Below are 61,565 nucleotides of genomic sequence, written 5' to 3' on the forward strand. Positions count from 1 at the left end.
GAGGTAGGGCAGAGGGTGGGGTGAAAGGGCTCCGGCTGGGGCTGCAGTGTGTGGGGTGGGGTTGGGGCTGAGAGGCTGAGAGCTGGAGTAAAGGGTTGGGGTGCAGGGGTGTGAGGGCTCCGGCTAGGGATGCGGGCTCTGGGTTGGGGCTAGGAATGAGGGTTTGGGATGTTATGCTTCAGTTTTTCCCTTATAAACTTAAATCCTGTCTAACCTACAGGACGCTATGGGAATAAGACACCATGTTTCTTGGTGACATGACAAGAGCAGAGGGTGTGAAAACTACATCAACAGAGATGGCAGGGGGGTTAGAGTCAGATTGTTTCAAATGCTGCATTCGTCAACTGACATTTAACAGCAACACTTAGCTAACACAAAGGAGAAAGGAATTCTTTGCTAAAGATTCAACCTGCCCCTTTGGACTACTCCACCCCTTCCCTGACTGGAGTGTGCTCACAACACCCCCCTCCAACACACACACACACACACACACACAAGCCCACAGCTGGGCACCCAGAACAAAGCAAGGGAGGGGGTTGCTTGGCTTACACTGGGCTACAATTTTTCAGAAGTCGTCGCTTCAGAGATCAAATGTGCTATTTATAATGTATTTTGATGTGCTCAATTCCATTATGACAATTAAAACAACTGATTGGCTTCTGTTTCTAAGATATTTAAGTTTTTACATTTTATGTCTATTGTGATAAACTCAGGACAGACAGATGCAAGGGGCGGGGTAGGAGTCAGTCCCAGAGGGTTAAAAGGTCCTCCTCCTTACCAGGGTGCAGATGGCTGCCCAGCAGGAGGTGGTGCGAATACAGCACGAGACAAATCAACTCCTGATGAGCCAGGCGGCTCAGGATCAAATCACCTTGCATGAGGCTGTGAACCAGCTAAAGGCCCTGACCACCCTAACGCACGGCCCCCATGGGACTCGGCCCTGCATGCAAGCCGCTACTTACAGAAGATGACGATGGATGATGATGTGGAGGCGTATCTCCTTGCATTTGAGAGGACGGCCCGGCGGGAGGCCTGGTCCCAAGACCAGTGGGCCAGTATCCTGGCACCTTTTCTGTGTGGGGAGACACGGAAAGCATATTGTGATATGACAACAGAGGCAGCTTCAGATTACTCCCAGCTAAAAGCGGAGATCCTGGTGAGGTCTGGCGTGACGACAGCTATAAGGGCGCAGAGGTTCCATGAGTGGAAATACCGAGTCAACAAAGCCCCGAGGTCCCAGCTCTTTGACCTGATCCATCTGTCCAGGAAGTGGCTGTGGCCCGAGACCCGCCGGCTGGAAGAAGTCGTGGAAACCATAGTTGTGGACATGTACATGAGAGGGCTACCGCCGGACATACGAGGATGAGTCAGTCAAAATGATCCCTCCTCCTATGATGAGCTAGTTGCCCTCGTAGAGAGACAGCTAGCAGCACAGGAACTCTCTCGGACCACGGCGGAAGAGAGGCACCAGAATAGGAGGCAAGTCTATGTGCCAAGGGCCCAAGTTGCTCCGGGCCGAACTATGGCAGGGAAGAAGGAGGACGAAGAGCGGCCAGAGTACTCAGAGGGACTTGGGGACTGGGAGAGAAAGACTCGGGGGGTAAGGCCTCACAGCCCAAAAAATAAGGGCTGCCCCGAGGAGGGTACCAATGCTATGCATGTGGAGAGATAGGGCATATAGCTGCCCAATGCCCAAACCTAGAGGAGCCCATGCAATGTGACCTGGGAAATCTAGAAGAGCCATGTGACCTGATAAGTCTAGTAGGGGTAGCGATGGTCCCTCATAGATATACTAGGCAAGTTAAAAGGAATGGTATAAAGACCACTGCGTTAGTAGACTCAGGAAGTGCAGTCATGCTGCTCTCGGGAAAGCTGGTCGGGTATGATCAACCAGGGCCGGCTTTAGCAAGTGTGGGGCCCGATTCGAACAGTTTTAATGGGGCCCCAGCACGGATGACTTGGAAAAAAAAACCACCACAAAAAAAAACCACGTGGGTCTTGTACTCATCGGGTGGCGCTCCTTGTCTTCGGAGGCGAGTTCTTCACTCGCTCTGGGTCTTCCACGGCACTGAAGGACCCGCCGCCGAAGTGCAGCTGAAGACCCGGAGCGCTGCCGGGTGAGTAAAATTTAAAAAGGAGCCTCTATCCAGGGAAGGGATTCTCGGCCATTTGCCCCCCCGGAGGCCCTGCCACTGGGCGCGGGGCCCGATTCGGGGGAATTGGTGGAATTGGCCTAAAGCCGGCCCTGTGATCAACTATCCCGGGCCAAGCACACAGGAATATCTTGTGTCCATGGGGTTGTCAATTACTACCTGACCATCCCAGTGAAAATAGAGGTCCTGGGAAACCCACTAAGGTGATGGTAGGGGTGGTCCCAAAACTCCCCTACCCAGTCCTCATAGGACAAGACTTCCCAGGTTTGGCAGTCTACTTCCTGGAGGGGAGCCAGAAGAAAACAACACCCCAGAGAGCAATGGGATGGCCTCGATAGTTAGCAACCCCCCAGCCTTCCAAGAATTTGCCCAGGATTTATTCTCGCCCCCTGGGAAAACCAGGAAGACTCGGCGAGAAAGGAGGGCAGATAAGAGGAGGGGAACGAGAATCTTGACCCAGAACCAGAAGCCTATACTCGTAGGGGAGAGAGTTGGCCCGACTGAGAAGGGGGCTAGGCAGGAGGTCCGGGAAATAGAACACCCTGAGTTTGGGAAAATTGGACCTTCACTAGAGAATTTTGGACAGGATCAGGCCAATGATCCAGTATACCATAATATTCGCAAGGAAGTAGTTGAGGTGAATGGGGTCCCTGTGGAAGGGAGAGCCAAGGGCCCTGGGCCGTATTATATGATCACGAGGGATCTGCTGTACAGAGTAGTCCGTATCCAAGAGCAAGTCGTGGAACAGCTCCTAGTACCACAGAAACATCAGAGGGGTGTGATGGAGCTAGCCCACAGCCATCTGTTCGGGGGACATCTAGGGGTAGATAAAACCCTGGATCAAATTCTGCAGAGGTTTTTTTGGCCTGGAATATATGCGGCAGTCCGACGATATTGTGCCTCCTGTCCGGAATGCCAGTTATATGGGCCCCGACCACGCTTAAGGGCACCTTTGGTACCTCTCCCGATTATTGAAGTCCCCTTTGAGCAAATAGCTATGGACCTAGTAGGGCCGTTAGAAAAATCAGCCCAAGGCCATCAGCACATACTGGTGGTGCTAGATTATGCCACCTGCTACCCTGAGGCCATTCCCCTATGGAACACTATGTCTAAGACCATAGCTAAAGAATTAATCCAAATTTTTGCAAGAGTGAGAATCCCCAAAGAGATTCTGACGGATCAAGGAACTCCCTTTGTGTCTAAATTAATGAAGGATCTATGTGCAATGCTCCACATACGGACCCTAAGGACATCAGTCTATCATCCGCAGACCGATGGCCTCGTCGAGCGTTTTAATAGAACATTGAAGAGCATGATACGAAAGGTGGTGAGCTGGGATGGGAGGAACTGGGACACCCTGCTACCGTACCTAATGTTTGTGATCAGGGAGGTGCCTCAGACTTCAACTGAGTTTTCTCCATTCGAACTGTTATATGGTCGCCACCCCCGCGGCATACTGGACATTGCCAAAGAAAGTTGGGAAGAACAGCCGAACCCAGGGAGAAACCTCATCGAGCATGTGTTGCAGATGAAAGACAGGATAGCCCAAGTCACGCCCATCATGCGGGAACACATGGAGAGGGCACAAGGAGCCCAACAAACATACTACAATCGCCAAGTGACGATCCGAAAATTCCAGGTGGGAGATCGGGTGATAGTACTCGTACCCACAGCAGAGTGCAAGCTCCTAGCCAGATGGCAGGGGCCATACGAGATAATAGAAGCCATTGGAGAGGTCAATTACAAAGTCCGACAGCCCGGACGCCGGAAGCTGGAACAAATCTATCATGTAAACCTGTTGAAACCTTGGCAAGACAGAGAAGCTCATGTGGTCACTATAGGGTCACCTCCTCCCAAGAGCAACCTGCCTGGCCAAGTGGGAATATCCCCAGAATTGACCCCTGACCAACAAGCGGAGGTGATCAACATGATCGAACGCAACAAGGACGTATTCTCATAAAAGCCAGGCAGGACTACTGAGGTTCACCATCACATCGTCACAGAGCCTGGAGTGAAGGTGAATGTCAAGCCATACCGGATCCGGGAGGCGAAAAGAGAAGAAATCAAGACAGAAGTCAGGAAAATGTTGAAGTTAGGGGTCATTGAAGAGTCTCATAGCCAATGGTCAAGCCCAGTGGTCCTAGTACCTAAACCGGATGGCGGTATGAGGTTCTGCAATGACTTCTGGAAACTGAATGAGGTGTCCCAATTTGATGCGTATCCTATACCCTGGATAGATGAGTTAATTGACCGACTGGGGAAAGCACGATTTTTGTCCACCCTTGAACTGACTAAGGGTTATTGGCAAATTCCCTTGGCCAAGGCCGACAAAGAGAAGACGGCCTTTTCAACACCAGAGGGACTATACCAATATACTGTACTCCCTTTTGGTTTACATGGGGCTCCTGCAACCTTCCAAAGGCTCATGGACAAACTGTTGCGCCCGCATGGCAGGTATGCGGCCGCCTATCTTGATGATGTCATTATACATAGTCCAGATTGGGAGATGCACTTGGGGAAGGTGGAAGCAGTCCTGGACACCTTAAGGAAGGCAGGGCTGACTGCAAATCCCTCCAAATGCGCCATTGGGCTAGCAGAAGCCAAATACCTTGGGTATATAGTGGGGAGAGGTGTGGTGAAGCCCCAACTCAACAAGTTAGAGGCAATACAGAATTGGCCCCGACCTGTCTGGAAGAAACAGGTCAGAGCATTCCTGGGGCTGGTGGGGTACTATAGGCGGTTCATCCCCCACTTCGCCACCAGGGCATGCCGCTAACGGACCTAACGAAGCCCGTGGCCTGGACATAGTGAGATGGTCTAGCGTGGCTGAGGAGGCTTTTGCAGATCTGTGGACCGCTGTGCACCGACCCAGTGCTGGTAGCTCCAGACTGGGAGAAAGAGTTTATCTTGCAGACGGATGCCTCTAAGGTTGGGTTGGGAGCAGTGCTTTCACAACTGGTTGGAGCGGAAGAACACCCAGTCCTGTTCCTCAGTAGGAAACTCCTGCCCAGGGAACGTAAATATGCCGTAGTAGAGAAGGAATGGTTCAAATCCAGCTGCTCTCTTACATGTCCTCTTTTTTAATTGATCTATATTTTCATATCCATCTCCTGTATGTTCAGGAGTTCCGCTGAACGGGGACATGAAATGAATTTCATCATTCAACATTTTCCTGTTAAAATGTACAAACACTGAGCAAAGCTGTCCATCAGCTGAAATCCGTTCGGTCCTCTGAGGCGCTAGTTTGTTTTCAATCTTGAAACAAAGATAGAGTAGGACTGTAGATTTGCAGGTCCTTGTTCTCCTGAGCGATGCCGTGAAGAAGAAGAAGAACCAGTGGCTATAAAGTGGACACTAGGGAGTTTAGACTTGCCTTCCAAGGAGAGTAGTGGGGGAAAAAGACATATCTGGCTTCAAGACTAAGCTTAATATGTTTATTGAGGTGATGGTATGATGGGATAGGCTAATTTTGGCAATTAATTTGGCAATTGATCTTTGATGATCAGCAGGTAAGTATGCCCAGTGGTCTGGCTGGGATGTTAGATGGGTTGGGATGTGAGTTCCTGCAGAGAATTATCTCGTGGGTGCTGGCTGGTGAGTCTTGCCCACATGCTCAGGGTTTAAGTGATCAGCATCTTTGGGGTCGGGAAGGAATTTTCCTCCAGGGCAGATTGGCAGAGGCCCTGGAGGTTTCTCGCCTTCCTCTGCAGCATGGGGCACTGGTCACTTGCTGGAGGATTCTCTGCAGCTTGAGGTCTTCAAAGCACAATTTGAGGAGTTCAGTAAGTCAGACATAGGTTAGGGGTTTGATCTAGAAGTGGATGGGTGAGATTCTGTGGCCTGCATTGTGAAGGAGGTGGGACTAGATTATCATTATGGTCCCTTCTTACCTTAGAGTCTATTAGCCCATCACAGCATGGGAGGGTGGGGAGGAGCTGTGAGGCCGGCGGGTGTGTGCGGTGCAGGGCATTTGCAGTGTGGGGGCTGCTGGTTGGCCAGTGGGTGCCTGGGCTGCTGCTGCTGCTGCCCCAGCCGGGTCTGTATGGGGGAGAGATCTGCATTAGCCCCCTTTGTGCCCAGCTCTGGGGGGCAGGGAGGGTTCGGACTGTTTGCGGTGGCTGGAGCCAGCCGCTGAGCCGGAGCCTGCCGGCGAGGGGAGAGACCTGGGGGAAAGAGCTGGGGCTGAGCAGGAAAGTGAGTCTGGAGCTTCAGCTCTCACCACCCCAGATCTGCCGCTGAGGCCAAAGCAGAGGGTTCTTTTGGTTCAGTTCTTGGGTAACCTGCATTGAGCTGTGCGCTCATTGCTTACAATCCCTTCAAGCCTATCTTTGCGTAGTTAATCAATGTGTGTTCTTGTGACGGAGCGATTCTGGCGGGACCCAACTGAGAGTGCCAAATCAGGACCAATTGCTTAAACAGGGCAGTCACAGCCCTAGGCTGGGGTTTTTCCACCTCTAAGGCAAACCAAACCAGCCAGACAAAAGGGACTTTGGTCTCACCCCACTGGCTAACCACAAGTCACACAAGCAATTTCCTTAGACACTCCAGTCTCCCAGTATCACCACCAGTGCACTCGTCCTGGGGATAAATGGTTATGAAAACCAACACCCCAATAAAAGAAAAAGGTTCCCTCGATCCCAAAGGACCAAGCCCCAGACCCAGGTCAATATACACATCAGATCTTACCCACAAATCACGCTGTTGCCAATCCTTTAGAATCTAAAATCTAAAGGTTTATTTACAAAGGGAAAAGGTAGAGAAGAGAGGTAGAATTGGTTAAATGGAATCAATTACATACAGTAATGGCAAAGTTCTTAGTTCAGGCTTGCAGCAGTGATGGAGTAAACTGCAGGTTCAATTTAAGTCTCTGGAATGCATCCCCCGCTGGGATGGGTCCTCAGTCCCTGGTGTAGAGCTTCAGTTTGTAGCAAAGTTCCTCCAGAGGTCAGAAGCAGGATTGAAGACAAGATGGAGATGATGCATCAGCCTTATATAGACTTTTCCAGGTGTAAGAATCCCTTTGTCCTCACGGTGGAAACTTACAGCAAAAATATGGAGTCTGGAGTCACATGGGCCAGTCCCTGCATACTTTGCTGAGTCACAAGGCGTGTCTGCCTTCTCTCCATGGGTCAATTGTGTAGCTGATGGCCCTTTAATGGGCCATCAAGCCAGCTATGCCGGGCTAACATCAGCTTTGTCTGGGACACTTCCCAGAGGCAGAGCATAATATAAAATATAGACAGTATAGAGCCAATACTTATACTTAAACTACAAAATGATACACAGACATACAGACAGCATAATCATAACCAGCAACCCAGAACCTGGTCTTAGACACCTTATATGACCCCCTTTACTTAGGATTTGGTGCCACCACAGGACCTTGGTTGCAACCCATGTTCTATATGGTTCCCATTTATATCAATAACGTCACAGTTCTATTTCCTGTCTTTTGCTAGATGTGCTTGGGGCACCTGCTCAGGACCAGAGACTGGTGCATGATCCTCTCCACTTGGAGGGAGGAGCAGACTGGGAATAAACTGATCCTGTCAGGCTTTTGGCCAGGGCAAGACGCTGCAGCACTGGGGACCTAGGCTGGGGAGCTGGGGAGAAGCTTCCTAGTCCCTGCAGCTGGGTGTGTCCCTGCCTGTGCAAAGGTTTGTGTGAGTGCAGGGCCGGGAGCGAGCTGCATCTTCTCCCAGCAGCAGTGTGAGAGGGAGCCCTACGAAACTTCTGTCTGAGTATTATGAGCCTGTGTGGCGCTGCAGGAAAGATGCTGAACGAGTGCAAGTTAAACATTGGGAGCTCCGCTTCCAGTCCCCTCACAGCTCAGTCCATCCAGGAAAGGGGCACATCTGAATTCGCAGCTGACTCAGTCTAGCTGCGTAGTTCTTGTTTACACCCAGTCAGCTCTGAGGCCTGTTTCGCACCCTGGGTTTGAGGAGACCGTCAGAACCGACTCTCTGCAATAGCAAAAGCAGGAGGCCGTGTTATTGCTCCTGCCCCAGCACAGACAGACAACGAGGAAATGGTCTGTGTTGGAGGGTGGGGCTCCTGCCCTTGGCTAAAGACCAGCACCTCCCTTTTCCCTTTGTCACTCGTGAAGCTTTTCTTTCAGCAGCGAGCCCTAGAGCTCAGTTGCTGGAGCGCTGCGTTGTCACTGACGCCGGGAGCTCCAACATCACTGGGCTCTTCTACCAGCAAGTCCAACGAAAGGACTGATTTCCTCATGTAGCCTGCTCCGGGACCGTCAAAAGGATCTTGTCCCATTCTTCTTCATGGAAGGCCATCTTGTAGCCTGCAACAACATCCATGGTGTGATGGCAGCCCTCAACATCGTTCACAGTCCACATGAGTGGAGACTGTTCGTTGATTCCTCGAAGACGAGTCTTAAAGCTGTTTTACTGCATAATGGCAATGTTTTGCCATCAATTCCACTTGGTCATGCAGTCCATATGAAGGAAACCTATGACAACATGAAACAACTTTTGAGGTGCATAAACTATGACCAACATCAGTGGCAGCTTTGTGGCGATTTGAAGGTTGTTGCTCTCTTGCTTGGTCTGCAGACTGGATACACAAAGTACTGCTGTTTTCTCTGCGAATGGGATAGTCGTGCAACAGATTCCCACTACGTCAAGAAAGGTTGGCCACTCCGACAGTCATTGGAGCCTGGGAGGGAAAGTGTTCAGCATCCACCACTTGTTGAATCAAAGAAGATTTTGTTACCACCCTTACACATCAAGCTGGGGCTGATGAAGAACTTTGTCAAGGCCATTGACAAAACACAAGCAGCTCCGTGGAAAATTCCCAAGGTTAAGTGAAGCTAAGATAAAGGAAGGTGTCTTTATTGGTCCTCAGATTCATGAACTTCTTCGAGATGATGCATTTGACCATGCACTGCGTGGCAAGGAAAAGACGGCATGGAAAGCCTTCCACTTAGTGGCAATACATTTTCTCGGAAACAACAAGGCAGACAACTACAGGTTGTTGGTGGAAAACCTCCACAAGGCTTACAAAAGCCTTGGTTGCAACATGTCACTAAAGAGACATTTTTTGCACTCTCATCTAGATTTTTTTTCCACCCAACTGCGGAGCACTGAGCGACGAGCACGGCGAGCGATTTCACCAGGATATTGCAACAATGGAGAACCGCTATCAGGGCAAATGGAGCCCATCAATGCTGGCAGACTACTGCTGGACAGTGACAAGAGATGCTCCATTTAATGAATACAAGAGACAAGCCAAGAAGCGCCGAGTAGACACTGAATAGGACTAAACTATGTACAGAATAGTTTTCTGCCTTTTGTTTCATAATACATTTAAGCTAGATAACCCTTTTGCTGATTTTTAAATTGTTACATAAACAGGAGAGGTGAAATATTATCATGTAAAGCAACCATAAACACACAAAATACCTAGGTTTAAAATTGATGATTAAAACTCTGCTATCTACACAATATACATAGACATAAAATGTAAAAAAGTTAAATATCTTAGAAACAGAAGCCAATCAGTTGTTTTAATTGTCATATTTGAATTGAGCAAATCAAAATATATTCTAAATAGCACATTTGATCTCTGAAGCAGACGACTTCTGAAAAATTGTAGCCCAGTGTAAGCCAAGCAACCCCCTCCCTTGCTTTGTGCTGGGTGCCCAGCTGTGGGCTTGTGTGTGTGTGTGTGTGTGTGTTGGATGGGGGGGTGTTGTGAGCACACTGCAGTCAGGGAAGGGGTGGAGTTGGCCAAAGGGGAAGGTTGAATCTTTAGCAAAGAATTCCTTTCTCCTTTGTGTTAGCTAAGCGTTGCTGTTAAATGTCAGTCGACGAATGCAGCATTTGAAACAATCTGACTCTAACCCCCCTCCCATCTCTGTTGCTGTAGTTCTCACACCCTCTCCTCTTGTCATGTCACCACAAAACATGGTGTCTTATTCCCATAGCGTCCTGTAGGTTAGACAGGACTTAAGTTTATAAGGGAAAAACTGAAGCATAACATCCCAAACCCCTCATTCCCAGCCCCAACCCAGAGCCCACACTCCTAGCCGGAGCCCTCACACCCCTGCACCCCAACTCTTTACTCCAGCTCTCAGCCTCTCATCCCCAACCCCACCCACACACTGCACCCTCAGACAGAGCCCTTTCACCCCACCCTCTGCCCTACCTCAGACCCCTCCACACTCCTAACCCTTCAGCCTCACCCCGCCACACACCATCCATCTGCAGAATGAAGTTTGGAATGAGCACCAATAGACAGGTGAGGTGTCACACCTCACCTCCGTATTGGTGCACTCAGCAAAATTCATTCCGCACGGACATAGCAAATTAGAGGAAACACTGCTCCTGACTTTCAACCTCTCTCTCAGATCTTGAATTTCATACATTGACTCCTCAGCAGAAAGTGCTCTCAAGTGAGCTACACACCAACAGTGGTTCATAGTAATTATTCAGCAAGTATTTTTGAAGACCTAGAACATTAGAGGAAATCATCACCTGCTAAGAGACAATTAATGGAGAGAAGCAGCAAGATGAATCCCGTACATTGGATTGGTTGTGACTTCTTTGCCTGATTTGAAAAAGTCCAAAGGACCTGAGTCTCCTCGCTCACGATAGCCCCCTGCTCGGCCAATCACCACTGAGACTCTGAGGGGTGGGAGGCTGAGGGGTCTCACCAGATGTCCCAAAGGACGGCCCAGGTCACCATCACAGGGGATCACTCTCAGATCCAGCCCCACCTCTTGGTGAGGACCTCTGCAATGAGAGCAATACCCCTCCCCTGCCGCACTCCACACACATCCCTCCTCGGTAGAGGGAGGGAAGCTGGGAAAAGGGAAAAAAGAAGCAAGAGAAGAGGGGAAAGGAGGGAGGAAAGAGGAAAAGAGAAACGAAAAAGGACAAACCCCAATGTCCCCAGGGATTCCAACCATCAAAACCTAGGGAGGAAATCAAATTCTGCCACCTGAAGCCAGTGTTTCCTGGGCCTAGAATGCTGCCTGCGCCAGGTGGATCAGACTGAACAGGTTCCAAACGTCTCTGAGCCTCTTACCTTCTCAAAGGGAAGTTTTTTTTCAGCACAATCCATGGTAGGAAAGGAGAAAACTCCAGTGTTTCCTCCTCATGCTCACATCCATGAATCTGAATTCTCTCTCAGCCCTCGAGGAGAGACCTCCCGAAGGAGACTTGCAGCAGCAAAGCCGGGGGCTCTCAGAGACAGACCTGGCCCTGCACCTCTGTCCTGCCCGGCTGATGTCGGGGTCTCTCTCTCTCTGAGGTCACCCCTCCCCACCACCTTTGCCCAATAGGCGCGGTCCTGCAAAAGGCCTTTGTGATGTCACCTCCACACCCACCTCCCCTCAAAGCTGATGTCCTGCCCCTGGCCAGACTCGTTGGGTCTTTGAGTTGTTTCCCCTGGATCTGGGTTGCCAACTTTCTGACCCAACAAAACTGAACACCCTCATCCCGCCCCTTTCAGAGGTCCCGGCCCGCTCAATCCATCTCCCTCCGTCGCTCGCTCTCCCCCACACTCACTCACTCGCTCCTTTTCATCGGGCTGAGGAGGGCTGGGGAGGGTCCCTTTTCAACTGGGTGTTGTTGGGACAGACCTGGGAAGGAGGCTGCCTGCCAAACACCTTTAAGAGGAGCCGTCCCTCCCTGTCAGAAAATCATCTCCCTCTTTCACTTCAGTGATGGCTTCAATTGTTCCTTATCCCGGCAGAGCCGGAGGATTGAAAGCAGCAACATCAAACCCCTGTGCAGCTAGCAGGAATGGATACACACACTCCCTTGTATCTCAACAGATATTTAGTTTTACTCTTGGTAAACTACAAGGCTAAAGGGACGGGTAGTGGCACCACATCTAAGGAATGAAACACAATGTAAGCGGGGGAATGGTCCCGCTCTTGTGGGGAACTTTCCTGGCTTCTGTGCTACCCCGGTGAAGTGGGCTAGCGAAAGGATCTGAGTCCTCGCTCCCACTTCCTTTACCCAGAGGCCTCCCTGCCCTTGAGGACTCTCCTGTTTGGCAGAGTTCTCGTAGCCCCAACAAGACTGGGCCCAGGATTCCTGGGGGGCTCAACCCCCAACCCTGCTGTGGCCACCTAGGACAGGGGCTAAGGTGTCCCCACTCCGGGGTACCCTCTCTGCACTGGGCACCTCCCTGACCCACTGATTATTCCATATAATTTAAAGCAAATACAAGTTGTTTACTTAACAATCAATTTAAAGAAAAGAATAAGAATAAATGGGAACGGTTACAGGGAAACACATCACCCTGCTCTGTGGCAGGGAACATTACAAACAATGTCTCTGGACATCAAGGCACTTTGCAGTCTGTTCCTTGTAGGCCCCAGGCCTCCTTCTCAGGCCCTGGCTGTGCTGCAGGGATGCTGTGGGTGGGACACTTGAAATGGTGGTGACCACACACCTCCGGGCTTTGGGTGGTGGGATCCTTCTTCCCAGTGCCAGCCCCCCAGTCAGGTTAAGATCCCCCTCCCAGCCTGGCCTGCATGGACCCTTGGCTGGAGCGTCTTTCTGCGCTGGGCCCTTTTACCAAGGTTCCCCCCCTTGGCTGGCCCCAGTTGCTCACCACACTCTGGCTCTCTGGCTGCAGCTCCGCTCCCAGCACGGGGTCTGCTCTCTCTGGGCTGTGCCTCTGGCTCCAGCTCCGCTCCCAGCACAGGGTCTGCTCTCTCTGGGCTGTGCCTCTGGCTCTCTGGCTGCAGCTCTGCTCCCAGCACAGGGTCTGCTCTCTCTGGGCTGTGCCTCTGGCTCTCTGGCTGCAGCTCCGCTCCCAGCACAGGATCTGCTCTCTCTGGGCTGTGCCTCTGGCTGCAGCTCTGCTACCAGCACAGGGTCTGCTCTCCCTGGGCTGTGCCTCTGGCTCTCTGGCTGCAGCTCCGCTCCGAGCACGGGGTCTGCTCTCTCTGGGCTGTGCCTCTGGCTCTCTGGCTGCAGCTCCGCTCCCAGCACAGGGTCTGCTCTCTCTGCGCTGTGCCTCTGGCTCTCTGGCTGCAGCTCTGGCCCCTCTGGATCTGGCCTGGCTCTGTTCTCCAGCTCAGCTTGGGCCGCTGCTTCCTCCTTACCTCGGCCCCACTCTGTCTGACTCCGGCACATTCCTGCTCACACATGTAGGACGGGACCCACACTGGCCTTCTGTCTCCCTGATTAGCCGGCCTTCCCTGTCAATCAGGCTGACCTGGAGCATTGGCCTCTTGCCATTGTTCCTGGGGACTGTCAGTCTCAGGGTCCTGATTTGCAATCGATCCCTCCCCTTTTAGTGCTGGGAGCTAGCAGCCAAAACACCCCCACTGAATGTTAGTAAGGGGGAAACAGTCCCCTTACAACAACACAATCATCATCCTTATGCCCATCGGTGCCTCTTGATTCTTCCTTTGTCTCTCTCTGACCACCGTCGCCCTCTGTCGGTTCACTGAGAGTGCCACACTCACTGCTTCCGACACACAAAGACTCACACACACATCTTGCATGCAAAACCTCACCAAGGAGTCAGATGCACCTGCTGGTTCCCTGCACCCCTGTTCTACAGAATCCAATCCCAGGGAAAGCTTGTCGGGCCCACAGCTGGTGGGGAGTCCTGGGCTGGAGGATTTAACCTACAGTGACGGCACTCGCAGGAAAGATGCTGAACGAGTGCAAGTTAAACCTTGGGAGCTCCGCTTCCAGTCCCCTCACAGCTCAGTCCATCTCTCCAGGAAAGGGGCACATCTGAATTCGCAGCTGACTCAGTCTAGCTGCGTAGTTCTTGTTTACACCCAGTCAGCTCTGAGGCCTGTTTCGCACCCTGGGTTTGAGGAGACCGTCAGAACCGACTCTCTGCAATAGCAAAAGCAGGAGGCCGTGTTATTGCTCCTGCCCCAGCACAGACAGACAACGAGGGAAATGGTCTGTGTTGGAGGGTGGGGCTCCCTGCCCTTGGCTAAAGACCAGCACCTCCCTTTTCCCTTTGTCACTCGTGAAGCTTTTCTTTCAGCAGCGAGCCCTAGAGCTCAGTTGCTGGAGCGCTGCGTTTGTCACTGACGGTTGGGGAGCTGCACCATCACTGGGCTCTTCTGCCAGCAAGTCCAACGAAAGGACTGATTTCCTCATGTAGCCTGCTCCGGGACCGTCAAAAGGATCTTGTCCCATTCTTCTTCATGGAAGGCCATCTTGTAGCCTGCAACAACATACATGGTGTGATGGCAGCCCTCAACATCGTTCACAGTCCACATGAGTGGAGACTGTTAGTTGATTCATCGAAGACGAGTCTTAAAGATGTTTTACTGCATAATGGCAATGTTTTGCCATCAATTCCACTTGGTCATGCAGTCCATATGAAGGAAACCTATGACAACATGAAACAACAACATGAAACCTCTCTGAGGCTCTTCTCTGCTCCACAGGGACGTCTGTCTTCTCACTCAATTAGCAGTGGGAAAGGGGAAAACCCCAAGGAGGCTCCTCCTCGTGCTCACAGGCGTGACCCTGTATTCTCTCTCACTCCTCAAGGGGAGACCTTGAGAAGGAGACTCCCTACAGCAAAGCCATTTCCCCAACCCTGCAGCCTCTTTACCTGCCCCTGCTCATAGACTCTCTGTGAGGTCACCGCTTCCCATGAAAACATCAGAGGCTGCTCAATGGCCCATACTTAGTTTTGCAGAGATTTGTAGACGTTAAGGCAAGAAGAGACCTTTGGATCATAGAATCATAGGACTGGAAGGACCCCAAGAGGTCATCGAGTCCAGTCGCCTGCACTCAAGGCAAGACTAAGTATTATATAGATCATCTCTGACAGGGCTTTGTCTAACCTGCTCTTAAAAATCTCCAAGGATGGAGATTCAACAACCTCCCTAGGCAATTTATTCCACTGCTTAACCACCCTGACTCTTAGCAAGTTTTTCCTAATGTCTAACCTAAACCTCCCTTGCTGTAATTTAAGCCTCTTGATTCTTGTCCTATCATGAGAGGTTAAGGAGAATAATTTTTCTCCCGCCTCCTTGTAACAACCTTTTAGGTACTTGAAAACTGTAATGTCCCCTCTCAGTCTTCTCTTCTCCAGACTTAACAAATCCAATTCTTTCAATCTTCCCTCCTAGGTCATGTTTTCTAGACTTTCATCATTCTTGTTGCTCTTCTCTCGACTTTCTCCAATTTCTCTGCATCTTTCCAAAAATGTGATGCCCAGAACTGTACACAAGAATCCAGTGGAGGCCTAATCAGCACGGACCTAGGCTGGGGAGACCTAAAGAAGGAGACTCTCCGCAGCAAAGCCCCGGGGGTCTCTGAGATGGCCCCAGCCCTGCAGCCTGTCCTACCTGGCTGTTGTCATGGACGCTCTGTGAGGTCACCGCCTCCCAACCTCCTTTCACCAATCAGCTGAGGTGCTGCACAAGGCCCTTGTGATGTCACCGCCTCACCCACCCCTGCCCTGCAGGGCTAATGTCCTGTCCCTGGCCAGCCCCTTTCATGTTTCAGCTGCTCTCCCTGTGACACCCCCACGCACTCAGGGTTAGTGCTGGGGATCAAGCAGGCAGCACATGGAAACCTCAGAGGCTCTCAATGTGCCACACTCAGTTTTGCTGAGATTTGGAGACTAAGGCCACAAAAGACACTTAGATCATCTCATCTGACCCCTCTGCACAGCCCAGGCCTCCTGTATGGCACTCTAGCAAGTTTTGGACCAAAGCAGACTCCACAAAGGCACCTCATCAAGGGATGGATGGAGAAAGCACCACTTCCCTTGGTGGTCTGGAGGAAATTGATGCTGTCGGGGGCAGGGAATTCACCCCAAGGCCACGCTTGGGAGTCTGTATCATAACACGCATGCACAACAACACTGCACAAAGTTTGTACACGTCACCTTAACTCTGATGGTTCCTAATGTTTAAAGGCACCCAGGGGTGCAACTTGGAGCTGGGGTACCGCTGAGCCCTCTGTCTCCCCAGCCTGGGCTCCCTCTCACACAGCTGCTGGGAGAAGATGCAGCTCGCTCTCGGCCCTGCACTCACACAAACCTTTGCATAGGCAGGGACACACCCAGCTGCAGGGACTAGGAAGCTTCTCCCCAGCTCCCCATCTTAGGTCCCCGGTGCTGCAGCGTCTTGCCCTGGCGAAAAGCCTGACGGGATCAGTTTATTCCCCAGTCTGCTCCTCCCTCCAAGTGGAGAGGATCATGCACCAGTCTCTGGTCCTGAGCAGGTTCCCCAAGCACATCTAGCAAAACACAGAGTTTTAGGGGGAAATAGAACACACATTGATTAACTACGCAAAGATAGGCTTGAAGGGATTGTAAGCAATGAGCGCACAGCTCAATGCAGGTTACCCAAGAACTGAATCAAAAGAACCCTCTGCTTTGGCCTCAGCGGCAGATCTGGGGCGGTGAGAGCTGAAGCTCCAGACTCACTTTCCTGCTCAGCCCCCGCTCTTTCCCCCAGGTCTCTCCCCTTGCCGGCAGGCTCCGGCTCAGCGGCTGACTCCAGCCACCGCAAACAGTCCGAACCCTCCCTGCCCCCCAGAGCTGGGCACAAAGGGGGCTAATGCAGATCTCTCCCTCATACAGACCCGGCTGGGGCAGCAGCAGCCCAGGCACCCACCGGCCCCCCAGCAGCCCCCACACTCCAAATACCCTGCACCGCACACACCCGCCGGCCTCACAGCTCCTCCCCACCCTCCCATGGTCTCATAGACTCATAGACTCGAAGGCCAGAAGGGACCATAATGATCATCTAGTCCCACCTCCTTCACAATGCAGGCCACAGAATCTCACCCATCCACTTCTAGATCAAACCCCTAACCTATGTCTGACTTACTGAACTCCTCAAATTGTGCTTTGAAGACCTCAAGCTGCAGAGAATCCTTCAGCAAGTGACCAGTGCCCCATGCTGCAGAGGAAGGCGAGAAACCTCCAGGGCCTCTGCCAATCTGCCCTGGAGGAAAATTCCTTCCCGACCCCAAAGATGCTGATCACTTAAACCCTGAGCATGTGGGCAAGACTCACCAGCCAGCACCCACGAGAGAATTCTCTGCAGGAACTCACATCCCAACCCATCTAACATCCCATCCAGACCACTGGGCATACTTACCTGCTGATCATCAAAGATCAATTGCCAGATTAATTGCCAAAATTAGCCTATCCCATCATACTATCCCCTCCATAAATGTATTAGGTTTAGTCTTGAAGCCACATATGTCTTTTGTCCCCACTACTCCCCTTGGAAGGCAAGTCTAAACTCCCTAGTGTCCACTTGATAGCCACTGGTTCTTCTTCTCCTGCACGGCATCGCTCATGGAGAACAAGGACTTGCAAATCTACAGTCGTACTCTATCTTTGTTTCAAGAATGAAAACAAACTAGCGCCTCAGAGGACCGGAACGGATTTCACCTGATGGACAGCTTTGCTCAGTGTTTGTACATTTTAACAGGAAAATGTTGAATGATGAAATTCATTTCACGTCCCCGTTCAGCGGAACTCCTGAACATACAGGAGATGGATATGAAAATATAGATCAATTAAAAAAGAGGACATGTAAGAGAGCAGCTGGACTTGAACCAGAAACCTCTTGATCCTCCATCAAATGCACCACCACTGAGTTCCCTGAGGCAGCTGAGTGTTGGAGCCAGGGATCTTGAAGAGTATGAAGGGGACACTTATTTCAAAGAGCTTCTCTTCCATTCCCAGACATGGGTGGTTTTAAAAATGGAGTTTCATTACATTTTCTATGTGCATGTAAACACCACAGCTTGCACAATCCCCACAACTGCTCAGTCTCACCAGAGCACAATAACTTTGGAGGCCCCACCCCCAGCTACCCAGCTCTGCGGCCTTTAACCTCTTCAGCAGTTCTCCAATGCCTTAAAGCCACAGGGCGCAGCATGTCATTTGACCCCATTAATCCTAAATCAATTTGGATGAAAAATCTTTGCAAAAATAGTTCGTTTTCCAAACCAAAAGCATCTCCCGTTTGTGGCGTCCCCTTAAACTGTCTCTTCGCACACAAAGAGGAGACACTTTAATTTGGAAACGAGATAAGATGCTTCAGTCAGGTTAAGCAGTTGCTCCCCTTCATGATTGAAAGATCATAAAATGCCAGTCAAATTGACTTTCAGCCCTTACACAGCAGACCCCACTGACGGCAACTAACCGGGGCCGAGTGGGGCCAGGTCACCTTCTCAAACCTTCCCATACCCGGGGGAACGGGAAAGTGCGAGGCTGCAGCGCCACCTAGCGGCCACAGGACAAATCGCCGGCTGCTGCACCTGTGGGCACTGGTGGTTCAGTTAATATCAAAAGCTGCCTAATGCAAGGTTTGCAAAATGGGGGTCTGCTGCACTACATCATCATCTGCAATGACTCAACCCGATAGGACACCTCCTGTGCTACGCTGCTACTAGTGACCCTCTCAAACAGGTCCCCACAGCGCCCCAGCCTCCCCCCACCAGGAGGCAGCTAGGAGAGGCTTGTTACATTGCTCTACAGCCAAAATGCTTCTGAAATAAATGGAGTCCAACTTTACCAATTCTGGGTCACTCAGAATGAAAATGATGCTTAAAATTCTTGATTGGCTCTAGTTTTCAAGATATGCTATTGGGTCAGTATTTATGACCCTTGACTTGGGAATGGCGGAGAAGTGAGTTATAAAGGGACGGGATCTCAATTTAACCAGTAATGACTAAAATCCATCTTTGACTGGATCTATGAATAAATCTATGAATGGGTTTGGACAGTACTTGCTTTTTAGGCAAAACAATGAAGGATGCAATCTGAAGCTGGTATTGCCTCATACATGATATGAATTGCATCATGTTATTCCTAGAAGTCATGGATGATGCAATCATAATGAAGCTGAACCAATTGCCCTAGATCAGCTCTAGAAATCATACAGTGTCGTGCTCTCTTATTTGTCAGTGTTTGATTTTGCAAAGGGACCCATTTCTCTTTAGCCAAAGTGAGCAGAGATGCCTCATACTTGTGTGAACAGTGCAGATAACTTCTGCTATGTTTGTGGTGAAGTGACTTTTGCATCACAAAAGTGCAGTAGAACCACTATGGTTAAGAAAGCCTATCACTTTTCTTTTGGCTGCAAAATTGGAGATCAGGACAAGAGGTGGGCCCACACATATGCTGCAACACTTGTGCAACAAATCTTCGCCAGTGGTTGAACAGCAAAGGAAATCTATGCCTTTGCAGTGCCAATGATGTGGAGAGCCAACAGATCATACCAGCAAATGTTACTTCTACATGGTGCCTCCAGTTGGGAAAGGTGTGACAAAGAAGAAAAAGTGGACACTGCATTATCCAAACATTCCATCAGCTATACGTCCAGTACCCCATGGAGAAGGACTGACGCTTCCTGATGCACCACAATCATTCTCACTTGAGTCAGACGAGGAAGGGGAAGAGGACGAAACTTCTGGTCCTGAACCATCAATGTCACAGGACCCACATTTTCTCCCATCCTCCTCCTCTGAACCACACCTCAAAACACAAGGTGAACGGAATGACCTTGTCAGGGATTCGGAACTACCCAAGAGTAAGGCAGAGCTGTTGGGCTCCGCACTACAGCAGTGGAATCTCCTGGCAGGTGATGTTAGGGTTTCCATGCTCCGTGACCATCAAAAGGATCTTGTCCCATCTTCTTCATGGAAGGCCATCTTGTAGCGTGCAACAACATCGATGGTGTGATGGCAGCCCTCAACATCGTTCACAATCCACATGAGTGGAGACTGTTCATTGATTCATCGAAGACGAGCCTTAAAGCTGTTTTACTGCATAATGACAATGTTTTGCCATCAATTCCACTTGGTCATGCAGTCCATATGAAGGAAACCTATGACAACATGAAACAACTTTTGAGGTGCATAAACTATGACCAACATCAGTGGCAGCTTTGTGGCGATTTGAAGATTGTTGCTCTCTTGCTTGGTCTGCAGACTGGATACACAAAGTACTGCTGTTTTCTCTGTGAATGGGATAGTCGTGCAACAGATTCCCACTACATCAAGAAAGGTTGGCCACTCCGACAGTCATTGGAGCCTGGGAGGGAAAGTGTTCAGCATCCACCACATGTTGAATCAAAGAAGATTTTGTTACCACCCTTACACATCAAGCTGGGGCTGATGAAGAACTTTGTCAAGGCCATTGACAAAACACAAGCAGCTCCGTGGAAAATTCCCAAGGTTAAGTGAAGCTAAGATAAAGGAAGGTGTCTTTATTGGTCCTCAGATTCATGAACTTCTTTGAGATGATGCATTTGACCATGCACTGCGTGGCAAGGAAAAGACGGCATGGAAAGCCTTCCACAAGCCTTCCTGCTATCAGGGCAAATGGAGCCCATCAATGCTGGCAGACTATTGCTGGACAGTGACAAGAGATGCTCCATTTAATGAATACAAGAGACAAGCCAAGAAGCGCCGAGTAGACACTGAATAGGACTAAACTATGTACAGAATAATTTTTTGCCCTTTGTTTCATAATACATTTAAGCTAGATAACCCTTTTGCTGATTTTTAAATTGTTACATAAACAGGAGAGGTGAAATATTATCATGTAAAGCAACCATAAACACACAAAAAGACCTAGGTTTAAAATTGATGATTAAAACTCTGCTATCTACACAATATACATAGACATAAAAGGTAAAAAAGTTAAATATCTTAGAAACAGAAGCCAATCAGTTGTTTTAATTGTCATATTTGAATTGAGCAAATCAAAATACATTCTAAATAGCACATTTGATCTCTGAAGCAGACGACTTCTGAAAGAATGAGGGGGGATTTGATAGATGCTTTCAACTACCTGAAAGGGGGTTCCAAAGAGGATGGATCTAGACTGTTCTCAGTGGTAGAAGATGACAGAACAAGGAGTAATGGTCTCAAGTTTCAGAGGGGGAGGTTTAGGTTGTATATTAGGAAAAACTTTTTCACTAGTAGGGTGGTGAAGAACTGGAATGGGTTACCTAGGGAGGTAGTGGAATCTCCTTCCTTAGAGGTTTTTAAGGTCAGGCTTGACAAAGCCCTGGCTGGGATGATTTAGTTGGGTTTGGTCCTGCTTTGAGCAGGGGGTTGGACTAGATACCTCCTGAGGTCCCTTCCAACCCTGAGATTCTATGATTTATGATTGTGTTGTGTTTCATTCCTTAGATGTGGTGCCACCGCCCGTCCCTTTAGCCTTGTAGTTTACCAAGAATAAAACTAAATATCTGTTGAGATACAAGGGAGTGTGTGTGTCCATTCCTGCTAGCTGCACAGGGGTTTGATGTTGCTGCTTTCAATCCTCCGGCTCTGCCGGGATAAGGAACAATTGAAGCCATCACTGAAGTGAAGGAGGGAGATGATTTTCTGACAGGGAGGGACGGCTCCTCTTAAAGGTGTTTGGCAGGCAGCCTCCTTCCCAGGTCTGTCCCGACAACACCCAGTTGAAAAGGGACCCTCCCCAGCCCTCCTCAGCCCGATGAAAAGGAGCGAGTGAGTGAGTGTGGGGGAGAGCGAGCGACGGAGGGAGATGGATTGAGCGGGCTGGGACCTCTGCGAAGGGGCGGGATGAGGGTGTTCAGTTTTGTTGGGTCAGAAAGTTGGCAACCCCAGATCCAGGGGAAACAACTCAAAGACCCAATGAGTCTGGCCAGGGGCAGGACATCAGCTTTGAGGGGAGGGGTGGGTGTGGCAGTGACATCACAAAGGCCTTTTGCAGGACCGCGGCCTATTGGGCAAAGGTGGTGGGGACGGGGTGACCTCAGAGAGAGAGAGACCCCGACATCAGCCAGGCAGGACAGAGGTGCAGGGCCAGGTCTGTCTCTGAGAGCCCCCGGCTTTGCTGCTGCAAGTCTCCTTCGGGAGGTCTCTCCTCGAGGGCTGAGAGAGAATTCAGATTCATGGATGTGAGCATGAGGAGGAAAGACTGTGGAGTTTTCTCCTTTCCTACCATGGATTGTGCTAAAAAGAAACTTCCCTTTGAAAAGGTAAGAGGCTCAGAGAGGTTTGGAACCTGTTCAGTCTGATCCACCTGGCGCAGGCAGCATTCTAGGCCCAGGAAACACTGGCTTCAGGTGGCAGAATTTGATTTCCTCCCTAGGTTTTGATGGTTGGAATCCCTGGGGACATTGGGGTTTGTCCTTTTTCATTTCTCTTTTCCTCTTTCCTCCCTCCTTTCCCCTCTTCTCTTGCTTCTTTTTTCCCTTTTCCCAGCTTCCCTCCCTCTACCGAGGAGGGATGTGTGTGGAGTGCGGCAGGAGGTATTGCTCTCATTGCAGAGGTCCTCACCAAGAGGTGGGGCTGGATCTGAGAGTGATCCCCTGTGATGGTGACCTGGGCCGTCCTTTGGGACATCTGGTGAGACCCCTCAGCCTCCCATCCCTCAGAGTCTCAGTGGTGATTGGCCGAGCGGGGGCTATCGTGAGCGAGGAGACTCAGGTCCTTTTGGTCTTTTTTCAAATCAGGCAAAGAAGTCACAACCAATCCAATGTACGGGATTAATCTTGCTGCTTCTCTCCATTAATTGTCTCTTAGCAGGTGATGATTTCCTCTAATGTTCTAGGTCTTCTAAAATACTTGCTGAATAATTACTATGAACCACTGTTGGTCTGTAGCTCACTTAAGAGCACTTTCTTCTGATGAGTCAATGTGTGAAATTCAAGATCTGAGAGAGAGGTTGAAAGTCAGGAGCAGTGTTTCCTCTAATTTGCTATGTCCGTGTGCGGAATGAATTTTGCTGAGTGCACCAATACGGAGGTGACCCTAACCCTTACCCTCTAACCCCCTAACCCTATCCCCTACCCCTAACCCTAAACCCGACCCTAACCCAAACACAGGAGAATGCACCGAATTGGCTCGAAAAAGCTGGAGCTCCCCTACGGGGCTGCTCCGCACAGGGGGGCGATACGCCTCCCCCCCGGACCCTCCTGTGTACGCCTAGCGGCAGCTCCTCTTTAATTTTCTAGTCCCTACGCGCCGAAAAAAACCCTAAACCCTAACCCGACCCTGACCCCTAACCCCAACCCTAAACCCTCACCCTCAGCCTCACCCCTAAGCCCTGACCCTGACCCAACCCCGACCCCACCCTCACCCTAAACCCACCCCCACCCTGACCCTAACCCGACCCTCACCCCTAACCCCCTAACCCTACCCCTAACCCTACCCTCGCCCTGACCAGTCAAATCTGACTGTCCAGTGATTCCAAAGGACGCTGACCTATAAAGGCAAAAATCTGCCTTTGCAGACTGGGCCAAGGGTTTGGCCCCGATCCTGCAAACACCGGCGCATACGAGCCAGCGGGTCGGGGGCCACACGCGGGCCCCTGCTGGAGCCTGCAAGGAAACCTCCAAGCGGGCGGGCGTGTGGCGAGGACCGCATCTCCCGCCGTGCCCCGCGGCCGCACGGTCACTGTTCTCCTCACGCCTCGCTCCAGCCCTGAGCGCCAATCTTCTCCCGGAGCGTCACAGCCGGCCATAGCCACGCCCACCCCCGCCCGCCGGAAGTTCTATTGAGCTGGTCCATGGGGTAATAGCGCCTGCCGGGCGCAGGGCCCATCTGGATCTGTGCTGAATGTCCCCGGGGGGGGGATCAGCAGTCCATGCAGGGGCCGCAGTCCTGCGTGCTACCCCCCCTCCAGCAATGTCTGTCTGCCCTAGCGACGTCTGGCACTTCGTCTGTGTCTGCCAGACCGTGAATAAAGCGTCTTTCCCAAAAACAAACAAACAAAAACAGTGACCGGAAATTAAGTCCCTGAGTGCGCGCTGGATATAGTGCCTCTCTGACTCCCCCCCGCCCCCGAGGTGTCCCGTGAACTGCGGGTGCAGCGGATGAGCGGGAGCAGCGCTGACCCAGACTGCCACAAACTCAGTCCCTTCAGAGGACCCATCATGCTAGTGGCAGGCTGAAAAGATACATGGACATTTACTGCTCTTTCTACAGTGCTGCATAGCTAATCTGAGGTGAGGTTGTGGCTCATTAATTACTCTGACTGCTAGCACTGGCAATAATGTGGACACAACCTCTGAAACTAAATCCCTGGGAAAAGACGGCTTTGCATCACTCCCTAGAAAGTGAAGGCGAAAAGGTGATAGTCTCCTGAGAGAGCCAGGTACACTACTCTACTGGAGTAGGTCACCCTAAGGGGAGGGGGGTGGACTGAGAAAGTTGCTTGGGAATGTTTTTATTCTCCAGATGATCCAGGGCCCGTTGTCCTGTCCCACACAGAACTAAATTTTAAAATACATATGAGCCACTGTGCAATAGTTCTTAATGAAAAGCGCTTTATAATTGCTGTCAGAATGGTTGTTTAAAACTTTGTTTAAAGGTTCTAGCTCTATTGTTGCTTTAGAAATTTTTTCTCTTTACTCCCAACACCTATTACTTTTGACTAGCAGGCAATTACAAACATGTAACACACAGTTTCACTATATCCTTCCAGGATCAGTACCTGGCAAAGACAAATCTAATGTCAGCATCCAGTCCCTTTCAGTACAAGTACTGCTAATTATTTGTCTGTTCATATAAAGGTATAAAACAAATGTGTATGTCATGTCCCTGTGACATACCCAGGGTACAATTCAGACTAATGAGTAGCTATGTCATCCCGTCCTCTAACCTGGGGTGCCCTTTACACTGCTTTATTGCTGTAGCCTCCAGGCTGGACCACTCACAAACAGCTTCCAGTATGTAAGTAATTCCCAGCTATGTCTGTGTGGGTACCACAGCCAGCCAGTAACACCTTGTTTCCTACTAACCTTGGTTATATTGCAGCATGACCTCAGCACACCCCCAGTCATAGATTTTCCTCCACAAATGTATGCCCTGTACTGCCCGGTCCTCGCCTGGACAGTACAAGCTTATATAAAATCCGTCATTTTATTAATAGAAATGATATGCACACATCTTGCTACCCCAAATGGAGTTTCCCAAACACTTCGATTTAAACACTCGATTAAACAATAAAACAAGTTTATTCATTATAAAGAGATAGATTTAGGTGAGTACAAGTAATGAGGTATAAAAGTCAGAAATGGTTACAAGAAAATAAAAAAAATGTAACTGGTGCCTAACTTAACAAACTATATCAAAGTCAAGCAAAGTTTCTCATTATATGCTTTCAGCATTTTCACTGCCCAAACTTCCTAGATTAGGACCCTTTCCCCAGTTCCATGTCTGCTTCCTTTGTTCTTTCTGGTGCTGTGAATCGATGGACAGAGAGATAAAGAGGAGGGGGGTGCCTTGTGGTGTTTGGCTTCATTTTTATAGTGTCAGTCCCCATCGTGGAAAACATTTCCAGCTGAAACTCAGGAGCTAGAGCATTTATAGGAAAGAATATTCCCTGCTGTTTTCCCTCATCTGTTGGAGCTTCTTTTTGTTTCCCTTCGTGCTTGGTGACTCTGACTGCTTAAATACAAATGAAGCAGAGCACACATTCCCTGACAGACATGTTTGCCAGCCTCAGTTTGGAACATGTGTCAAGATCTCCATACGGTGGAATCTTAACACTTCATATACAGTGTTGCTGCACATATTTTATCAGGACAGTATTGACCAGCAAATTATGAGTGTTCAGAAGATACTTTGTACAAAGATTATTACAACAGTGTGTAGGGTGTGGACGCGGGTATATTCTGTCACTGTCTGTGATCCTGAACTTGTGAACTTTAAACCAGGAAGTCTTAAGCCACAAAGGCAAGATTATTTGACAGAAAGCAGTCATTAAGGAGATACAATAACTTTTTAGTTATGTTGCTGATCAATTAGAGAATATGCTCGTTTAAAGTTGTGCAATGCTCCTTTATAACATTGTTTGGCAGTTGCCTGCTATGTCCACAGGCTGCAGAAAGAGCAGCCCGTTGAAGCTAGCTGGTGGGGGCTTGGAACCAGGATGGACCGACAGCCCCCCTTATCAGCTCCCCTAAGTTCCCTGTGTGGCATCAATGCCAGGCAGTTCAGCTGTCCCTCCCCCGCACTGCCAAGTGCTGCTCCTGCTCTCTGCCTTGGAGCTGCTCCTGGGAGCCTCCTGCTTGCTGTGTGGGGAAGAAGGGTGCTAATGTCAGGGTGTATCCCTCCCCCTGCTACTGCCCCCCCCCCTTCTGCTCATGTACCTCATCTCCACAGAGGAGCGGGGAGAGGGACACGATAGGGCTCAGGATGGAGGGAGCTTGCTGGCAGCAGCTGCTGTCTCAACTTGCTGATCTACTTAAAAAGGCAGTGTACTTAGAGTGGGGTCGGTGTACATGGTCTGTGTGTGTGTCTCTCTCACACTCACACTCACACACACGGTGTGTGCCTCTGTCTCTCTCTGCCATGCTGTGTCTCCTCCCTCCATGCTGCCTTGTAGAGGGTGAGGCTACATTAATAACGTGTTAACCCCTAGTTTATCATTTAGAAGCAAGGCATACCCTCCCTCTTCCACCCTTTGACTCCACCACCTCAACCAAGCTTCACAATCGTCATTGCTGTGTACAGTATTAAATTGTTTTGTTTAAAACGTGTGTGTGTGTGTGTGTGTTTAAAAAAAAAAAACTCTTTTGTCTGGCGAAATTTTTTTTCCTGCAACCTAACCCCCCTATTTACATTAATTCTTATGGGGAAACTGGATTCGCTTAACATCGTTTTGCTTAAAGTATCATTTTTCAAGAACGTAGAATCATAGAAGATTAAGGTTGGAAGAGACCTCAGGAGGTATCTAGTCCAACCCTCTGCTCAAAGCAGGACCAACACCAACTAAATCATCCCAGCCAGGGCTTTGTCAAGCTGGGCCTTAAAAACCTCTAAGGATGGAGATTCCACCACCTCCCTAGGTAACCCATTCCAGTGCTTCACCACCTTCCTAGTGAAATAGTGTTTCCTAATATCCAGCCTAGACCTCCCCCACTGCAACTTGAGACCATTGCTCCTTGTTCTGTTATCTGCCACCACTGAGAACAGCTGAGCTCCATCCTCTTTAGAACCCCCTTCAGGTACTTGAAGGCTGCTATCAAATCCCCCCTCAGTCTTCTCTTCTGCAGACTAAACAAGCCCAGTTCCCTCAGCCTCTCCTTGTAAGACGTGTCCGAGCTCCCTGATCATTTTCGTTGCCCTCCACTGAACTCTCTCCAATTTGTCTACATCCTTTCTGTAGTGGGGGGACCAAAACTGGATGCAGTAATCCAGATGTGGCCTCACTAATGCCAAATAGAGGGGAATAATCACTTCTCTTGATCTGCTGGACGTGCTCCTACTAATGCAGCCCAATATGCCGTTAGCCTTCTTGGCAACAAGGGAACACTGCTGACTCATATGCAGCTTCTCATTCACTGTAATCCCCAGGTCCTTTTCTGCAGAACTGCTGCTTAGCCAGTGGGTCCCCAGCCTGTAACGGTGCATGGGATTCTTCTGTTCTAAGTGCAGGACTCTGCACTTGTCCTTGTTAAACCTTATCAGATTTCTTTTGGCCCAATCCTCCAATTTGTCTAGGTCACTCTGGACCCTATCCCTATCCTTCAGAGTATCTACCTCCCCGCAGCTTAGTGTCATCCCGAACTTCCTGAAGGTGCAATCTATCCCATTGTTCAGATCATTAATAAAAACGTTGAACAAAACTGGCCCCAGGACCGACCCCTGGGGCACTCCGCTTGATACCAGCTGCCATCTAGACATCGAACCATTGATCATTACCCATTGAGCCCAACGATCTAGCCAGCTTTCTATCCACATTATAGTTCTTCATCCAGCCCATACTTTTTTAACTTGCTGGCAAGAATACTGTGGGAGACCATATCAAAAGCTTTGCTAAAGTCAAGATATATCGTGTCCACCGCTTTCCCCATATCCATTGAGCCAGTTCTCTTCACAGAAGGCAATCAGGTTGGTCAGGCATGACTTGCCCTTGGTGAATCCATGTTGACTGTTCCTGATCACCTTCCTCTCCTCCAAGTGCTTCAGAGTGGTTTCCTTGAGGACCTGCTCTATGATTTTTCCAGGGACTGAGGTGAGGCTGACAGGTCTGTAGTTCCCCGGTTTTTCCTTCTTCCCTTTTTTAAAGACGGGCACTATCTTTGCCTTTTTTCTGTCACCACGAGTTTTCAAAGATAATGGCCAATGGCTCTGCAATGACATCGCCAATTCCCTCAGCACCTTTGGATACATTAGATCTGGACCCATGGACTTGTGCATGTCCAGCTTTTCTAAATAGTCATTAACCTGTTCTTTCACCACTGAGAGTTGCTTGCCTCCTCCCCATACTGTGTTGCCCAGGACTGCAGTGTGGGAGCTGAACTTGTCTGTGAAGACTGAGACAAAAAAAGCATTGAGTACTTCAGCTTTTTCCACGTGATCTGTCACTAGGTTGCCTCCATCATTCATTGAGGGTCCCACACTTTCCCTGATCTTTTTCTTGTTGCTAACATACCTGTAGAAACCCTTCTTGTTACCCTTTACATCCCTTGCTAGCTGCAACTCCAATTGTGCTTTTGCCTTCCTGATTACACCCCTGCATGCTCAAGCAATATTTTTATATTCCTCCCTAGTCATCTGTCCAAGTTTCCACTACTTGTAAGCTTCCTTTTTGTGTTTAAGCTCACTGAAGATTTCTCTGTTAAGCCAAACCTGTCGCCTGCCATATTTGCTATTATTTCTGTGTATCGGGATGGTTTGTTTCTGCACCCTCAATAAGGCTTCTTTAAAATACAGCCAGCTCTCCTGGACTCCTTTCCCCCTAATGTTAGCCTCCCAGGGGTTCCTGCCCATCAGGTCCCTGAGGGAATCAAAGTCTGCTTTTCTGAAGTCCAGGGTCCATATTCTGCTGCTCTCCTTTCTTCCTTTTGCCAGGATCTTATGGTCACCCAGGTTGCCACCTACTTCTACTTCCCCTACCTATTCTTCCCTGTTTGTAAGCAGCAGGTCAAGAGAAGAACGGCCCCTAGTTTGTTCCTCCAGTAGTTGCACCAGGAAGTTGTCCCCAACACTCTCCAAATCTTCCTGGATTGTCTGTGCACTGCTGTATTGCTCTCCCAGCAGATGTCAGGGTGATTGAAGTCCCCCATTAGAACCAGGGCCTGTGATCTGGAAACTTCAGTTAATTGTCCAAAGAAAGCCTTGTCTACCTCTTCCTCCTGCTCTTGTGGTCTGTATAGCAGATGCCCACTACAACATCACCCTTGTTGCCCTTGCGTCTAAACTTAACCCAAAGACTCTCAACAGGCTTTTCTCCAGTTTTTCATACTGGAGCTCTGAGCAATCATACTGCTCTCTTACAGACAGTGCAACTCCTCCACCTTTCCTCCCCCGCCTGTCCTTAACTACAACATTAAGCAAGGAGTTACTGTACTGCAATAAGGGCATCTGCTGTGTTTGCATTTTTCATACTTTTCTGCTTGGACCTTGGTTATATGTAGGTGTGGCCTCTAGAAGGGAACATCACCAGCAGTCTGTCTTATCTCAGTTGTTTGCAAGGAACCTTTGAACTCTGAGGAAATCATTTTTTTCTGAAGAAGTGTTTCTGAAAAGACGTTCTGCCTTTCAGGAGAAAAAACAACCCCGGAATCAATAATTCCTGAGCATCTAGAGCAAAGCATGAAACTCATTGGCATCTGTTCCTCTTTCCTCATTCTTTTCTGCAGTATTGCTCATCAGAGGGAAGGTGAGTGTTTTTGGACACCTTTACTTTTTGTAAATAGGGGAGTTTTATAAATTTTTATAGAAGACGGTATTTGTATTTCTGCAAAGCCAGATGAATGATAAGCTAGTGGAAATGGTTTTTACTGTGAGGCAATTCCCTGATATTGTTTAACTTGCTAGTAACAACATACAATTACTTTAGCTTTCCATCTGGAGTTAGTATTTGGTTTCACTATTCTGAAAATTAATTTAAAGCTGCTATCCATAGACATGTCATCAAACATGTTATAGGGTCTGCATTCCAGAACAGGAAGTGACTTATGGCTGTCATACTCTTTTAGGGTGGGATTCACAAGGGAGACATAGGCACTATAGCACTCAGCATTGCAGGACCTAACTTTTAAGCACCCTTCTACCAAGTGGAATTTGCAATCTTGAGTTAGACACTTGGCTACTTATATAATGCAGGGGAGTGTTGGGCACCCAAGAATGAGATTCACAAAAATCTGCATACTGAGTATTGAACTGTCTAAGTTACCTGATAGAAATGCTGAGTTAAGTGCCTAACTCCAGCCTTGAAGAAGAGATTTATTTCCACTGTGAATCACTTGGGATTCACCGTGTGAACCTTCTCCTGGATTTAGGTGCCTCAACTAGATTTTTCTGTAGCCAAGAATAAAATGTATTAAGTATATTTAGGATATAGAGGTGAAATATAATAATTAGTGTTATAACATAGGACCTACAGGCCCCAGGCCTGTAAAATATTCAGTTTAGGCACACAAAGCCTTAGGCATGAAACAGGTTAGTGCAACTAGTTGACCAAAAGGTACCTGTACCGGTAAAGTGTAAAATTATAGTAAGTGATGATGATCTGGAAACTATGCAGCAATAGACTGGAAAATTTGCTGCTGTGTGCCAGTTAGTACTGTAAGATGCCCCATAGTAATAACCTCAAGTTGCTATGTTAGCTCATTGACATATATGTTAACGAGAGTAAGGGGAACTAAGAGAATAACCAATGAAAAGTGGGAAACCCCTAAATTAGTGGGGTGTGGAAGTATGGATAAGGAAAAAGGGGTTGGAACCCATATGCATATGTATGAGGCTTCATAGGTGTAAGCATAACTCAGGATATAAGGTGTTGCCTGGCAGATGCTAGGATGACAACCACTGATGATGATGACAATAAAGATGATGATGAGGAAGATAATTACCGACAGTCCATGGTCCCCCAGTAGGAAATGTGAGATGTGAGTGATGCTAGTCATAGAGCTAAACACTTGGTACTCTTTCACTTTATCTGCTGTTTATACTGCAGTGTTTGTGGGATTGTTTATCTGCTTAGTATCAGAGGGGTAGCCGTGTTAGTCTGGATCTGTAAAAGCAACAAAGAATCCTGTGGCACCTTATAGACTAACAGACATTCTGCAGCATAACGTCTGTTAGTCTATAAGGTGCCACAGGATTCTTTGTTGCTTTATCTGCTTAGTGGATGTGCTAATAAGGGGACTTGAGATAAATTGCAGTTGTTTTTCATGTGCCCTAGGGTCTCTAATTTTAGCAGTACTGATGATAATATTCCTGATGCTACAGTCCTCAAGAAACTGAACCCGTTATTGACCACTGTGCTCAAAGAGATTAATCAATATACCAATCTATTAAATAGGCTACAGTTCCTTTTTCAACAAAAAATGGAGGAGTTAGTGCCCCCTTATAACCTTTATACCAGTGTTCACCCAGCATGTGGGAGACTCAGATTTTAAATCCCCCATCTGCTTGATGTGGAACCGAGATTTGAACTTGGGTCTCCTACCTACCTGCAGCATGCCCTAACCACTGCACATTCTGGGTTGAGTCTGTATGAATCTCTCTATAAATAATTAAATATTCACTGGACCAGAAAGAGTGTGAGAATGTCTAAAGCCCAGTGATTAGGGCACTTGCCTGGGAGGTGGGAGACCCAGGTTTCAGTCCCCCTGCTCCTATGAATAGTTATATATTTATACACAGTGGAACAACTTCAACAGGAGTGATTGACAATGGCCCACCTCAAACTACCCCAGGGATGAGGGCACACTCCTGGGAGCGGGGAGATCATCTGCTACAGTTCAGGCAGAAGGAATATTTGACCAGTAGTGTCTCACATCCTGGGTGAGTGTTCTAACCACCAGGCTAAAGATTATAAGGGAGCACTATCTCCTTCAGATGTTTTGTTGGGGTTTGGACATGTCCTGAACTTGTCTACTGGATCAGGCTTAAAGACAAGATAGGTGGGGAATGCTTAGCTTGTGAGTCCCACAGGTGCATAATCTTTGGATTTTAGGAGCCAGATTAGTAGACGCTCAGCTGTTCCTAACCTTTACCCTGAGATAATCTTCATGGATTTGTGTTTTGTAGGTAGGCAAGAAGAACAGGCAGACTTTCATACTTTTCTCACCCATATAAACAGACAACAGGTGGTAGAAACTGCCATTGTCAAAACAGAGGAAGTGTGAGTGATGGGATAAGACATGAGGCTGAATAAATAGGAACCTCTCCAAAGGAAAACTGGAGCCACATTAGAATAACTCCACCTATCTATGCTAGAATCCCCAGCCTTATCAACACTACTTCATGATTAACAGTGTGAAAGATAGGTGGTAGATACAAAAGGTTCACCACAGGCTGAATTAATCACCAGAAGGAAATGGGGAAACAGCAGGAAGGACCACCTCTATCAGGAAAAGAGTTTTATGGAGAGAAGGTTGCCTGTACTGCTCAACTGGTGACACCTTTGTCCCGGTCTTGTCTGCTGGGCCAGCAGATTTTTCTTCCTACCCACCCTGCAAAAAGAGTTGAACTATAGAGATTTATTTTCTGAAGGAAGCAGGATGAACTGGAAGCAGGTGGTCTTCATCCCCTCCCCTCACCTTGCCCCCATCATTGGGGGATTAAAAGTGAGTCCTGCTCCTGCCCAATACTTTGAAAACTTTTTTTTTTAAACCAAACTAAATTTTAAAGGACAGATTGGGAAAGGAGGTGATTTTAAGACACTTTTAGAATCTGGGACTGGTTTTGACCTGCCATGGATCAGAGCAGATTACCTAGAGCTATGCTAGCTGCCTATAGTCCCCAAGGGACTGTTCTGGAAATTGGTAATCACAGAGCTGTAAGGATGCCAGCCACACCCAGTTTTCCCCAGCCACTCCTTATGCTAGGTGGGAGACAGGATGAGGTTTGGTGTAGAAATTCTATGCCACCAGGGGATTCTTCCAGGCAAGAGGAATCTACTAGTGGTCGATTATACTAGGTTTAAGTCTACTTTGTGCTCAGGATAAAACAGACTTCTTCACTAGAGTGTCAGGTCCTAAATCTAAATTATCTGCTAGTGTTCCTTTAGGTAAGGAACCTACTTATTGTTTTTCCAGGCTTTATTGTTTCTTATAGAGGGTCTGAAGCTGTGCAAAGTCATTCCAGTTTGTTTTTTGTTTTGTTTTTTTTAATAGGAGCCCAAGATTCTTGTTCACATCGATGCGGGGAGGAACTGGTTAACTGCTCATGCCAGAGGGCCTGCAAGTCCCTGGGGATTTGCTGTTCTGATTACAGTGAATTCTGTCTGCAGATCTCTCCGTCCTCAGGGTCCCTTATGGGAGGCAAGGACTTTGAGATTTTAAATGTGACTTTTAATGCCTCCTCTGTTGTGAGCTGCAGGTGAGCTGTGTGATTTTAGTTGTGATGCTACATGGGGCTGCACATATCTGAGGTTAGTAAGTGTTTCCAGCAGTGGGTAAGTGGAGTAGAACAGGACTCCTGTAGACAAGAGTGCAAATTTATTCCTGTTCTCGAAAACTGCCTGTATCTTCCTGATCTCTTGTCAGTGCATAGGCATGTCCATCCAAGAACTGGTCTGTTCTCTAAAAGTTCAGGAATACTCCAGAATTGTGTGTTCTCATAAGTAAACTGAATTTTGTGGGATTACTTTATTATAAAATCATGGGCCTTTTATTTATTCCTTGTGTGTGTATATATAGAAACAGCCAGTTTTGTGAATGGGAGTTCTGTTGGAGATTTGTATTTTGTATCTGGAAGCATTCTAAGGGCATCTGTTATCATGTATAAATAAATAGGAATTTTCCAGTGCAAGAATAGAAGCAATGGGACATGACCAAGAGTCCAGTTAGTACATCTTGCTGTGGCATGTGAGATAGGAGGTAGGATCCTCTTTCTTAGGGCCAGTGAAGATTATGCAGATGACATAGGTGATGTACTAATTATCCAGAGAAAGAGGATGCTACTAGCCCAACTCCACCTCATTGTGCATTGATGGTGGCTCTAGTATAGATTGTAAATCATCGATAGCTGGATAGTAGCAGGAGATGGCCGGTGCTAACTGAGCCCCTTCCACCCAGGGGCGGCTCCAGGGCCCAGCACGCCAAGTGTGTGCTTGGGGCGTCATGCCGCGGGGAGCGCTCTGCCGGTCGCCGGGAGGGCGGCAGGCGGCTCTGGTGGACCTCCCGCAGGCGTGCCTGCGGAGGGTCCGCTGCTCCCGCAGCTCCGGTGGTCCACCACAGCCGGGTGCCCTGGGGCCCCCCGGCGCCTCGTGCCGCCCTCCCGGCGACCGGCAGGCAGAGTGCCCCCAGCAGCATGCCGCCCTGCTTGGGGCGGTGAAATGTCTAGAGCCGCCCCTGCTTCCACCCTTGGGACTTTGGGAAATATAGGCCCAGGTGTAACCCTTCCTTTCCCAGCAGTGCTAAGAGTGGCTCATTTACAGCCTCGGGAATCATGATGATGTCAGCAATTCTGGAACTGCTACACTGCGGGAAATGTGTGTTTGTTGGGAGGACAGAATAGCACACCCACCAATGTTTTCAGAAGAAAACCCAGGAGATTTTATTTTGTATGAATGCACAAAATTTTATAAATGTCTGCATAAATTGAATTAGGTGGTGTTTAGACTGGGAATTTGCCCTATGGCGGCCAGTACAGTATAGCTATACTGGTATGAATTCTAATGTAGACAGGCAAAGCCATTATTTGTACCAGTGGAATGTGACCCAGTTCTAGGCAGAGGTAACCTCCACCAGAATAAACAGCAGCTTTGCCATTCTACAGTATCGGTTGCACCAGTGTAGTTAACCTCATACCCATCATCTGTGGGAGCTAAATGCATCGTTTATACTTTGGGGGTGAGGGGAGGTGAACTAATCATTTTGAGTAGAATAATAAATATTAAATGGTGAGCCCAGCATCACTCTGTGTATAAGGGAGGCTTGGAATAATGTGAAGGGAGCTCTAACGGGTATAGAATTAGCCAAGGAATTTGTTTAAATGATCAAAAATAAAGTTTATATAATTAAGAAATGTCAAGTTGTGCCATTCATAACCATTGTAACCATGTGATCTTATTGTCACTCTCATCCTCCTCCTCCCCATGCCCCCTATTGTTTGTTAGTCACTTGTCATCAAGTGACAAGTTGTTCGTGGCCATCACTGTAAAGTATGAGGCTAAAACTGCTAAACGGGAAAGACGGAGGACTTACAATGGACTACTGGCTATCTGTTTGCTTAATGAAACCCAAATAAGGCACAGAGTATCTTCCTTCAATAGCCACACTAGACTATATTCTCAATATTAACAGGTTCAAGCAGGAAATTGAAACCAGTGGTTATGTTGCTGAAGATGGAAGAGCCCACTGCATCTCCCCTTTGCTGTATGAGAGTGGCCTCATCCCCCTTGAGATTTCCAGGGACGGTGGGCTCACATTTCCTCACTCTGCAACTTGGTTATCAGGTTATCAGTCTATCTGTTGTTTACATGTCCTTTCCCATAGTCATCAGATCATAGCCTCACGTTGGATAACCCTTCTCCTCTGGACACTTCTGTTCTTTCCGTGTGGGCCGTGATATTAGCTGGTCTCGGAAAAGTTGCTTTCACCAATCCTTGTACTTTATATTTTGAGAAAAGAGGCTTTCCCTACTCTCATAAATTGCTGAGGCTGTTCCACAATTTCATGTTGCTGATATCAGATATTATGGGCTAAAAGCATAGCTTAGCTAAAGGTTGTTCCCTTTTGGCTTTCATGGGAGAGTTGCTACCTATGTAGCACAATGGTCTTATTTGTGTTGGTCTGGTAATGTGTAGGGCATGCATCTGAGACAAACTTAGCAAGCCCTGGCATGCTGACCAAGGTGTAAGTGGCTCTTTTTATATAGTTACTCTATTTATAAAGATTCATGCTAGAAATAGTGCCAACCCCTTAATTATAATAAAACCACTTTTCCAGTGTTATAGAAAGCAAATGAGTAGTTAACACATGATCATCTTCTGTTCCATAATGCAGTACATCACAGCAAAGTGTCAGCTGCAGAAAAAAGCACACTAGTGAATGCCACAAAGTGGCAGTACTATGGCACACCCAACACTGGAGGAAATTTGACTGTCACATGGATGCACCAGACATTTCCAGCTAGATGTATCAATATAGAAGTCTGGGGATACCAAGAAACAGGTAAATCAGGAATCTGTATGTATTGTGTAAGGAGAGGCATTATCTTATTCAGAGTTTATACAGTGCCTAGCACAATGTGGTCCTGATCTTGATTGGAGCCTGCAAAAGCTACCATAATATAAATAATTTATAATATTATTGATAACTGTTATTCTGCATTTAAACACACGTGAAAGAGTGTAATTGCCATTGTGTGGTCAAGAGCTCTTTATCACCTTGCAAAAGGGGTTTCTTCCTTCCTTCAATAGGTGAGAGTTACTCAGAGAATTGGATGGCTGAATGGAAATATCTTTACACCCTGGGAAAGGAAGAACCCAATAGTGGAACATTTACTTTCATTCCTGTACCTGCTAAAGCAGATTACAATACCTGGGACATTGGGGCTTTGAGAATCAGTCCAAGCAACTATTCTGACGGGCAGAGGCAAGTAACTGGTAGATAACATGGAAGCATTTGTTTATAATGGAAACATCAGTCCTGGCTGCATACATAAGACTGACTTTTCTTTCGCACTTAGAATAGGGATTCAGTGTTTTTTGTTTTGTATTAAAAAAAAAAAATCCAGCATATCCTTCTCCAAATTACATTACTTACTCTTTGGGCACAGAGTGTATTTTCAGAGAATTTACAAGTAAGTAAGTTACTTGGTTTGAGTGAAAATTAATTACAAATTTAATCCTGAAGAAACTTCTTATCTGTGTAAAGTCTTTTTTTGGTCACAAATGATATTACCAATGGAATAATACCAACACTTCAGACTTTTCATATAGGTTAAAATTAATTGGAATCTTGTGCATAGGCTATATATGAAGAAATTAGGTTGTAATTAAACTAAATCAGTTGTATCTAATTGTTATGATTATATAGGCTACAGACAAGCTTGGGTAACTTAATTGAGGACATTGTGACATCGGGTAACTGATTATCACCCATCCTTTATGGCTAATTTGCATGCAACACTGCTTTTGCTTATAATGAGTTAGCAGTATGAGGGACACAAAACATGTTACGATCATTTCCCACTGGGGATGCTATTGATTTGCCATTTTGTAGCCCAGTCACTCAGTTTTGTGAGATCCTTTTGTAACTTCTTGCAGTCTGTTTTGCACTTAACTGTCTAGAGTAATTTTGTATCGTCTGCAAATTTTGCCACCTCAATGCTTACCCCTTTTTCCAGATCATTTATGAATATGTTGAACAGCACTAATCCCAGGACAGATCCCTGGGGGGCACCGCTAATTACCTCTCTCCATTCTGAAAACTGACTATTTATTCCTACCCTCTCGTCTTATGCTTGAATACCAAATAACAGATCAGGCGTTCTCATTGGTAGATGACTTGACGTCAACTGGTTTGGGCATAAGTGCTTGAAAAGCTCTCCGTGGCACTGCTGCCTGGGCTTCACTGCGTACTAAGCCATGGCCCTGCTTGGAGGAACTGAAGAACAAGTGTTGGAGGAGTCCTTAAAGCACAGAGACATTGGGATTCATGCACTGGGCTCTCCCTGGCCCCTTTGCATAGTGGTAGACTCACTAATACAACCCTCTAGTTCAGCTGCAGATTGAGGAACTGATTAACCTATATGCTTCAGTTGCTTTGCCTTGCTCTGGCAACAAAAGCAGCTGTTAACTCTGTTTACCTGTCTGGTTTGCTCTGGTCACATTGCCCTACCTTGCTGTGCCAGTGATTCTTCTCTAGATAGACAAAATCTAGATGGTTCTCTATTCAAAGTGAAGCACTGTAGACCACAGACTGGTCCTAATCAAGAGAATAGAATATCGGGGGAGAGGTTGTCTGGCAATAGTTACCTGGCAGGGGTCTGATCATGTGATGCGGCTGATCAGGGAGTGACCTGAGAAAGGAGTTTGGAGATTACAAAAGCGAGGGGCTTGGAGCTATGAGAGGGAGAAGAATCCAGAGATTCTATGTTCTGAATGAAAGTCTATTCCTGGGGGAATTCTGTGCCACTGCGTGCATGCATAATTAATGAGCCATGCATATTTTTAATTTTTTGCACAGAAAAATGGCTGCTGCTGAAAAGTTGCTGTGGCGATAGAACACAGCAACAGCTCCCAGCCAGCTAGTGAAGAGAAAGAACCTGCCTTCTTCACAGTGCCTGTCGGGCCAGGTCAGCAGACAGGGCTTCTGGGGAGACAGACAGCATGGGGGTGCTGCGGGGTCAGACTGGCTTATAAGGGCTAGTGAGGGAGGACAGACTGGGGCAGGGGCTGAATGATAATGTAGGCGCGGGGCCACATGTTGACAGGGGTGGGGGTGCAGAGCTGCAGGGGAGTGGCTGAGTGGGGGCACAGAGACGCATGGGAATGGAGTGCAGGGCCACAGAGGGATTGGGGTTGGCTGAGTGGGGGCACAGAGACAGATGGGGCCAGGAGGCAGGGTGCAGGGCCACACAGGGACGGGGTGGCTCAGTGGGGGCACAGAGACACATGGGGATGGGGGAGGGGGTGCAGAGCCACATGGGGATAGGGGGAGTGGAGTCTAAGTTGTGGGTGGAGGGACACATGTGCCTGACTAAATGGGAGAGGCTAGGGGTCAGCCAGGGTCTGCATGGGGGAAACTCCGTATCAATCCGCATCCCCAACCCCACCAAAAAACCTGTTCTATACTTTTCCCACCCATACCCAACAATCATAGAATCAGAATATCAGGGTCAGAAGGGATTTCAGGAGGTCATCTAGTCCAACCCCCTTCTCAAAGCAGGAACAATTCCCAACTAAATCGTCCCAGCCAGGGCTTTGTCAAGCCTGACCTTAAAAATCTCAAAGGAGGGAGATTCAACCACCTCCCTAGGTAACCCATTCCAGTGCTTCACCACCCTCTTAGTGAGAAAGTTTTCCCTAATATCCAACCTAAACCTCCCACTCTGCAACTTGAGACCATTACTCCTTGTTCTGTCATCTTCTACCACTGAGAACACTCTAGATCCATCCTCTTTGGAACCCCCTTTCAGGTAGTTGAAAGTAGCTATCAAATCCCCCCTCATTCTTCTCTTCTGCAGGCTAAACAATCCCAGTTCCCTCAGCCTCTCCTCATAAGTCATGTGCTCCAGCCCCCTAATCATTTTTGTGGCCCTCCGCTGGACTCTCTCCAATTTATCCACATCCTTCTTCTAGTGTGGGGCCCAAAACTGGACACAGTACTCCAAATGAGGCCTCACCAGTGCTGAATAGAGGGGAATGATCACGTCCCTCGATCTGCTGGAAATGCCCCTACTTATACAACCCAAAATGCCATTAGCCTTCTTGGCAACAAGGGCACACTGTTGACTCATATTCAGCTTTTCATCCACCATAACCCCTAGGTCCCTTTCTGCAGAACTGCTGCCCAGCCATTCGGTCCCTAGACTATAGCAGTGCATGGGATTCTTCCGTCCTAAATGCAGGACTCTGCACTTGTCCTTGTTGAACCTCATCATATTTCTTTTGGCCCAATCCTCTAATTTGTCTAGGGCCTTCTGTATCCTATCCCTACCCTCCAGCGTATCAACCATTCCTCCCAGTTTAGTGTCATCTGCAAACTTGCTAAGGGTGCAGTCCACACTATCCTCCAGATCGTTAATGAAGATATTGAACAAAACCAGCCCCAGCACCGACCCTTGGGGCACTCCACTTGATACCGGCTGCCAACTAGACATGGAACCATTGATCACTACCCGTTGAGCCCGACCATCTAGCCAGTTTTCTATCCACCTTACCGTCCATTCATCCAGCCCATACTTATTTAACTTGCTGGCAAGAATACTGTGGGAGACTGTATCAAAAGTTTTGCTAAAGTCCAGAAATAGCACATCCACTGGTTTCCCCTCATCCACAGAGCTGGTTATCTCATCATAGAAGGCAATTAGGTTAGTCAGGCATGACTTGTCCTTGGTGAATCCATGCTGACTGTTCCTGATCACTTTCCCCTCCTTTAAGTGGTTCAGAATTGATTCCTTGAGGACCTGTTCCATGATTTTTCCAGGGACTGAGGTCAGACTGACTGGCCTGTAGTTCCCTGGATCTTCCTTCTTCCCTTTTTTAAAGATGGGCACTACATTAGCTTTTTTCCAGTCATCCGGGACCTCCCCCGATCGCCATGATTTTTCAAAGATAATGGCCAATGGCTCTGCAATCTCATTGGCCAACTCCTTTAGCACCCTCGGATGCAGCGCATCCAGCCCCATGGACTTGTGCTCGTCCAGCTTTTCTAAATAGTCCCGAACTACTACTTTCTCCACAGAGAGCTGGTCACCTCCTCCCCATACCATGCTGCAGAGTGCAGCTGTCTGGGAGCTGACCTTGTCTGTGAAGACAGAGGCAAAAAAAGCATTGAGTACACTAGCTTTCTCCACATCCTCTGTCACTAGGTTCCCTCCCTCATTCAGCAAGGGGCCCACACTTTCCTTGACTTTCTTCTTGTTGCTAACATACCTGAAGAAACCCTTCTTGTTACTCCTAACATCTCCAGCTAGCTGCAACTCCAAGTGTGATTTGGCCTTCCTAATTTCACTCCTGCATGCCTGAGCAATACTTTTATACTCCTCCCTGGTTATTTGTCCAATCTTCCACTTCTTGTAAGCTGTTTTTTGTGTTTAAGACGAGCAAGGATTTTACTGTTAAGCCAAGCTGGTCGCCTGCCATATTTACTTTTCTTCCTACACATGGGGATGGTTTGTTCCTGCAACCTCAATAAGGTTTCTTTGAAATACAGCCAGCTTTCCTCGACTCCTTTCCCTGTCATGTTATTCTCCCAGGGGACCTTGCCCATCAGTTCCCTGAGGGAGTCGAAGTCTGCTTTTCTGAAGTCCAGGGTCTCTGTTCTACTGCTTTCCTTTTTTCCTTGTGTCAGGATCCTGAACTCGACCATCTCATGGTCACTGCCTCCCAGGTTCCCATCCACTATTGCTTCCTCTACTATTTCTTCCCTGTTTGTGAGCAACAGGTCAAGAAGAGCTTTTCCCCTAGTTGGTTCCTCCATCACTTGCACCAGGAAATTGTCCCCTACACTTTCCATAAACTTCCTGGATTGTAGCTTAAATGAATTATTACTCAGAGTTTGGTATTAATATGCCTAGTAAGGAATCTATTTGTCAAAAAACATTTTTCTGAATCTTTTTTGTTGTCTGTATTGTTACAGACATACTTGCTGACAGGTATTTTTAAATAAATGACCAAAAATAATTTAAACTGGTGTGATTATATTGTTATTTTGACAAATAAAATATGCAGAATTTGAAAATATTATGTGCAGAATTTTTAATTTTTTGGTGCAGAATTCCCTCAGAAGTCAGTCATATGCAGCAGGGAGAGGAAGGATCCTGGATGGCTTTGGCCTATGCCAAAAGAACTCTCCAGAATGATGAGGAAATTGAGACAGGGAAAATGGATATAGATGTTTATGTTGTTGAGATCTCCATGCTTTGTGTCTTAAGTAAAGAGTAATGGTATTTTAGAATCTTGTGCAAAGTCTGTCTATGTGTCTCTTTGCTTTCACTGTTGCATATTGCTGAAGAGTTAAACTGCATACCAGAAGGCTCATGCCTTTGATGGGATTCTGGGAGATCTGCAAGAGCTGCTGGGGAGGATTGTGGGAGATGGCACTAGTTTCAGAGCCTAGACTATTGGACAGCAGTGTTCCCACTGCCAAGAGGATTTTTAGATGTCAGGTTTGTACCTGGAGACCATGCCTAGAAGCCCAAAGCCAGGGACAGTACTTAAATTCTTCCCAGACCCAGCATTCTGTGGGCACTTGGGGTTAATTAAGTATTTGGATTCCGTCACAGTAATCTGCTGAGTATTCAATAGGGGGTGGTCAACCAGATCTGTTTCGGGGACCACAAATTCTAAAATGCCTTAATCCTAATCGAATGGTTATTGCATGATGTCACTATAGGTTTGAGGTGGGAAATCTATAGGTAACAGTAGCTCTTACACTACAGGAAATAGTGAAGCTACTATTATCAAACGAAAACCTTTAGGTTGTAAAGTTTTCATAATTATAGTTTTGATGGTATAGTTAGGTAATTTGGCATTCAGTAAATAAAACAAAATAATACTTCCTCTGTTGGTCTAAGTTTTTTCTTTTTTCTTTTTTAGCAATGTTCCATCAATCTGGAGCCCAGTGCATGCACTGGCCTGGCACCTTGAAGAAGACTTCAGGAAACACTCAGCTGCCTGGGCAACAGCCAAGTGCTTGGAATGGGACAGGAGGGAGGAGAAACTTCCTGACTTCCTGGAAGAAATTATGGATTGCCCCTGCACCTTGGCACAAGCCAGAGCTGACACTGGCAGGTTCCATGTAAGTTAGTACTATCTGTACTGTGGAGCCAGATGGGCTATTATAGTTTATTAGATCGACCTAGAGGTTTAGGAACCTGTATAGAAATTTTTTTTTGAAGTGACATAATAAATTTACCTGCCCAAATTCTGCCTCCCTAGTCTCTTTGCCTAGCCATTCCCAGTTCCCCCGTCCAGGCTCTTGTCTCTCTCTCCCCTGCTCTACCTTTCTGCACAGGCTCCCAGGCTTCTTATCCAATCAGTCTCCCCCAGTCCCATTTCTACCCTCACATCAACTCCTTTTTAGATATCTCTCCTCCCCTCTCCCCCCTGACTGGTTCCTAGTCCCTGTCGCCTTGTCCCACTAGTCTCAGGCTCCCCTCTCTTTCTAGACCTTGGTCACTGTCTCCTTGATTAACAAGTCCCAGTGTTCTATCCTCAGATCTAGTCTCATTAGACTCCTTGTCCCAATCTACTCCTTTCCCTCCCACTGGTATGAATTTTGTTCCCTCTCTATTTAAATGAGATGGCTTCCTCCTCCATGCTGCCTGGGTGCCAACGGGGGGGGGCGGGGAGCACTGAGAGCAGAAGGTCCTTGCTCTCAGTTTCAGTGCCTGGCCCCACCTTAGTCCAGAGCAGCTGGCAGCAGCAATTACAGAGTGAGTCTTTCTGAACCCCTGTAGCCCTATACTGGAGCATGCTCAGTCACCTGTAGAGCTGTCACACATGTAGTTCGGTCACATACCGATTATATGAGGGGATAGAGCACTGAGAGCCAAGAGGCTGGAGACTGTAAAATGGAATCTGGATATTTTAGCTGTTAACATAGAAGTCTCTACTGAGTAGTGTGAACTGTTTTATTGCAAAGGCTTATAACTTGGCCACATTTGGGCAGCTTTTCAGGCGATAGCAAAAGGTACATCTGACACCAAAGCCTCTCCCTGACAGATTTCTAGTTTCTGCTCCAAGGCATGTGTGGGCACTAGAGAATTTAAAAGAAAAGGTCTCAAGCACTTTTAATGTGGGCAAAACACCATATTTCCCCCAGCCACATTATCAGAAATGGCTGAACCAAAATGGCTGAAATTTTAAAAATATCCGCATATGCCAGACACATAGCATGGGAATTTTCAGCCCAAACAGTTTCTCAAAGTTATAAGCAACTGAAAACAAGGTATTATAATAGGCAGTGATGGGCAACCAACCATAAGAGGCTCCAACCAGCCCCTCCTATAATAAAAACAAAGATGGCCTGTAAAGATTTATTTTATGCCCTTTTTTTGTTTTATAAGGGCTAAAGAAGGCCTGAAAGATTTTGTTTAAAAATATTGTTTCAGTATTGGGATTTTTGTCTTGATTGATGGTATTTCAAAGGGTGCTGGAGATCCCCTCATGCAGTTCAGTGCTGCCAGAGTCTCTGCCTTCCACTCACTGTTCTCACAGGGGGGGGCAAAGAGCCCAGCAGCTGATCACAACTCTGCTCTCTCCTCCCCCACCCCTCCTGTAAGTAACAGAGATAGGATGGCGACCCTACTGCTGCTGCTCCTCCTGCCTTGAGCAGCTAGCCTGGGCGGGGACAGGCAGATTTTGGAGTGAGCGCTCTTGCAGCATGGGGGCAAAATCACCTTACCCAATAAATTTGGTAGAATGAGCAACATTATTTGTTTCTCTCTCTCTCTCTCTCTCTCTCTCTCTCTCACACACACACACACACACACACACACACACACACACACACACACACACACACACACACACACACACACACACACACACACACACACACACACACACACACACACACACACACACACACACACACACACACACACGATGGGGGAGTTCGAAACTCAAAAGGCATACTAAAAAACACTATCTCGTAAAAAATAAATCTCATGATTCTGGGGTCCAAGTCATGGGTTTTGGTCTCTTGAGGGTTGTCAGTATTGTTTCAGTTTGGTGAATGTCAAATCTTTGCTCACCTGATTGAGCTGGAGGACCTCCTGAGGTCTCAAACTCTATTGTGAACTTTCACACCTAATTGAAAAGGTGATGTTGAATCCAGTGGAAAAAAACAATAACAATTTGATTTAAAAAAACCTTCCCCTCTCACTTGCTAAACCTTTTGTTCTCTTGTGATACCATAATTTTACTAATTCTTTAGTTGCCTTAGTCTTCCAGAGTATACAAGATCTGAATTTCTAATGAAAAACATGCCACGCATACACACCTAGCTAATAAAAGGTTTCAGATCTTCTCTGTAAATCCTAAAACAACCAAAAAAGGGCACAACCATTTTTTTTTTGGTCAGAGCATCCTTAAGCACATACAACTGTAAACATTTAACTTCCTCAAATTTTGTCCCTATGGGTGCTCCAGTTCAGGTATGCATGTGCCCCATGCACTTTTGATCAGAGATTTTTGGTATCAGTGCCCATTCAGCCCATGCGTGCGCTTCAGACATCCCCGTACCGAGGCTATACAGAACAGTATGGGTAAATCTCCCTCAGTTCCTTCTCAGCTACCCTGGGGCCGGGCCAGGCTGCATCCGGGGCCGTATCTGGGGCCAGGCCGCATCCGGGTCCAGGGCCAGGTCTGGGGCCGCCTGGTACTGAGAAGGCTGCCGTGCAGCTGCGCAGTTTACAGGAACTTAGCTCCCAGCCTTAAATAGGATTTATATATGACAGGAATACTTGGTTTCCCAGTTTGATCCCCACCCCTACTAGTGGAAAAATACCAGTAGTCCAAGATGGAGTCCAGTACCAGGTGACATGATCACATGACCCTGCAGTGTCAAAGCAGCCATAAGGCCTCAGGAAGACTTCCCAGGAAGGTAGGAGATTAGCATCTTCCAAGTCCTATTGTTATACCTAATGGCCCATTGACTAACCAGCCAGACTGATTGCATTTTGCCTGGTGGGTGTTCCCCAGGTGCACACTCTCTTGTAGTTGTCACATAGTCAATAATCCTAACTTTAGGTACATATAAATAAAATAATCATATTCAGTAATTCATAGTCTTTCCAATGATATCTCAGATGACCTATCTTGCATAAACCACATCTTAGTTATACCAAATAATATATTATAACAATATTTCTATGAAGAATATGGGGCGTAGTGTCGTAGTAGATCTTTGGGTATAATATCTCATTCTGAATCTGCCAACATCCAGCCTCCTTCTAGAGTGTTAGCCCAGTCTGCAAGATCTCAGTCTACCTCTCTGGCATTATTCAAGGATTTCCAGTTTTTGAAATTTGCAGAGCTGCAACCTGGACTTCAACACACATTTTCTCCAAAGTATGGTTTGGTTCTTTGAGATGTGTGTCCCAATGGTGCTCCACTACCCGCCCTTCTCCTCTGCTTTGGAGTTTCCTTTCATGGAATTTTGTGGTAGAGAAGGAACTGAGGGTGTTTTGCCTGTGTAGCTCGATATAGCCTCAGTGCGGGTATGAGGTTGTCTGGAGTACAACTGTGGGCCAAATGGGCACTGCTACTGAAAATCTCTGATCAAAGGTGCATGCGCACCTGATGTGGAGCACCCATAGGGAGAGACAGCTCGAAGAACTATAATTACTGCACAAGGAGAATAACTGCTCCTTCTGGCTCTTGCAAATTACTTTATTTCAAAACCAATATTTTAAATTGTACTGTGCTTGAGTGTATGCAGACATCAATATATGAAATTGTGACTTAGTAAAGTGTCATCTTTTGGAGGGGGGTGGGGTCACATTTTTGTCTGCTTGTCATTTAAACGCGATTTATCCTAGCTGTTTGAACCTTTAGGAGAAATTGGTCATGTAAAAATCATGTTAATGGCTTGTTCTAATGAAAAGTTAGCCTTAACTATCAAGTTGTAGCCAGCACATCCCAAAAAGACACAGACGAAACAAAGCAAAGGAGAAAACAGGAATTCCAGGAAATATGAACATTTGTCTCTTTCAGACTGATTATGGGTGTGATATTGAAAAAGGGAGTGTGTGCACTTACCATCCTGGAGCTGTGCACTGCGTAAGGGCCATTCAGGCCAGGTAAATACTTGCTTTTTTATTAAGTATTCAAAGGAGCATTATCAGACTGTTTAGATCCCCAAATTTGACTTGCCTTTAATTTGTTATAATTCATTGTGAAAATTCTCTGGACTCTGCATGTCTATTTTTAGTGCGTAGCATGAGCCTGAGTCTGTTGACCCAGACTCTGAGACTCACTGCCACTTGCTGTGTAGAGGTACACTAGAGGGTACATTCTTTCCTTAAACAGGATCTTTTGCCTCTCAAGTGAATGCCCTAAGCAGTGAACTGTGGAGTTGTTCTCACTATTTCTGGCCCAATTAATATTTAATTAGTTAAGTGGAATAGCTTCAATGAGATTGAGAGGGACCTACATACTCCATACTCCAGTGGTTAGGGCAATCACCTGACAGATAGGAGACACCTGTTCTCATTCTTTCTCACGCAGAGCAGGGAAATTGAACAGAGGTCTCCCACATCCTGGGTGAGTCCCCGTAACTAGTGGGCTAAAGGTTATAAGGGAGGCCACTCCCAGCCCCTGCTCGCTGTTTTGTGGGATTAGGTATGCTCAGAATAAGTTTACCAGATCAGGTCCCACAAGCAAAATGGCACTCTCCTGCTTATCTCTACCTGGTTTTAAGATTGTCCTGGGTCTTCAGTGTGAGATAGACGTCTGGACACCTGCCTGAGGCAGAAGTGTGCATACCCAGAGGAAGAAATCTAGCCACCTAGGGACTTTTACGGCAGAAATTTAGCCACCAAATGAGTTTAGGCAGCAGCTGAGCAGGGTTCTGTGGATCACAATAGCACCTAAATCTGAGCTGTAGGTGTATAAATCCTGTTGCAGATTTGGGCCCCAGTGTTTCCTTAATTGCAGGCTCTGTCCTTCAAACCTTATTTATATTCCAGTTGTATGCAGTATTTTGATTTGTTCAGTTTTAGGTGATAGCACAACCATAGGGGGACTATGCAGGTTGTTTGGACCGGAACTCTGTAGCATGCAATAGCCTCTTTCTGTCTCCCCCTGCCCCCTCCCCCCAATCCATTTGTTGTCTATGCTGCCGAGATAGACCTTTTTATACCAGAAAATGACACAAGTTTAACTACATTTATTTTAAAATCAATATAGTTAAACTAGTGTGAACCCCTAAAGTAGACCCTAATTAAATCAATTTACATTTTGCTTTTATCAGTTTAGTTTAGTTCAATAACTTATGGGTTGTGGCCATTTAACTAGTTCAATTATAAATCAATTATTATCCATTGCAGCTTCCTAGCACAGATAAGCTCTTGGATGTAAAAATCCTTTCTTGTCTCATCCCAGATTAGTGACTCCATACTTTATCCTAATCTTACAAACTTTCAGGGATGGAAAAATCTAACTGCGCCCATCTCATCACTATACACACTACAGAATGTCTAATAACTAAAACCTTGTAATGTCAATAAACAAAAAAAACACATGCGGTCCAGACTCATAAATATTTCTCCTTCAAAGTTGAAATGGTGAATCTTCATTCTCAATGCATTTCTCCAACCAGCCCCCAGTATGCATCGGGACAGCAGTGCTGCTATGACTCCACAGGTACCCAGATCCTCACACGAGACTCCATAGGGGGAAGTACACCTGATCGAGGCCACGACTGGGGCTCTCCACCTTTCAAAAAGCCTCCTAGGGTTCCTGGTTTTTCCCATTGGCTTTATGATGTCATCAGCTTTTATTACTGCTGTCTGTGGTCTGATAACTGTCAGTTCTACCTGAAACACCGTCCCTCCAGTGACTGCAGGACTTACAAACCTCCTCGGGTTGGTAAGAGCTTCAGAGTTCTACTTCATAGTAAAGATGGTTTTTTGTTTAGGTGCATATAATATATATAGTGACTGTCTCTAGTGTGTGTTTGTGTTTGGGGGTTACTTGCTGTGTGCTGAGCTTGTGTTTGTCAGTCTGTTTGGTTGGTTGTTTGAGGGACCATGTGCCCTGGCTGGCAGTTGGAGGCAGGTTTGAAAGCTCGAAGCCTTAATCAGTGGGCGGGGCATTCACTCAGGCAAGGGCTTTATAAAGCCGCGCACAAGCGACCAGGGGCTGCTAACAGGGAGTTTCGCAAGGGAGTTTAGAAGGGGAGTGGGAAGGGAGTGGGAGTCCCTCACCGGCCGTAACCCCTTCCCTGTGCGCCCCAACCCTAAAACCTGTAAACCGAACCACATTCCAAAACTCCTTTCTGTAAACCACCCTTCCACTAACTAGGAGACAATGCAGGCAGAAGCCCAGCAGCAGAGTGGGGGCTATCCAGTTTATTGCGCTGAGTGTTGCATGTATGATTACCTGCCCTGTGGGCGGGTGGCGTATGTGTGCAGTCGGTGCAAGGAGCTCCTGGCCCTCAGAGACCATGTACGGACTTTGGAGGCCAGGGTGGCGGAACTGGAGGAGCTAAGAGAGGCAGAGAGGTATGTTGATGAGGCTTTCCGGGACACTGTAAAATTGTCCCACCTCCGCTCAGACAGCTCCTGTGCCGTTGAGGAGGAAGAACGGCCCAGGGAAGTAGAGCAGTCGATGGGAGCAGAGGGAAACCTTCCCGTAGTTGGGACCCTCCTTCCAGAGGGTGCTGGGGTTGCCTCTCGCACTGAGGTTGCCTCTCCGGGGGAGGGAACTCCAGTTTCTAGGAAAAGGCAGGTGTTAGTAATGGGAGATTCGATTATTAGAAATGTAGATAGCTGGGTCTGTGATGACCAGGAGAATCGTATGGTGACTTGCCTGCCTGGTGCGAAGGTTGTGGATCTCTCGAGGCATCTAGATAGACTTATGTGTAGTGCTGGGAGGAGCCGGTCGTGGTACATGTAGGTACCAATGACATAGGAAGTGTAGGAGAGATGTCCTGGAAGCCAAATTTAGGCTGCTAGAGAAGAGACTGAAATCCAGGACCTCTATGGTGGCATTCTCAGAAATGCTCCCAGTTCCACGCGCAGGGCCAGGTAGGCAGGCAGAGCTCAATGCGTGGATGAGACGATGGTGTAGAGAGGAGGGGTTCATGTTCATTAGGAACTGGGGAAACTTCTGGGATGGGAGGAGCCTATACAGGAGAGATGGGCTCCACCTAAACCAAAGTGGAACCAGACTGCTGGCACTAAAACAAAAAGGTTGTAGAGCAGTTTTTAAACTAGGAGATCGGGGCGGGGGAAAGCTGACTGCTGCAGAGGAGCATGTGGATCAGACACAGACTTCTCTTAGGGAGAGTCTGATGATAGAGAATCTCCAGGTTATAGTCAGGAGCAGAGGACTGAAAAGTATAATGTAAGGGCCGGATCAGATGATAAACAGTCACATAAAAAATAATCTGGCACATCAGAAAAAGACAGGCTAATAAACAGGGCCAAGTTTTTAAAGTGCTTGTACACAAATGCCAGAAGTCTAAATAATAAGATGGGTGAACTAAAGTGCCTTGTGATAAAGGAAGATATTGATATAATAGGCATCACAGAAACCTGGTGGACTGAGAGCAATCAATGGGACACAATCATTCCGTGGTACAAAATATATCGGAAGGACAGAACAGGTCGTGCAGGGGGAGGAGTGGCACTATATGTGAAAGAAAGTGTAGCTTCAAATGAAGTAAAAATCTTAAGCGAATCCACATGTTCCATAGAGTCTCTGTGCATAGAAATTTCATGCTCTAGTAAAAATATAACATTAGGGATCTATGACTGGGAACTTTTCACTTCAGGACGAAATGCTGAGATAAAATTTCTCGATACTTTAAATGACTGCTTCATGGAGCAGCTGGTACGGGAACCCACAAGGGGAGAGGCAACTCTAGATTTAATCCTGAGTGGAGCGCAGGAGCTGGTCCAAGAGGTAACTATAGCAGGACCGCTTGGAAATAGTGACCATAATACAATAGCATTCAACATCCCTGTGTTGGGAAGAACATCTCAACTGCCCAACACTGTGGCCTTTAATTTCAAAAGGGGGAACTATACAAAAATGAGGGGGTTAGTTAGACAAAAGTTAAAAGGTACAGTGACTAAAGTGAAATCCCTGCAAGTTGCATGGGCCCTTTTTAAAGACACCATAATAGAGGCCCAACTTCAATGTATACCCCAAATTAAGAAAAACAGTAAAAGAACTAAAAAAGAGCCACCGTGGCTTAACAACCATGTAAAAGAAGCAGTGAGAGATAAAAAGACTTCATTTAAAAAGTGGAAGTCAAATCCTAGTGAGGCAAATAGAAAGGAGAACAAACACTGCCAACTTAAGTGCAAGAGTGTAATAAGAAAAGCCAAAGAGGAGTTTGAAGAACGGCTAGCCAAAAATTCCAAAGGTAATAACAAAATGTTTTTTAAGTACATCAGAAGCAGGAAGCCTGCTAAACAACCAGTGGGGCCCCTTGACGATGAAAATACAAAAGGAGCGCTTAAAGACGATAAAGTCATTGTGGAGAAACTAAATGGATTCTTTGCTTCAGTCTTCACGGCTGAGGATGTTAGGGAGATTCCCAAACCTGAGCTGGCTTTTGTAGGTGACAAATCTGAGGAACTTTCACAGATTGAAGTGTCACTAGAGGAGGTTTTGGAATTAATTGATAAACTCAACATTAACAAGTCACCGGGACCAGATGGCATTCACCCAAGAGTTCTGAAAGAACTCAAATGTGAAGTTGCAGAACTATTAACTAAGGTTTGTAACCTGTCCCTTAAATCGGCTTCGGTACCCAATGACTGGAAGTTAGCTAATATAATGCCAATATTTAAAAAGGGCTCTAGGGGTGATCCCGGCAATTACAGACCGGTAACTCTAACGTCGGTACCGGGCAAATTAATTGAAACAATAGTAAAGAATAAAATTGTCAGACACATAGAAAAACATAAACTCTTGAGCAATAGTCAACATGGTTTCTGTAAAGGGAAATCGTGTCTTACTAATCTATTAGAGTTCTTTGAAGGGGTCAACAAACATGTGGACAAGGGGGATCCGGTGGACATAGTGTACTTAGATTTCCAGAAAGCCTTTGACAAGGTCCCTCACCAAAGGCGCTTACGTAAATTAAGCTGTCTGGGATAAAAGGGAAGGTCCTTTCATGGATTGAGAACTGGTTAAAGGACAGGGAACAAAGGGTAGGAATTAATGGTAAATTCTCAGAATGGAGAGGGGTAACTAGTGGTGTTCCCCAAGGGTCAGTCCTCGGACCAATCCTATTCAATTTATTCATAAATGATCTGGAGAAAGGGGTAAACAGTGAGGTGGCAAAGTTTGCAGATGATACTAAACTACTCAAGATAGTTAAGACCAAAGCAGATTGTGAAGAACTTCAAAAAGATCTCACAAAACTAAGTGATTGGGCAACAAAATGGCAAATGAAATTTAATGTGGATAAATGTAAAGTAATGCACATTGGAAAAAATAACTCCAACTATACATACAACAGGATGGGGGCTAATTTAGCTACAACGAGTCAGGAAAAAGATCTTGGCATCATCGTGGATAGTTCTCTGAAGATGTCCACGCAGTGTACAGAGGCGATCAAAAAAGCAAACAGGATGTTAGGAATCATTAAAAAGGGGATAGAGAATAAAACTGAGAATATATTATTGCCCTTATATAAATCCATGGTACGCCCACATCTCGAATACTGTGTACAGATGTGGTCCCTCACCTGAAAAAAGATATTCTAGCACTAGAAAAGGTTCAGAAAAAGGCAACTAAAATGATTAGGGGTTTAGAGAGGGTCCCATACGAGGAAAGATTAAAGAGGCTAGGACTCTTCAGCTTGGAAAAGAGAAGACTAAGGGGGGGGACATGATAGAGGTCTATAAAATCATGAGTGATGTGGAGAAAGTGGATAAGGAAAAGTTATTTACTTATTCCCATAATACAAGAACTAGGGGTCACCAAATGAAATTAATAGGCAGCAGGTTTAAAACAAATAAAAGGAAGTTCTTCTCCCACTGTTGCTCTAACACTGGTTCAGCGCCACCAATAGTGTTGCAGCACTAGCATGGATTGGCCACTAACATGTTTACTGTTGAGTCACTGAGACGTAATCTGGTCAGATCTAAATCGCACATTGGTAAAAATGCATGTGTCTAGTCTCTATTTGCAGTGACACCACTGGAGTGGCACCAGGGGTGGTAGAATGAATGATTTCCTAAGGAGTATGATATGCCTTTATCAGACAGAGCCATACTAACAATGGTGAGGAGGTGCGTGGTCTGAGTATCAGTGAATGGAAGCAGTGATGGAATCTGTGCTGTCTGAGTTCTGGGCAGTGGCCCTATGCCATGCAGTTACTCCTTCCGGTGCTACCAGCGGCATTGGGAAACACTCCCTTTGTATCAGAGGGGTAGCCGTGTTAGTCTGGATCTGTAAAAGCAACAAAGAATCCTGTGGCACCTTATAGACTAACAGACGTTCTGCAGCATGAGCTTTTGTGGGTGAATACCCACTTCTTCAGATGCAACTTCTTCAGATGTTGCATCTGAAGAAGTGGGTATTCACCCACGAAAGCTCATGCTGCAGAACGTCTGTTAGTCTATAAGGTGCCACAGGATTCTTTGTTACTCCCTTTGTAATCCTTCCATATTTTCTTCTGTCTGTATGACTGCTGTCCTCAGAAGCCTCACAAAAATTAAGTGTTTATCTTGTGAGCCATAGAGCACATAATTGTTGTGGGGTTTTTGGTTTTTATTATTTAAACTTATGTATGTAAAACAGCTTCTGCTTTTGGGGATCCTCACTTCCTCACATTCGATGGGGCTAACATCACATTCAAAGGACAAGGTGAATACACACTGCTAGAGTCCAGTCTGACAACCTTAAGAGTGCAAGGAAGGACACAACCTGCCAGACTTCTAAATGGTAAGTTGGGGAAAGAACAAGCAACGAAGACAAATCATCTTTTGGGTTTGGTTTGGTTTTATGTTTGTTTGAAAGCCAGAACTCTTTCTATCCTCCCTCTTTCCCTTAACCCACTCCTGTCTTCCGCCCTTCCCATCATTCACTCCCCACCCCAAATCAAACTCAAGTGCTCCCTGCAAAACCTACAACTGTTTTGATAATCTAAATACAAGTATGTACATTAAAAACATGTTCCATTTTGTTTGGAACTAAAGAAATGTGGCCCATCATTTCTGAGCACTTTGCTTGAATACTGTATCTCTTCCTCCTGTTGGCCAGAAGAATTTAAGAATGGCCATAAGAGCAGCCATACTGGGTCAGACCAAAAGTCCATCCAGCCCAGTATCCTGTCTACCGACAGTGACCAATGCCAGGTGTCCCAGAGGTAGTGAACCTAACAGGTAATTATCAAGTGATCTCTCTCCTGCCATCCATCTCCACCCTCTGACAAACAGAGGCTAGGAACACCATTCCTTTACCATCCTGGCCAATAGCCATTAATGGACTTAACCTCCATGAATTTATCTAGTTCTCTTTTAAACTCTGTTCTAGTCCTAGCCTTCACAGCCGCCTCAGGCAAGGAGTTCTACAGGTTGACTGTGCGCTGTGTGAAGAAGAACTTCCTTATATTTGTTTTAAACCTGCTGCCCATTAATTTCATTTGGTGGCCCCTAGTTCTTATGGGAACAAGTAAATAACTTTTCCTTATTCACTTTCTCCACACAACTCATGATTTTATATACCTCTATAATGTCCCCCCTTAGTTTCCTCTTTTTCAAGCTGAAAAGTCCTAGCTTCTTTAATCTCACCTCATATGGGACCTGTTCCAAACCCCTAATCATTTAATTTGCCTTTCTCTGAACCTTTTCTAATGCCTGTTTGTCGTCTTAGATTGCTTGTTCTGGTGGGGGGAGGGGGCACTATTTTTATGCAAGTCTGTAGAGCACGTAGAACATTCTGGGTGCTATTGTAGTAGATTCTGAGATGAATTGCTTAGACCTGGCTCACCCCTCAACCTTGTCAACCATTTTATTTTCTTAACTAATTTTCCATTTCTGCCATGACATTATCCTGGGTTGCTGTATGCTTCACTCACAAGACTGGGCACATATAAGGGACAGGAATTACTCTTCTTGTTGTTATCCCCTGGAATTTGAGATTAGAGTGAGGATTTTTAATTTCCTGACTTTTCAGTGCAATATTGCAATCTCAACATGCTGTTAATGGGTAAGAAGGGAGAGGTTTATATATAATCTATACACATTACAACCCACCCCAAAGAACCATTATTCATATTTATCCTATGTAAACTATGACAGTAAAAATCATAAAATTAACATCTACTTTAGAGGGACTTGGGGCAATGTTTTTAATCGGACTTGTTTTTGTTTGGAAGGCACTGTGGCTAAAGTGACACGTTTGTCTTCAGTGGCCATACAGGAGAATAATTCTGATGTGATTGAGGTACGCAACTCAGAGCACTCTGGGATGTTGGAGGTCCTGTTGAACAAGGAAGTGATTAGTTTCTCTGAGCAAAGCTGGATGGATTTGAAAGGTTAGACATTGATATCAACCTTGAAAAGGGTGGTTATAGTGTTTCTGCTCCAATCACACTTGTATTCCTACAAGGCCCCAGTGTAGTTAAACATCAGCCCAGATGTTTGTTTGCTCCAGCTCCTGCCTTCGTTTCCAGGTTGAATGGTGAATCTAGGTGTGATTCTAGTGATGACATGAGGGGCAAAATAGCTGACATACAGGATCCCAGCAGCTATGCTGGGACACTATCATAGGTAATGGAATTATCTTCCTTATCTGCATTTCCTTAGCCTAACTGGTGCAAGAGGATGACAGGAGAGGCATGGGTCTGAGCAGAAGTGCAGGCACCAGGGTTAAGAATCCCTTCAAAGAAAGTGCTGAGGATTGGGTCAGTACAGCAGCACTTTGGTTGAGATTTTTAAAGGCGCCTAAGGGATTTAGGTGTCCACATCCTATTGAAATCAGAGTTCAGTGCCTAATTCCATTGGGTTTCTTTGCAAATCCCAGCCTGTATTTCTATGGTGCCTCTTCTAAGCAATAGCAGTGACTCCCTCTACATTATGGGTGGCACTTGGTTAGAGTGGCCCAAGCGAAAGGGAAAGAGCTGGTGAAGGGAGAAGCTGATGCATATTATGCTTCTCCATTAAGACACTGTGGTCTAGATTGTGGTATTTAGCCACTGGCCCACACTGGAAGTAATGCCACTCCACCCCAGGGTGTGTAATGGCAGGGTAGTGCCTCAGGAGGCACAGCCCTTCCCTGAGCTCCCCGAAATGCAGGGAAGAATGCACATGGTTGCACTATCCAAAAGGCTGGTGTAGTTCCCTGTTAGTGGAGATGTGGATGGGGCCGTGGCCCAACTCCTCCCCTTCCTCCCCATTCTTTCAGGTGATTTGTGTCCCCAGGGGTACGTGGAGAAACAGATCGTGACTTTCCCTAGCCCCTCTGTCAGGTAAGTGGAATAAAAGCTCCTTACTCCCCTTCCTTCCATTCCTTTGCCTATTAGGTCAGGGTCAATTTAGCCTGTGAAAATATAATGGCTAGCTAACTTTCTCTCTCTCACATGGATTCTCACAATATGCCACATGGTAACATTCAATTATTCCTCTTCAAAAATAGAGCATGGAAATGTGCACTGAGTGCATTTATGTGACTGCAGTATGACTGGCATTATGATCACTTGATTCTCTATGAAAGCTGTTAATAGCAGTCTAAATATGAGTGGAAGTTTAATGGGAAACTTGCAGTTTTCCCTCAGTCAGGGAACCTTTATGTGGCCACTATATTGTGAAGTATGTGTCATGTATCATCACATGTTTTCTCTTTGTTATAGGCCTCTTTCTCTATTCCACAGCTGATCAGAACATCACCGTGATGTTCTCTTCTGGGGCTGGTATGGAACTAAGAGGAAGGGGAGGATTTCTGAGCCTGACAGTCCTGTTGCCAGTGGAGTTTCACAATCACACACAGGGTCTCTTGGGGTAATGAATGATAATCCAAGGGATGAGTATACCTTCAAAAATGGGACAACCATGTCATCTGATGCCAGCCCTCTGCAGTTGTTTGAGTTTGGAGCTGACTGTAAGTAATTTCCTGGCCCATTACTCCATTCTCAGGTTTACATGAAATAGCTTCAGAAAGTCAAAACCACTTATTATTTGCAGCATAGAAAATAAAGCCATCTTCAAAGAGAACAAATCCATTTTGAGCAGCCTGTAGTAGAGAGGTAGGGCCTCCTGTACTCCCGTGGGTGAAGTTCACATTCACATGTGTTGGGCCCAGAGCCAAGAAGGTAAGGCCTCCTACACTTTCTTTATCACAGAATGGAGCTTGTAATGCATTTTGATATCTTAGCTTTTCAAAGTTCTCTGTTATGTCCAACTGGAGCCAGCATGAAGTGACTGAAAAGTCACAATAGTGCTGTGATCTCCAGGATACATGTGTTGTTTCTATTCAGATATATAGTCTTCTGAGAGAGTTTTAGCAAGCATGGACATTTGTGCTAACTGCCAAACTCCTGGACAGAAAACAGGCAGTTTATGCTAGGTAAGAAAGTGTGAGAGAGGCTGTTTTCATCTAACTTCAAATAATCTGCCACATACCTCCAACATGCAAAATTAGGCTGCTTTAAATTTCTCTAAAGATTGATCAGGCAAAACGGTGGTGTACACCTCCCCCTCCTTTGCCATCCATCAGTTCCTGTATCAAGCACAGCTCAGCCAGATTCCAGCACTGAACCCACAGTGAACAGTCCCTACCTCAACAAGCTTCCAATATAAAATGCAAAAATTAAGACGAGGGACACCCAGGAAGCACAAGATCAGGAATGACTGCAAGGAAGGTTTTGGTTTGTTTGTTTTTTAATGTTTGGATTGTTCTAACATATTTTCAGGATATCATCATGTTGTCACTAGGTATCTAATAACCTGTGCAATAATTTCTTTGGGAAAATGGTAGGAACATCAACTTTTTAAAAATTGGACTGACCCAAACTAGTCTAGGTGCTATGGTAATACAGATAATTATAATAATAAATGTACAAAAGAGAATAATCCTGTATTGGAATGGAGAGGGACTAGATTGGATGTAACAGGTCTATGCTGCCTCTAAATTTTTGATCTATGAAATTTGTAGCACAATTTATGGTGCTAGTCTGGGAAGGTGGGTAGCAGTGTTTGCAGAAGCATGTCAAATGTACATGTGAATCTCTGGTTGATATAGGCTCAGACTCTCCACCAAGAACTAATTACTGAACATGAACATTTCTGAGTAATTATTCAGCTATTTTTTTAAATACAAATGATAGGGTTTTTGCCACTCTCCAATAGCTTGACTACTGAAAAGATTTGCCTTAAACTTCCTTCAAAATATATATTCTGGGATCAATATCAAGCCTAGAAAATTTCAGTCCCAAAGAAGAATTTTTCCTAATGATAATGCACATAGGAAGTGTTGAAAGAAAGGGACTCGATAAACTTAACTACAGTGCCTGTTATCAGTGGACTAATTATACATTTACATAACATAAAATGAGATAGAAGAACCAATTTTTAAAGCTCTGGCAGCAGTTCCATTATCAGTCTCAACCTTGCATATTTGAAACTGCATTGTGTTTAACTTATGCTGAGATAGTACCTTTGGGAATAAGGGAATGCACATTCCAAATTATATTGGTTGTGAACATATGCATAGACATCTCTCTGTTTGTTTCTTCAGGGGCTGTCAAAAATGAAACTTCCCTCTTTACTTATGACACCCAGTTCTTATTGAACAACTTCTTCTATGTGGCAAAGCACAACTCTGCCTTCATACCAGTGTTTTCTCCTTATGAAGACCCTGCTGACATCCTGGTGAAGGAGATGACCCTGCTCTGTGATTCTGACCCTTTCTGCAGGTTTGATGTCCTTACAACCAGAAGTCTCAAGGTGGGAAATTCCACCAGAGTATCCCATCAGAATCACAAGTGGCTGGTGGAGAGTCTACAGCCAGGTGAGGCAGTGTTAATCAGGGCAGTGCATAGGGGTGAGAGCACTCCATTAGTTAACACCACAGCATTCTGTGCAGGGTTTCAGAATATTAATCATCACTTGACAACTACATATGAGTTTGAGGATTTAAGTGTAGTGATGATTTCACCAGGGAAATTTCTATCTGTTGTACCAAGACCTCAGTGCATTGAGTGAAAACCTGAACAGGTACAAAGTAAATTGATTTACAGCCTCTGAACTCTTCCTCCATCATGAGCCCCACCTTCACTTGTCTTCCTGAAGGAAAAGACCTCTCCCTAGAAAAAATACCAGAAAACGATGAAGTGTGTGTGATGGTTCTTGGGGTGCCCAGCACTGAGTCACTAACCTACTTGCCTCCACCAAGAGGAGAATTGCTTTGCTTATCTGGGTGTTAGCTCCTACTCAAACAATTTCCTCTAGCCTATGCCATCCTTTCTTACTTTGTCTTGCAGGTTAACCCCAGTCTCTGAGACCCTTTGATATGTCCCCTGTGGTATTCAGCCCTTTATAGACTGAACACTCACAGAATTACCAGGTCAGCTGTCTTCAAAGGAACAGGATATACACCAGCTTTGATTATTCAACTTAGTGCTGTGGTGTTATATGAGAAGCTGATCCTGAGTTATCTTTATAGTGAAAATAATCATAAGTTTTATTATCAAAAACAAAGATTTAAGAGCTTGTGAGTAAGAATAATGGAAACAGGTTACGTGTAAAACAAAATCAACACTTTCTAGAGAATAAAACTTAATTTAGCAGGCAAACCTTTAGTCTAAGGAAGTTTCTCACCCCAGCTATCTTTTGCAGCATTCCAACCAAGCCTGGTTGATATCCCATTTTCATTAATATAAACATACAGTCTGTTTATTTCCTCAAGTACAGGTTAAAAGGGTGTCTTTTGCCTTCATCTTTTATTTCCCAAAGTTCATTGTTTCCCAGAGACAGGGCAATCTTCTGTGGGTCAGCCTGTGGTGTCTTGACTTCCCATTCCCTGTTGATTTTGCATGTAAATGGGACTTCCATTGTGCCAGTTTACATTAGTTAAAATTACATTTTGACAGACAATACACCTTATCTCCTGTCTGGAAGAAACCTATTTTTCTCTTTGGTGACAGACGTTTAAACATATTTTCTGAATATATGCACAACTCCTTAAATATCATCCATACATTCATCTCATGATGATAATGAGGATGAGATCATCCTCATGAGATTATGAGGATGAGACTTCACATGAGATCATTTATGGATAAATACCATGCGTGCTAGAGTAGTGAGTTTGTCAGGCCTGTTGTTTGTCAGGCTGTTACACAACAGTGAACCCTTTGCTAGTTGGTACTCAGGATTCTTAGTCATAGTGAGCCACCGATATGCTCCCACCCTTCCCTTTTAGCTCCTGTTCTCATCTCTGCGCTTTCTTGTGTTGCCAGTTCTGTGGGATGGCCTTTGTTGGGTCCCAGGATCAGAGACTGCACGCAAAGTATGCACAGCCTCCTTGTCAGACCTCAGCTTATTTATACAACAAGAAGTCCCTGAAATACTACAGGAAATTCAAACAATATGGGATTTGGGTTAGCCCTATCATGTCCTGAGTATCTGAGCCCTCTTAACCTTTATAGTCAGCTCCTTTGAGAGGACACACTCTAGTCCAGGGGTAGGCAACCTATGGCATGCAAGCTGATTTTCAATGGCACTCACACTGCCCAGGTCCTGGCCACCAGTCCAGGGGGCTTTGCATATTAATTTAATTTGAAATAAAGCTTCTAAACATTTTAAAACCTTATTTACTTTACATACAACAATAGTTTAGTTATATATTATAGACTTATAGAAAGAGACCTTCAAAAAATGTTAAAATGTATTACTGGTACGTGAAACCTAAAATTAGAGTGAATAAATGAAGACTCGGCACACCACTTCTGAAAGGTTGCCAACCCCTGCTCTAGTCTGATCAGTGCTGAGGAAACCATCTCTTGAGGCAAGTAACCCCAACAGTAAACACTGTGTCTCTAAACTCCTTTTCCTGAGCCAGGTGAGCAAGAAGTTGATGAAGAACCATCCATAAGTCTCCAGCTACACCTCATGTCCACCAAGATCCTGCACCCTTCCCAGTCCGATTTTAGACCAGTATCTGGCGGAGAGAGTGTTATTGTGCAAGTAGTTGATCTCCTGGCAGAGTACAAACCTCCATAATCCTATCTCTGAATCCCTCAGCAACATTTAACACAGTTTACCTGGAGATACTACTGGGAGTCCCCAGAAACATAACAGGAGTAAGCAAAAATGTCTGGAATTGGTTCACAATCTGCCTCTCAGAACAGTCCCAAACGGTTGCGCTGAGCAACTGCAACTACATTTGTGAAGTTCAAGGTTTGGTGCTCTCTCCCACCCTACTTATTATGGCCTCAATTCTGAAAAGCACTTAAACATGAACTTAGGTACTTTCCTGAATTGGGGAATCTGGGTAACCCCAGCAAAGTAGATTGTGAGATACCATGTCCTCTAATGCCACTAGTACATAGCTGACACCCTTCTTTCCATCATACCACATATTCAGAGAACAGTCTTCCAGCAGTTCAAATGCCTAAGCAAGATCAGTGCATAGATCAAAAAAATAGCTGGCTGAAGCTAAACCTTGCAAAAAAGAAATGAAAAGTGGAAGTGCCAAGCTTTTAATCTTTATAACACTCAATGGGCTATGCCTGGCTACCTCAACAATCATGTCTTGCTCAAATTATTGGACAAGGGTAAGGCTCATGAAAGCCGGAGAGAGTTTTCAGCAGACTGGAGCTCACAACTGAGAAGGTCCCTCCTCAAGAAATTAGGAAGGACTACTAAAAATTAAGGATAAAACATGTAAGACTGTACTGTGCCAACAATATTAATAAAATACACCTTTCCCCTCTCCTCTGGCGGAAGAGAGGCAAATATGGATTACGCGTAGCCAGTTCCTTACAATCTGCAAGGGCCTGACAAAGTGCAGGGACACTCAAGTGTAATTAGCTTCATAATGTTCTCAGAGTAGATGCAGCCATGTATTCCACTTAGGTATGTGTGCATGCTCATGCTGAGCTGGAGAATTTTTGCCTAGCCTTGTAGGAGTGTAGTTATCACACTCTCATGCTCACAGCCACTC

At 46.4% G+C, this 61,565-nt stretch overlaps 1 protein-coding gene across 1 annotated transcript; it reads left to right on the plus strand.

The window, feature by feature from the left end:
• Positions 1-23,666: 23,666 nt before the first annotated feature.
• LOC120388039 (sushi domain-containing protein 2-like) lies at positions 23,667-60,622 on the plus strand. Its single transcript, XM_039509578.1, is given in 15 exon segments — positions 23,667-24,075; positions 29,625-29,741; positions 33,208-33,412; positions 35,341-35,453; positions 36,043-36,210; positions 36,459-36,633; positions 42,306-42,507; positions 46,431-46,516; positions 48,037-48,305; positions 53,202-53,345; positions 54,781-54,939; positions 56,254-56,400; positions 56,403-56,501; positions 58,137-58,409; positions 60,462-60,622. Coding segments are annotated over 14 exon segments (2,268 nt in total). The 5' UTR covers positions 23,667-24,075; positions 29,625-29,674.
• Positions 60,623-61,565: the final 943 nt, after the last annotated feature.

This window comes from Mauremys reevesii, linkage group 21 (genome assembly GCF_016161935.1).
Source record: "Mauremys reevesii isolate NIE-2019 linkage group 21, ASM1616193v1, whole genome shotgun sequence".
NCBI lineage: Eukaryota > Metazoa > Chordata > Testudines > Geoemydidae > Mauremys > Mauremys reevesii.